The sequence below is a fragment of the Babylonia areolata genome, chromosome 18 (genome assembly GCF_041734735.1).
Source record: "Babylonia areolata isolate BAREFJ2019XMU chromosome 18, ASM4173473v1, whole genome shotgun sequence".
Classification (NCBI taxonomy): Eukaryota; Metazoa; Mollusca; class Gastropoda; order Neogastropoda; family Buccinidae; genus Babylonia; species Babylonia areolata.
In genome coordinates this window covers 64,755,930-64,813,429 of record NC_134893.1, presented here as the reverse complement: position 1 = coordinate 64,813,429, position 57,500 = coordinate 64,755,930, and the positions used below count along the sequence as shown (strand labels likewise).

Sequence of the window (57,500 nt, the reverse complement as noted above, 5' to 3'; positions counted from 1 at the left end):
CTCCTTACATTCAACGCGAGATCACAACTCGTAACCAATCTGTGCGTACGCGCGCTCATAACTAACTGGTGGCCTTTCTTTTTCTTGTGTGAAGATTTAAGGACTCAATGGACAGGAAGTTCATTCATTTGGTTCAGATTCAGAATCACTTTCTTTCTTTCTTTTCTCAGATAGAGAAATGACGATTCCGTAGAGGTTGGTCTCAGCAGAACTGGTAACGGATTCAACAGCATCTTCAGCATTGGTGGTAAACTATACGATCTGTTTTTGATGTTATTTTCATTCTTTACATTTTTTCCCCAGTGAATCCGACACATGTTTTAAGCTGCACCCAATCTTCAGATTGTTAGGCGGTCAGTTGTCACTTCTGCAATAATTCGTTTGATATAGCTCGACAGATTCAGTCAGAACAAAAGAGTCAGCTGACATATTGAAAAAAAAAAGAGAATAAAAATAGTGAAAAGAATATGTCTTTGTTTGACCATCACTTACTGCTTTTCATTTGAAACATATTTCAGGATATGGAGAAAGTAGTGTGTGTGTGTGTGTGTGTGTGTGTGTGTGTGTGTGTGTGTGTGTGTGTGTGTGTGTGTGTGTGTGTGTGTGTGTGTGTGTGTGTGTGTGTGTGTGTGTGTGTGTGTTCCGGCTACCAAATTTGTGTTCACTTTTGTTTTCTTCTTCTTCTTCTTCTTCTTCTTCTTCTTCTTCTTCTTCTTCTGTGCTCATGGGCTACAGCTTGCTCGTTCTCTGGTATGTACGATTAGTACTTTACATGACCGTTTCTACCCTGTCGGCAGCCATACTCTGTTTTCGGAAGGGTAGGGTAATGTGGTTTTCTGTCGTGATCGATATTATCGCCATGTTATTTGAAAAGATTACCTATCCCTCAACGAGTTTGCTTGCTTGTTAGTCAGCCGACACGATAGAAATAATTTTACACGTGTTGGGTATATTTGTATTTGCATTTCTTTTTATCACAATAGATTTCTCTGTGTGAAATCCGGGCTGAACTCCACAGGGAGAGCTCGTCGCTACACTACAGCGCCACCCATTTTTGTGTTTTTTTTTTTTTTCCTGCGTGCAGTTTTATTTCTTTTTCCTATCGAAGTGAATTTTTCTACAGAATTTTACTAGGAACAACCCTTTTGTTGCCGTGGATTCTTTTTATGTGCGCTAAGTGCATGTTGCACACGGGACCTCGGTTTATCGTCTCATCCGAATGACTAGCGTCCAGACCACCACTCAAGATCTGGTGGAGGGGGAGAAAATACTAGTGGCTGAGCCGTGATTCGAACCAGTGCGCTCAGATTCTCTCACTTCCTAGGCGGACGCGTTACCTCTAGGCCCCCCATATGCGGGAATTGTTTTCTTTGTTTTTTGGGGGTTTTTTTGTTAATGTTTTTTGTTTTGTTTTTGTTTTGTTTTGTTGTGTGTGTTTTTTTGTTTTTTTTTGTTTTGTTTTGTTTTTTTGTTGTTTTTTTTCGCTTTATTTTCTATTTATTTCTTTTTGCTGTGCGAACATAACCATATCTATTCGCCATATAACCAACACAAAAAAAACAAAAAACAAAAACAAAAAAAACCCACATCTGTATCATCTGTGTTTATTTCTGTTTTAACGGTTTAAAATGATTCTGTTATTGGCATTGTTGCTAGAAATAGATCTTTGTTATCTCTATAATTTGCCATCATGTTTAATCTTACCGATTCCCTGATCAACGCTATAGGTATCTATTGCCATGGCTCGGGCCTATGATTTTTGTGGGTTTCACTTTCGTGGTATTTCATTATGTTTGAAAGGAAAAAGGTGAACGCGTACCTGCAGCAGCATCTTGCTGTTTCAAATCCAAGCAGATCAAAATGTTATTTCCATATGGTCATCGCCAATCATGTTTAATTTTAGACCCTTTATTACCCATTTTTACCGATATTTTATTTTCTGTTTGCGTATACACACGAAGGGGGTTCAGGCACTAGCAGGTCTGCACATATGTTGACCTGGGAGATCGGAAAAATCCCCACCCTTTACTCACCAGACGCCGTCACCGAGATTCGAGCCCGGGACCCTCAGATTGAAAGTCCAACGCTTTAACCACTCAGCTATTGCGCCTGTCAAACTAAGTGGCATCACTGTGAGGTGTGAACTAAAGCTGTGCCCTCACTGTCGTTCAGTCATCCGTTGCAGTTAGTTCCCAGCGCTCTGTGATGGAAGGTCACTTGTAGGTTTAATGTAGAGGAGGCTTAGGGTTGAAGTGGGTGGAAGTGTTTGGTTGGGGGGGGGGGGGGTGTTGATGGACAAAGGGGTTAGGGGTGAGAAACCAAGGGGGGTGTTTTACTTCTTTGAGGAGGCTTTCAAACTTACCCCCGTCACCGAAAAAAACTTTTATAACTGTCACCACAAAACTGACTCTTGTCTGTGTCTACTGTGGACAAACGCATTTCCTGGGCTGGCTTGCTGCGCGTGTTTGTCTGCTTACCTACCCCCTCCTCATCCCCCTTCCCCCACCCCTCTCTCTCTGTCTGTCTGTCTGTCTGTCTCTCTCTCTCTCTCGCTCTCGCTCTGTATCTGTTTCTCTTTCTCTCTGTTTCTGGCTGTCTGCCTCTCTGTCTCTCACTCTCTCTTGACATTTCTCTTTCCATCTCTCTCACACACACACACACACACACACACACACACACACACACACACACACACACACACACACACACACACACACACACACACACACACACACACACACACACACACACTTTCTCTCTGGCGTCTTTCTCTCTCATCCTCTCTCTCCTCTGTCATCTCTGTTCCCCTCTCTCTCTCCATCACTGTCTTTCTCTCCATCTTCCTCTCCACATCTCTCTATCTCCCTCATCGCCCTCACCATCTGTCACTCTCTCTCTCTCTCTCTAAGAAACCAGTGGAGGACACGAAGATGAAAGTGGGGGAGGAGGGGAGGGGCCAGGCAGGGGAGAGTAGCCAGAAGAAGAGAGAGAGAACAGAACCATCCAACCCCCCCAGGCCCTCCACCCCTCCCCCACCCCCACCCACCCTCACACACTTCGATCCCGACCCCCCGAAAATTAAAAAAAAGGAACCACAAGGGTTAAAAAGGAGTAGAGGTTGTGTTCCAGTTCACCTTCAAAAATTCCCCCAGCTTACCCCCCCCCCCCCCCCCCCCCCCCCACCCCCACCCCACCCCCTCTACTCCCAGAAAATAAATTTCCCCACATGCCAGAGGAAGCATACTGCGTACATTCCATCAAGTAAAATGCATTAACTTCCGGTTCCTTGTCATTTCCCATAATCCTTACATCATGGCGGTTCTCGTCCATCCAGCCTCTCGCGTTATTATCGCGAGATCTCGCCGCACGCTAACGGTGTGTTTTTGTCGCGCAAAGGGCTAGGGCGAGGGTTAGAAAAAAAAAGGGGGGGGGGTGAGGGGGAGGGGGGAGGCGTCTTCAATGCGCTATCGTGCAGCTAGAAAGTGCATTCACTTTGCAAGTGAACCGGTTGTCTGATTGGGGAGATTTTTCACAGAGCCAAGGGCACTGTTTGTGAGGATATGTTCGTGTTGAACTTCACGAAGTTTTTGGAGAATCATTACCGTGCGTGGTAAGTGCAGTGCTTGCTCGGAAATGAATAACCTCGACGGTAATGCTGCTACTGCTGCTGCTGTTGCTGCCGCTGCTCCAGAGGATAACGATGATACGCTACAGAAGATAGGCAAACAGATAGACAGATAGGTAGATGAGACAGAAGGGTTAGAGAGAGAGAGAGAGCAGAGGAGGGCAGAGGAGGGCAAGGACGCAGTCAAACAAACCACCAAAAATACCTAAAATTACCCAGACCTGAAGTAACTCCACAAGGTGCCTCCAAAGGGTATGAGAGCAAACCTGAATTTCCTACACAAGGAAATATGTTGTGACCCGAGAGCGACACAAGTCTCAGAAATAGATAAGTCTGAAAAATATAAATAGATAAATAAATAGATGAAAACTAAATTGAAATAAAAGAAGAAAGACAGACAGACAGAGATAAACCAGACACATTACAAACATGGAAGTAACTAGGTGTGACGAAGCAAAAAGAGGAGGAAGAGAAGAAGAAGACGAAGAAGAAGAAGAGAAGAAGAAGAAGGAGGAGGAGGAGGAAAAGAAGAAGGAGGAGGAGAAAAAGAAGTTGAAGAAGAGCAACAAGAATAACAACAACTACAACAATAAGAAAAGGGGTTATTTTGTCACATGAAGAGGAAAACGAAGTAAAGGAAGAAGCAGAAGAACAAGAAGAACAACAACAACAACAACGACGACGACGACGACAACAACAACATCAACAACAACAACAACGATGACAACAACAACAGCAGCAACAACAACAACAACGACGACGAAAACAACAACAACAACAACGATAACAACAACAATAACAACAACAACGACGACGACGACGACAACAACAACAATAACGACGATGACAACAACGACAACACCACCACCAACGACAATAACAGCAACAACAACAAAAACAAGAAGAAAAGGGCTCATTTTGTCACATATTCGGGCTGGTGGATCACACACCTTTCTGTCACTTTCAGGTCGCTGTAGGACCACACGCCAGAGGAGACCCAATTCATAATGCTTCACTTTATAAAAAAAAAAAATAAAAAAATAAAAAAACCACGATCAAACCGACTCCCTTTCCCTGCCCTCACGAGAAAGATAGAGAGAGGGGGTTGGAGGGGGGGGGGGCTGAGACAGACAGGCAGAGACAGACAGATCCAGAGTTAATTATAAAATAAAATAATTTTCCAAAAAAAAAGCTGGGAAGTTGGGGAAAGGAGGGATAGGGGGAACGGGGGGGTGGGGGGGGGGGAGAAGAGGAGGGAAGCGGAGAGAAAGAGAAAGACAGAAAGAAAGAAAGAAAGAAAGAAAAAATCACTATTTTTAATTCCTCTTCTTTTTTTTCTCTCTTTTTTTTTCTTTCTTTTTTGATGGGGGGGGGGGGGGGGGGGGGACACAGAGAGAGAGAGAGAGTGAGAGCAGCAATTACTGTGAAAATGTTGAACCCGGCAGACATCTGCTTGACATTAATTTCGCTTATCTGAAGCAGTCCTGATCAGAGGTGAGCGTGGAGAGCCAGAGACCTGGACATGATCAAGATGGCCTCCCTCCCGTGCCTTGCTCCCCCCCCCGGTATAAAAAAGGAGAGCGAGTTCGGAAGGTTTTCTGTTTATTAGCTTGAGTGGACACTTTGATTAAATCGACTTTTGGAGCTTTTTTTTGTGTGTGTGTGTGTGTGTTTCTTTTTTTGTTTTTGTTTTTTGGGGTTGTTTTTTTTTTTTGTTTTTGTTGTTTGTTTTTTTTTAGTGTGTGTGTGTGTGTGTGGATTTTTTTGATTTTTTTCAAAAACCGCCATCCCACTCTACCCTACCCCTTTCTGCCCGCCCCCCCCACTCCCCACGCCCCCTCTCTCACCCCCCCCCCCCCCCCCCCCCCCCCCGCCACCCCCCGCCCTCTCTCTCTCTCTCTCTCTCTCTCGTCCTTGATGAAGCAGGCATTTGAAGTTGATTAATTGGTTTGTCTGGTTGGTTGTTGAAGATCAAAACTGGTTTAGGGTTCTTTTTTTTCTGTTTTCTTTTTTTTTTTTCTTTTTTTTTTTTCGGGGGAATGGGGGGGGGGGGGTGGGGGGGCAGTAGGGGGTTATGAAGAGGAAGTTAGAGGGAAGTGGGTGGGGTGGCCCGGGTTCTTTTGGACGGAAATGGTTATTGAATTGATGAGTTTGTTTGCAAGTTTTGGTGGACGATGCTTGCAATCTCTGTCTCTGTCTCTCTAGTGTCTCTGTCACTGTCTCTGTGTCTGGCTCTGTCTGTGGATGTGTCTGGCTGTCTGGCTGTCTGCTTCTCACAGTCTCTCTCTTTCTCTGTCTCTATGTCTCTGTCTCTGTCTGTCTCTCTTTCTCTCTCTCTCTCTTTCTCTGACTGTCTGTCTGTCTCTCTCTCTCTGTCTCTCTGTCTCTGTCTCTCTGTCTCTCTGTCTCTCTCTCTCTCTCTCTCTCTCTCTCTCTCTCTCTCTCTCTATTTGTAATAGATGTAGATTAGCAAGGACGGATTGGAAGAATAGGCTATGCCTAAAATCTTAATCCTTAAATAAAAACGTTTTGAGTTCTGAGTTCTGAGTTCTCTGTCTACCTCGTCTGTCTGTCTGTCTGTCTGTCTCTCTCTGTGTCTGTCTCTTTCTCGGTCTCTCTTTGTGTCTGTCTGTCTGTCTCTCTCTCTCTCTCTCTCTCTCTCTCATCTGTCTGCCAGTCTGCCAATCTGTCTATCTGTCTGTCTGTCTGTCTCTCTGTCTCTATCTCGCTCGCTCGCTTGTTTTTTTTTTGTTTTTTTTTTTTTTTTCTTTTTTTCTTTTTTGTTTGTTTTTTTGTTGTTTTTTTTGGTCCCTCTTTTTGTTTTGTACTGAGCGCAGGGGTGAGTGTGCCTCTTTTCTTGTTTTTTTTTTTTTAAATATAATTCTAAAGCATAATTTCCCTGTGATTAGCTTTCTGTCGTTGTTTCTCATTTCTTTCTCCAAACTTATCCTCAGCATCGTTCTTTCCGTGTTCGTTTTGTACATAATATTACTCTTCAAAGTATTGCCCTTGCGACATATTACATGTACGCGCGCGCACACACACACACACACACACACACACACACACACACACACACACACACACACACACACACACACACACATTTATATTCTCACATGCGTAAATAGTTTTGTTTTTCTCTCCCTCGCCTACTTTAACTTACAGCCGGTGAAAAGAACGAACACACACACACACACACACACACACACACACACACACACACACACACACACACACACACACACACACACACACACACACACAGCACGCAACCACGCACGCAACCACACACACACACACACACACACACACACACACACACACACACACACACATCCCTGAACTGAAATCCACCACCACTACCCACCTCCATCACCACCACCAGTCAGTAAACCAGTCGAACTTTTCCATGCCCCAGGACTTAAAAACAAAAACACCAATCCTTCTCGCTGAGAGACAAGAAAAAGGCAAGACATTCCTTACCCCTTACCCCCCACCCCTCCCCCTCCCCCCCACCCCCAACCAACACCAACAAATCCGCCCTCTCCTCCCCCCCCCTCTACCCCTCCTCTGTTGTCCACGTCTACTGGCAGCAAGAAGACAGTCAGTAGGGAAGGGGGTAGGGGTGGAGATGGGGGCGAGGGTTGGAGGAGGTGGGTGGAGGTGGAGGTGGAGGTGCTGATGGGTTACTGCTAACCCCAGCTTGAAGCGGCGCAGATCGGGTTCGGGGTGAGGGGGCAGGGGGGGGAGAGTGGGGGGGGGGGGAGGGGGGGGTGCTAATTCTCTTCAGCATTTCACCGCTAATGCTTTGGTTCTTCCTTTAGTCTGCCCCCTCCCCTCACACGCCCCCCCCCCCACCCCCCCACCCGCCACCCCCCCTTCCCCCCCCCCCACCACACACACACACACACGCTACCCCTATCCCCCCCACTTTACAGTCCCTCCCACCCACACTCCCCTCCCTGGGGGAGGGTCTAAGGGCTTGACTAGAGGGGGGTCTGTTCAGGGTATTGCTTCGTTAACTGCAGCAAGGGGACAGGGCTGCCTTGTCGGCTTTCCCCCCAAGACCTGGGATGACGACAGAGTTGGCGAGCTAAGGAGCGGCAGCGACGGTGGCCAGCCATGGCTTTCGGGACCATACGATTTTTGTTTTGTCGGCTGTCGTCGGCTACAATCGGCGCTCGGGGTCTGCTTTTTTTTTTTCTTTTCCTTTCCTTCTTTTTTCCTTTCCTCCCTCCCTCCCTTCTTTCCTTTCTTTCCTTTCTTCCTTCCTTCGCTTTGGAGATGAAAATAAAACTAAAGATTTGTTTTTTGTCCAAGTAGATTTTTTTTTTCTTTTCTAATTGTGGAATCTCTTTTCTGTAGACGAGTTTTGAACGTTTCTATAATGTGACCTACATGTATTGTTAATTTGATAAAGAACAAAAATGTTAGATAGATAGATAGTATCAGTATCAGTAGCTCAAGGAGGCGTCACTGCGTTCGGTTAAATACATATATGCTACGCCACATCTGCCAAGCAGATGCCTGACCAGAAGCGTAACCGAACGCGCTTAGTCATGCCTTGAGAGAAAAAAAAGATAGATAGATTGATAGATAGATAATTATGCTAGTGGTGTAGATTGCGTTCTCTTTTTTTTCTATGCATTTTCCTTTTATACACACACATTTGCGCGCGTATGTGCCCCACCCCCAACCTTCTAACCTTCCACACTGCACGTCTAATATCGCTCAAAACTGAATATAACAAAAATTAAAAGTTTTAAAAAATGAAACCCATCTAAGAATCTGTGCGGGATGTCTGAGTAAAGGAGATAAGTGAAAGAGAGAGGAGATGAGAAATGTTAAACAAAATAGCATACTTTTAGTCTTGGCACGACCAAAGGCACGTAACTTCCAATCATTTCCTCGAAGTTATGTACCTTTGTCATGCTAAGAATGACCGTATTTATTACTTATTCGATCAGTCATTATAGGACAATAAGTGACAATATTGTGGTATTTCATGACAATAAGTGACAATATGGTGTTATTTCAGGACAATAAGTGACAATATTGTGGTATTTCATGACAATAAGAGAGAATATTGTGGTATTTCAGGACAATAAGTGACAATATGGTGTTATTTCAGGACAATAAGTGACAATATTGTGGTATTTCATGACAATAAGTGACAATATTGTGGTATTTCAGGACAATAAGTGACAATATGGTGTTATTTCAGGACAATAAGTGACAATATGGTGTTATTTCATGACAATAAGTGACAATATGGTGTTATTTCATGACAATAAGTGACAATATGATGTTATTTCATGACAATAAGTGACAATATGGTTTTATTTCAGGACAATAAGTGACAATATGGTGTTATTTCAGGACAATAAGTGACAATATGGTGTTATTTCAGGACAATAAGTGACAATATGATGTTATTTCAGGACAATAAGTGACAATATGGTGTTATTTCAGGACAATAAGTGACAATATGGTGTTATTTCAGGACAATAAGTGACAATATGGTGTTATTTCAGGACAATAAGTGACAATATGGTGTTATTTCAGGACAATAAGTGACAATATGGTGGTATTTCAGGACAATAAGTGACAATATGGTGGTATTTCAGGACAATAAGTGACAATATGGTGTTATTTCAGGACAATAAGTGACAATATGGTGTTATTTCAGGACAATAAGTGACAATATGGTGTTATTTCAGGACAATAAGTGACAATATGATGTTATTTCAGGACAATAAGTGACAATATGATGTTATTTCAGGACAATAAGTGACAATATGATGTTATTTCAGGACAATAAGTGACAATATGAAGTTATTTCAGGACAATGAAAAGCTTCCTCGTAAGTTTCATCTCATTCGTGGCTTTTTAGATAATTATTGATTTGTTCGATAACCACTCTTGTGCCTTGAATCGAAGACAGTCAGTACTGGAAATTGTTGGCAGCATTGTGTGTGTGTGTGTGTGTGTGTGTGTGTGTGTGTGTGTGTGTGACAGAGCTGTCTTTGTGAATGTGTGTGCAATGGGGAGGGGGGTGGGATGGGGGTGAAAGGGAATTAAGAGTAGTTCAATGCGTGCACAGGTGTGTGTGTGTGTGTGTGTGTGTGTGTGTGTGTGTGTGTGTGGGCGCGCGCGCACGCGCAGTCTGCACATGCGTGTGCGTGTGCGTATGTGTGTGCGTGCGCATGTAGTATGCACTTGTATGTGTGTGCGTGCGTGAGTGCGTGCGCGCGCGCTCATTTCCAACGGGACTATACAGAAGCAGCATGTCGGCCTCGGTGTGCCACGGATGCAAGGAACAGATAATTATGGCGTTCACTGACGCGCACACACTGGCCTGTGTTCATTACATGTTTCTTTCGCCCTGACCCCCGTCCACGCCACCCCCTTCCCTCCCAACCCCCCATCCACCCACCCACACACCTCCAGATGTGCCAGACCGCACTTCATGAGCCATCTCCTGACAGTGATGAAGGCGTAAAGAACCCGGAATGAGGCATATCCACCAGCTAAAAGGTGCAGAAAATGAAGAGAGAGCGAGGGAGACAGAGGGGGGTACAGAGGGGAACTCCAGCTGTTTTAGGAGGACATATGGTGTAGCCAGGCAAAGCTGAGCATGTTTCGATCCCCCACACAGACTCTGGAGTGGCTTTATTGACGTCACATCACGCCACCATCCCTGACTGCCCAGAGCGTGGAGGAAAAGTGGGGGAGGGATGGGGTTGGGGGGGGGGCGGAACGGTGGGGTCTGTTGAGACAATTAAGGTGGGTGGGTGTGGGGGGCGGGAGGGGGGCGGGAGGGGGGCGATAGGAAATAGGATGAGGGGCAGGGTGAGGGGGGGGGACAGGATCACCTGACTATGCTCCTTTCCAAAAACCCCCGGCTCCCCCCAAAAAAGGGGTCTGCATAATTACGTTACGTCCTCACCTCCCCCCCACGGATGCAAGGCCTACCCTAAGCCGGTAACCCTCTCTTGCCCCAGCCCCAATCAAAACCATATTAACAATCGCGGGGCTTTAATTAACGATTCTTGTGCCCCCGACCCCCACCCCCCCTCCCTCCTAAAGACATTAACCTTCCCCAAGACCGCCACACAATGGACTATCGTTCAGGGCAGAGAGAGAGAAGGGAGAGGGAAGAGAGAAGAGTGGGGGGGGGGGGGAGAGGTTCAGCAGATCCCTGGCGCAAGCACTGTGGCCTCCTCCTGTGAAAGGGAGACCATCGCGAAGAGATCCAGCCTGAGCTTTATCGCCCAGGATTCAATCTGCTGTAGAGGGTGGGTGGGTGGATGGGTATGAGAGGGTGGGGGAGAGTGGGTTGGTGGGTGGGTAGGGGAGGGTGCAGGACCAGTGATGGCCATTCCATTCCGATCCAGTCCCTCCCATTACCGCCCAGAACCAACCGCCGTCTGGACTTAGCTGCCAGAATCCTGGTCAGCAGCCCAAATGGAACTAGACGGCTGCAAAACATATTCTCATTAAAGGAGATTTTCAGGACGCTGGCTTTGCCTCCGCGAAGGAAAAGAGAGAGACAGAGACACGCAGAGAGAGAGAGAGAGAAGAAAGGAAGTCTGGCGCCAAAAACAATCCTGTCCTTGCCTGGAGATTTGTGCCGGGACTGGAGGGGTGAATTGCATTTAGCGAAGACACCCTCTGGTCACTGTTAGTGTCTGTCCAAATGACTTTTTGGTGAGTAGGTGGTGGAGGGTGGGTGGGTTGGTGATGGATGGTGGATGGAGGTGGGTGGTGGAGGTGGAGACTGTGAAGTGTGGACTAAAGGAAAGAAAGAAAAAAGGAAAGAAAGAAAAGAACACGGCTCCTTTGCTTGAAGACTGTGCGACGGATGAAGTTATGATACAGACGTTAGAGTTGTTGTCAAGTCGTTTTTGTGTGTGTGTTTTCTTTGGTTTTTTTTGGTTTTTTTTTTTTTAGAACTGTGTGTGGGGAATGAATTTTGTCGAGACTTTGTCTTAGTTTCAATTTCAGTTTCAGTTTCAGTTTCAAGTAGGCATCAAAGTGTGTGAACTGATCCCGCGTACGCAGCACAACATCTGCTTCCGGGAAGAAAAAAAAATCTCCACCAAAAAACCTCAAAACGAAAAGGAGAAGCTTACACTCAACACACCGATCAAGCCTTGAGAGCCTACCAAGCTTTGATACCATCATGATCGGTGTTATTAACTGTTTGCAAGCTGCCCTTCTCGATATGAAGAAAGTCTGTAATGGGGCATGATGCATTGTAATACACACACAAACTGAACACCGGCTTTCTCGTGTATCCTGTTCGAAAAATCATTCAGAACGCATACTTGTGTCAACCTGTTTTGGTGTGTTTTTTCCTGTGTGGATCAGGGTGACCCTGTGCCGAATCTGTATTCTGTTCTATTTTATTCTATTACTCTCTTTTGTCAAGGTCTCTGGACCTTGCAATTGGAATGAACTTCCTCTTCCGCTTCGTCAGGTCTCCGCACTCAGCTCTTTCAAGTGTGGCCTTGATTGAAACCCACCTCTTCCCAAGATAGCCTCACTTCCCTGCCTCTTCCTCATCTTCATTTTCTCCAGTTTTTATAGTTATGCGTGCGTGTAAATGACTGGAGCGAAAGCGCTATGATTTGTCTCTGCACAAGGTTCAGCGCTATATAGATATAATTATTATTAGTATCATTATTATCATTATTATTGTCAGAATAGATTTGTCTGCGCGCAAGTCGGACTATTATATATATATATATATATATATATATATAGAGAGAGAGAGAGAGAGAGAGAGAGAGAGAGATGAATTTATCTATTAATCTATATATTTTACTGTGGTTTCAAGACAGGAGGACACAGAGATAGAGAGTCAGGATGGGCGTGATCACGTCATCGGACATTGACTACGGTCACATCTTCGGCCCCTTCCCCTCCCACGTCACCCCCGCGGACCCCGCCTACCTCATCGGCATGCTGACCAACGACAGGAAGCCTGATGCCCTCATGCTTAAGGTCAGGGACGGGGGAGGATGATGATGATGATGGTGATGATGATGATGGTGGTGGTGGTGATGGTGGTGATGGTGGTGGTGACGATTGTGATGATGATAGTGATGATGGTGGTGGTGATGGTGGTGATGATGACGATGGTGATAATGATGATGGTGGTGGTGGTGGTGGTGGTGGTGACGATGTTGATGATGATGGTGATGATGATGATAGTGATGGTGGTGGTGGTGGTGGTGCTGGTGGTGACCATGGTGACGATGATAGTGGAGATGACGGTGGTGGTGGTGGTGACGATGACGATGGTGATGATGATGATGGTGGTGGTGGTGACGATAGTGATGACGATGATGACGACTACGACGACGATAATGATAATGATGATGATGATGTATGGACACACCACCATGGAGCATAAAGCAGAACCCACTTCATGTTGTTGTTTTCCTTGTTGTTTGTTTGTTCCCCCCCCCCCCCCCCGCCCCCTCCCCTCCCCCCCGTAGATGGACCCTAGGCGAATAGAACGCGGGGGAAGGGCTGTGTTCAGGACATTGGCTGCCCTACACACGCACACACGCACACACACACACTATTGAATTCACACACACACACACACACACACACACACACACACACACACACACACACATACAGAGAGAGAGAGAGAGAGAGAGAGACGTTAACTACACACAACCGTCACAACTGATCTTTTTTTCATATTTTGTTTTATCTTATCATATTTTACGTTATTTTTTTCTTCCCCCCAACACAGATGGACCCCGGCGAAAAGCGTCCCGAGGGGCTGCGTTCAGTGGACTGGCTGCCCTACATCCAGCCCGCTCGCGACTCGGAGGAGCAGAACATGGAGGCCTACCTGAAGGAAGGGCAGGTGTACTTCAGGTCCCTGCGGATCATCCGCGCCGGGGAGGAACTGCTGGTCTGGTACAGCAAGGACTTCGCTCAGCTGCTCAACATCCCCGAGCTGCCCAGGACCCGTGTGGAGGGTGAGGAAGAGGGAAGGGGGGAGATGGGGGTGTGGGGGGTTAGTGGGGGGAAGGAAGGGTAGGGATGAGGCTGGGGATGGAGAGGGTCGAGGGGCTGGGGGGCGGAGGGGGTAGGTGGTGGAGGAAGGGGCTAGGGGGGGGGGGGGGTCGGAGTCCGGGGACGGGGTGGGGGGTGGGGGGTCAAAGTGGAATTGGAGGTGGGAGGAGATGTTTGACTGTGTACAGTGCAATGCAATGCAATGCACAGCGATGCAAATGCAATGCAATGCAATACAATACAATACGATACAATACAATACAATATACAACACAGTGCAATGCAGTGCAGTGCGATGCGATACGATACGATACGATACGATACCATACCATACCATACCATACCATACCATACCATACCATACCATACCATACTATACGATACCATACGATACCATACGATACGATACCATACGATACGATACGATACAATTATGTAGGCTACATTCAAATGATTGTCATTTGCACCACACAGTCTTTCAGCTTGTAATCGAGTTTGCGAATATATGTTTTGTGTGTATGTGTGCATCTGTGTGAATGTGTGTGTGGGGGGGGGGAGGGGGATGCGGGGAGAGGGGGGGGGGGCATGAGTGTATAGTGTGCATTTTGTGTTGTTTTTCTTGGGTTTTCCAGTTTGTTTGTTTATTTTGTAATAGTTTTTCGTTTCTCTTTGTTGACAGAGGGGGAGCACTATATATGCCCTCGTTGCGGGGACACCTTCGAGTTCCCTTACTCCCTCAGAGCCCACATCAAGTTCAAGTGCAGCTACACCCTCAGTCAGATCAGCCCCACCAGACTCACCCTGCCCACAGACAAGACCAACAACCCCAGCGACAACAACGACTCCGAGAGGCACTACAGAATAAAGACTGTCGCTCACACCGAGTCCGCTCACTCGGCACTAAACCCCTCAACCGATTCACGGGAACTTCCCACAAAGGACACAAAGGACCATCGCAACAGCAGAGAGCACGAGTTTGTAAAGATGAAAAACGGACTGGATTATTCCAAAGTCATGAACGGACTGGATTTCCGAAAACTCGGCAACAACGGACTCTACTTCTCACATCAGCACCACACAGGTAGCGTGGGGCTGGATTTCTCCAAACGGGAAACCGTTTCCAATTCCTTCCCAAAATCTGACTCGTCGGCGTTGGCGGCAGGGGAGTGTTTGGACCTAGTCTCCAGATCTGGTGGTGGTGGGGTGGATTTCTCCAAACCCTTCCCTCGCTACACGGGAAGCCAGAGCCACCTAGCACATCAGTCCTCAGGGCTCAAACGCTCAGCAGGGGCAGGAGGAGGAGGAGGAGACATCAGCAGCAGCCACCCCGCGGCAAGGCACAGCTCCTCCCCTAAGATGCCCCGGGTGCTGGAGCCCAAGGCGGAGCTCCTCTCCCCCAGCAGGGAGGACCACAGCCGGATGCTGTCGAAGCTGGACCGTTCCCCGCAGAAGACTCCGCCGGAGACGTCCCTAAAGGACAGCCATTCCGATGTGGCCAGCGCTTTCCGGAAAGTGGAGAGGTAGATTATCATTATTGTTATTATTACTGCCCCCTTTTTTAGCCCTTGTAGACTGTATTTCATTTCGCCCTTTTTAGCACTATTAGCCTGTATTTTATTTCACCGTTTTTAGCACTATTAGCCTGTTTTTTATTTCACCGTTTTTAGCACTATTAGCCTGTTTTTTATTTCACCCTTTTTAGCACTGTTAGCCTGTATTTTATTTCGCCCTTTTTAGCACTGTTAGCCTGTATTTTATTTCACCCTTTTTAGCACTATTAGCTTGTATTTTATTTCACGCTTTTTAGCACTATTAGCCTGTATTTTATTTCACCGTTTTTAGCACTATTAGCCTGTTTTTTATTTCACCCTTTTTAGCACTGTTAGCCTGTATTTTATTTCGCCCTTTTTAGCACTATAGGCTGTATTTTATTTCACCGTTTTTAGCACTATTAGCCTGTATTTTATTTCACCGTTTTTAGCACTATATTAGACTGTATTATATTTCAACCTTTTCAGCACTTTTAGCCATTGTTTTATTTCACCCCTTTTAGCCTGTGTTTTAATTCATCCATTTTAGCCTTTTTAGCTTGTATTTTTTCACCCTTTTTAGCCCTTTTAGCCTGTATTATTTCATCCTTTTTACCCCTTTTAGCCCGTATATTATTTCAATCTTTTTAGTCCATGTAGCTTGTTTTTGTTTTTGTTTTTTTATACCCTTTTAGCCTGTATTTTATTTAACTCTTTTTAGCTCTTGTAGCCTGTATCTTATTTCACACCTTACAGCACTTTTAGCCTATATTCATTTTCACCCTTTTAAAACTTGTAGCCTGTATTTCATTTCACCCTTTTTAGTCCTGTTAGCCTGTATGTATTTTCACCCTTTTCAAACTTGTAGCATGTATTCTATTTCACCCTTTTACTTAATCCTAAGACAAGAAGTATATTTCACGTGCCCCCTTGGGGAAATTGAAACAATATGCACATGCATACATCTTTTACAGTAACACACCACACAAAACAAAAAAAGCTGTGTCAAAAAAAAAATAATAATAATAATAAAATTTAAAAAAATAAAAAATGCTAACTCTAGCGTCCTTTGTATGTAAACTGTAATTATGCCCCATGTATGAAATTTAACTGCGATTTCCAGTATTTTAGCTTGTAATCGGATGTTTTTGTGTGTATGTGTCCTGGAGTGTAGTTGTTATTATCAAGAGTGCGTAACTTTCAGGGTTTTTTTTTTTTTATTGTAAATTGGGCTTTTATAATAGTAATAACTGCGCTTTTTATGAGTCTTGTATATGATCATGTTTCTCCTTCATCTCACTTGTTACTCGCCTCGTTTTGAATACTGGATTTGTAAGGCATGTAGTAAGAGATTGCTTCGCTTCTCTGTGTGTTACTATGCTTTTTGAAAAAAGTATGATTGTGGTTATGATGATAATGATGATGATGATGATGAATATCATTAGTAGTAGTAGTAGTAGTAGTAGTAGTAGTAGTAGTAGTATTGTTGTTGTTGTTATAATTCTCATTCGTCTTCGTCTTCTTCTTCTTCTTCTTCTTCTTCTTCTTCTTCTTCTTCTTCTTCTTCTTCTTGTTGTTATCATCATCATCATCATCATCATCATCATCATCATAATCATTACTATATTATTATTATTATTATTATTATTGCTGCTGCTGCTGCTGCTGCTGTTGCTGTTGCTGTTGTTACTATCAACCCATCAGTATCATTATTAAATATGATCTTCACCATTAGATAATCATACATTTCATAAGAAAGCAAAAACATGCAGAAGCAAGCTTTAAGCGCCTTACAAATCCAGTATTTAAAATGTATGGATATCTAAAAGAACTACAGTATTATTTCATTTGTAGTAGTAGTAGTTGTTGTTGTTGTTGTTGTATCAGTAGCAGGAGTAGTAGTAGTAGTAGTAGTATCATCATTAATCACGTCCATCACCGTCACCAGGTCCACCACGCCCCCAGAAGCAGAACGGCCCAGCAGCGGCAGCAGCTCCTCACGGGCCGAGGAGAACACCAGCACCAGCCCCGGGGGTCTACCCGCCCCGGCCTCGGCCTCGGCCTCCCTCTCCGCCTCCCTCCCCCTCCCCGCCCCCATCAGCAGCAGCATGTCCGCTCTCTCCGTTCCTTCCGGCTCCGCGTCCTCGGGGCTTCCGGCCATGCCCCCGGGCTCCCTCATGGGGCTGTACATGCCGCGCCTGCCCATGGTGCCGCCTCCGCTGGGTCTTCCTGGGGGCCCTCCCGCCGCCCCGGCCATGCACCCCGTCAGCGCCCACCACCCGGCCTTCGCCGCCGCCGACCAGATCCCTCCAGGGCTTCTGGAGATGTGCCGGGCCACCATCCCCTCCATTGGGCCCCTCACCGAGAGCTTCGCCAACATCCGCAACGGGGACGGGCACCACGGGGGGTGTTTACCGTTCCCTGGAGGTAAAGCCAGCATGTTCCTGGCTTCCGGAGGAGGAGGAGAGAGGGAGGGGGGTCACCCGGTGGGTGGTGGCGGTGTCCCTTTCCTCAAGTCCAACAACCCCATGGTGGAGAAGATCCTGCAGAGCACCAGCCCTTCCATGATGTCCTCGCCGCTCTCCGCCCTCAACCTGTCGCAGAACTGGTGCGCCAAGTGCAACGCCTCCTTCCGCATGACCAGCGACCTCGTCTACCACATGCGCTCGCACCACAAGCGCGAGTTCGACCCCATGAAGCGTAAGCGCGAGGAGAAGCTCAAGTGCTCCATCTGCAACGAGGCCTTCCGCGAGAGGCATCACCTGACCCGCCACATGTCCTCGCACGCATGACGCTGAGTGCGCAGGGTTGTCTGGGTTTTCTGCTAACGCACGTGACGTTGAATGCACAGGGTTCCGGGTTACGGTTTCTACACACAATTGACGCTGAATGCACAGGGTTCTGTCGGTTCTCCACACACATGACTCGACGCTGATGTGACACTTAGTGCATAAGGTTCTGGGTTCTCCACACAATTGACGTGACGCTGAATGCACAGGGTTCTGGGTTCTCAACACACGTGACGCTGAATGCACAGGGTTCTGTGGGTTCTTCACACAAATGACGTAACGCTGAATGCACAGGTTTCTGGGTTTTCAACACACGTGACGCTGAATGCACAGGGTTCTGTGGGTTCTCCACAAACATGACGCCGAGTGACACTTAGTGCATAAGGTTCTGGGTTCTCCACACAATTGACGTGATGCTGAATGAACAGGGTTCTGTGGGTTCTCCACACAAATGACGTGACGCTGAATGCACAGGGTTCTGTGGGTTCTCCACAAACATGACGCCGAGTGACACTTAGTGCATAAGGTTCTGGGTTCTCCACACAATTGACGTGACGCTGAATGCACAGGGTTCTGTGGGTTCTTCACACAATTGACGTGACGCTGAATGCACAGGGTTCTGTGGGTACTTAGCACAAATGACGTAACGCTGAATGCACAGGGTTCTGTGGGTTCTTCACACAAATGACGTAACGCTGAATGCACAGGGTTCTGTGGGTTCTTCACACGAATGACGTAACGCTGAATGCACAGGGTTCTGTGGGTTCTTCACACAAATGACGTAACGCTGAATGCACAGGGTTCTGTGGGTTCTCCACACACATGAGGTGACGATGAAAATGCACACGTTTGTGGGATGGGTTTTCCACGGACACAGATGTTATTCCGGGTCGCCTATTCCCAGTTCGCCTACGTAGTCAATTTCTCTGTGTGTGTGTATTTGCGTGCGTGCGCATGTGCATATTTGTGTATTTGCGTGTATAAGCGTTTAAAGGAAACAAACAAAAAAAAAATCACATTCTTGTTTGGTGTGTATGTGTGTGTGCGCGCATGTGTGTGTGTGTGTGTGTGTGTGTGTGTGTGTGTGCGCGCGCGTGTATGCGTGCGTTTGAGAGAAAAAGAATGAACGAATGAGAGAAGGACAGACAGAGAGAGACAGACAGAAAGTGGGGCTTTAGTAATAGGCGTGATGGAAAAGGCGGGTAGGCAAAACAGGGCAAATAGCCAAGAGGCTATCACTTAGTGTGAGCGGCGCGATCAAAGAGTAGGTCAAACGGGAATAGGCGAATCGGACCTACTCGAGCTCCGCTCAGGACAGGGGTGACTGACTATTGTGCAAGTAGACATTGACAGAGCCAACTTTGTCCAGGACTTGGCATTCGGTTGTCCACCCTTTGCAAAACAAGCGGAGGTTGAGGTGAATGAATCTCCCATCTTCGAGGTATGGACTGGTCTGAAAGTCGAAGACAAGTTTTGTGAACTGATAAATCAATCATCTGATTGAAACATTCCTGTTAATAGTGAGTTTCTGGGGCATCTGCCTTTTTTTTTCTTTTTTTTTTTTTCTTTTTTTTTTTTTAACCCTGTCTTCTCTTAACAGGTGTGGTGTAATATGTTTGGGTCGGTTCACACGCTTTGACATCTGATTGAAACTGAAACTGTGTTGACTGTTGATTAATCAACATTGTTCCACGTGTTTCGTATCCAGTTTGGTTTCAGCAGGGGTTTAAAGTGTTTGAACTATGAATCTAATCTGTGAAATGAACCAACCAACTTCCAAACTGGATGTGAGTATGTTTAGCTAGAGCATGATTATATTGAAAACAAAACCTTACTACAGACTTGATCTTACTCGTGTAGCTTACATGTTCAAAAATGAAACAATGAATCGAACTTTGGGTTAAGCATGCGCACGGAAGTTCCCGATTTTTTTTTTTTTTTTTTTTTTTTTTTAATATATATATATATAATAAGTTTGATTTTGTACCTAATTTTGTACCTTGTTGTACTGTCCGATTTCAATTACCATACAGAACACGGATTAACTGAATATCACTATTTAGTTTCTCTTACTGGAGACAATAAAGTAATCTGTATTCTGTACAAGTAATGCGAACATTCAGATCGGAACCGTGTATAATTATGTGCAACAGAGTTGTTGCAACAACAGCAAACTAAATACAACGTAACATTTTTTTTTAACAAATAGTAAAGAGTGGTAACTCTCTCCATTCACAAGGTACACAACTTCAAGTCAGTGCTGCTAACGCTACTGATTAGAGGAAGTGTCTGGGTTTGTTCCAATGTACCTTTTATTTACCTGTGTGCTAGCTGAATCGGTAGCTACCACTCTTTACTATTTGTTAATCATTTCATCTCCTGGCCTCATTATTTGTTAATTTCCAGTTAGTAACATTTTGTTTTGTTTTGTTTTAAGATGGAAGAAACAAGCAAAACCTGAAGCATAAGAGTTCCTGAAGCATATAAGTTCCCCATTTTCATACGAAATGCTGTATACTGTGTGATTGCTGTTTGACATTTAGAAGAAAAAAAAATAGCCTGAAAATTCCGGACTGACTGCATGGACTATTGAAGTTAGACTGGTTCTTTGAAGACTTGAATAAATCCCGTTCAAGATTGTATCAAACGGTTAAATTAATGTTGCTATTGATCAAAAGTGTTGGGTTTTTTTTATGAGTAAATGATATTTGTGAATTAGGGGTGTTTGGGTCTGTGTGTGTGTGTGTGTGTGTGTGTGTGTGTTACAAGAGCAAACGAAAAGGGGGAAAAAAAAGTTGATTTGCGTGTTTCTACATGAGGACCAAGAAGAGAGAGACAGAGACAGAGAGAGAGACAGAGAGCGGGGAAAAACAGACAGAGACAGAAAGACGAAGACTCGTATTCTTGAACTGTTATGATTAATTAAGATACAACATAATCATTCAGTTGATTATTTGTCTATGTAGCATCATCATCATAATTTATCATCATACTCCGTTCGTCATCTTCAGCCTCAGTGTCATCACCATTATCAGTTCATAACATAATTGCTGTCTTTGTCAGTTCAGAGTTCAGTCTGATATGAAAATCCTTTCTTGGTGGTTTTCTTTTCTTTTTTTCTTTTTTTTTTTTTTTTTTTTTTTTTTCAGTCACACAGACGAAAGACGTGTATGGGTGCGAGGAATGAGTGTATGTATGCATTTATCAAATAATGTGTCTTTGTGGAAAAAAAAAAAAAACCCAGTCGTTTTGGAAGTGGAAAAAGTGGACGGCGTGACAGAATAATAATTGGTCAGCGTAAGACTTCTGATTCTTAGACCCTTATTTCGGCATGATGTTTTGCTTTCGGGAAAAGGCACTTTAATCTGATTTTCTTCACCCCTGACGCCCCCCCCCCCACCCCCCCCCCCCCTACACCCCTTCCCCCACCCCACACACGCACACCCCGACCTCCCCCCACACACACCCTCCCCCTCCCCCCAGCCCCAACCCCCCCAGGTGTGAATGGGTTCCTGACCGGTTCAGGGAAGGTTAAAATAACGGAAGGAGAGGACTGGGTCCCGCCTTCCTATGCCGAGCCCTGGACACAGTGGGTAGGAATTCACTGCCCCCGATGGCCGTGAGAGACCTCTCAGTTTATGGGACCTTTATTCTTTGACTTTTGATCAACTATCATGAAACTGTCACAGACTTTTTGTTTGTTGCAACATTTGGCAACCAAGTGACAACGTTGATAGGATATTTAAATCCACTGAGTGACATGTTCCCCGCTGTTCATTATTGTGTTCTTGTGATAATCCACGTTTTGCTGAATTTTGATCATGTCTTGTATACCGTAGCAGCCATTCTCATTCATCATTTTCGTTTGACTTGTTTGTTTCGTTGGTTTTGGGATTTTTTTTTTTTTCTTTCTTTCTTTCTTTGTTTTGTTTTTTGAACTTCATTTCAGAAATCAAACTTAGTTTAGTATGAGAGAGAAGAAAAAGAAGAAAAAAGAAAGAAAAAAAAAAGAAAAATAGAAAATATATTTCTGTGTTGCTCGTATGTGCTACATAATAGTGTCTGTGCATTTTTTTTTTTTTTTTTTTTAATCAGAAGTAAAGAGAGAAAAAAAGACTGAAAAACTGTTTTTTCTGTCTCTGGTGAGCGTCGTTATTTTTTTTTGTTTTTGTTGGGTTTTTTTTCTTTTTGTTAGTTTCGAAATGTTTCACATTTGCGAGGAATGAAATAAACTATTTGAGCGTGCAGTTGCATTCGTTTCCTTGGAACTCTTTTCTCTTTTTTTTTCTTTCTAATTCATTCCTTCCTCTTTTTCTTCCATCATCCTCTGATTGTCTGACTATCTGTTCGTTTCCGTGTGTACACATGCACACATATGTATGTATGTATGTATGTATGTATAAACATATGTAGATATATTTATGTGTGTGTGTGTGTGTGTGTGTGTGTGTGTGTGTGTGTGTGCGTGTGTGTGTGTGTGTGTATGTGTGTGTGTGTGTGTGTGTGTGTGTGTGTGTGTGTGTGTTCTGAATTATCTGGTTGTTGAGTCACACACACACACACACACACACACACACACACACACACATACACACACACAAACGCACGCACACACACACACACACACACACACACACACACACACACACGACATACGGGAAGACAATAGAGACACACACACAAAAAAAACAAAAAAACTATTGAGACAAAGAGAAAGAAGAAGGTGAGAAGAAAAGAGACAACATCGGCAGGACGAAAAACAACAACAACAAAGAGAGGGAGAGAGAGAGAGAGAGAGAGAGAGAGAGAGAGAGAGAGAGAGAAATAACAACAATCGGAGACAGAGAGAGGAACTAAATTGAGCCGGTGAGTCGATTCAAGTAGGGGAGAGAATAGGACTATAGAAAAGGGATAAGGATAATGTGCACGTTACCTCCCTTACATACCAAACTCTCCGAAAACTTGGACTTTTTATTGATGAATCTTCTTCTTATGAGCAACACAAGCGATAGTAATATATAAAGAAATGAGTGAACGAATATAATGCATACCACTGTCATGCTAACAGCGATTCTTTATTAACTGATAACGCATCTCGAGTATAACTAAAGCGACTGTGGCCCCATCTTGACACGGTCCTTACTAGTGAAAGGGAAATTGATGGTAAAACAGCTTGTGTGTGTGTATGTGTGTGTGTGTGTGTGTGTGTGTGTGTGTGGATGTGTGTGTGTGTGTGTAGTCTCAGGCGTTTCTGGAGGTTGTAGTGGGCTGCTGCACAAATGAGTCATCTACTTCAGATCATTGATGCTGAAAGGACAACAAATGTTTACATGATGACGCATGTGACCTCATTTAAGGAAATGACGTATTACACGGTTATGACGTAGAACCTGTAATCTTAAAAAGATATTTTTTAAAAGATGCAACTTCAGCGGAAAAAAGGTCATCGATTGTTCATTTTTTCTTGTTGGAAGAGGCTTTCTGTGTAATTTATTTCATGCAGCCAAGACAATTTGGTTAAACTTAATATTAAGTAATGTTGCAAAGATGAGCAACGTAGTCTGATCTATCCTGAGATTTAATACCAGAAAAATACAATCATCATTCTATGTTCTGTTTCATAAAGTTTATATTCTGTTTCTGATAGTTATTTTAATTGTTTATGTTTTAATTTTGGTGTAAAATACTATTGCTGTTATATAATATCCTCCATGCCCCCCAAAAAGGGGTGAAAGGATTAAAAATTATTATTCTTGATTCACAAAACACACGTTCACAAGCGCGTGTTTGGTACGACACGTAGGCCTATATCCGTGTGTATTTGTATCCCGGGCAGGAGTGAACATCGATGAATTGTACTAATCAAGGTCAGGTTGTACATGGGTCATACTTTCGTCTAGCATTACGACTGACTTATCAGCCGTATGAAAAGGTTGTACCTACATTCACGTTTAACATCGTTTCACCCTGTGTGTGATATATAAGCGTTCTCTTTCTTCTCCGTTCTCAGCCATTTGTCCGAACGCAGTGACGCCTCCTTGAGCTACTGAAACTGAAACTCTCAGCCGCGGCTTAATCACTACTGACCTTTACTACTGCCTCACCACGGAGTCACACACGCACGCACACACACACACACACACATGTATATATACGCTCATGTATACACACACACACACATTCACACACACACACACACTCAAACCCACCACACACACTCAAACCCACCAAACACATACACACTCACACTCAAACCCACCACACACACACACAACACAACACAACACAAACTCGCCAACAGTGGTCATTGAGTCAAACAACCCACGGGTTGACCACTGACCAGTCCACTCAGCTTAGTAAGGTGGCTTTGGTTGCTAAATAATACCGGCTGTGTTTTGCCTGGCCGGCTGTTCTTTGGAATCAAACCAACGGCTTGTTTTCTGTCTGGATTGAACACTGATATTCTTATCAATAAGTGCTATATCCGTGCCAGAAGGTAAGCTGGCTTTCTGGTTTGTTGGACAATGGCAGGTTAGTGAGTTTTGTAACAGTTTGCGAGGGTTCGAGTTGGTACGTTTTAGTGTGTGTTTGTTGTTGTTGTTGTTTCACACACACACACACACACAAACAAATAAACATTCACACGCGCAAATCACACTCACACACACACACACACACACACGCATATGCACACACAGACATATACACACACACAGGCACGCACAAACAAAAAAACAAACACAGTACGCGCGAACACACCCACGTACTCACATGCATACAGGCACACGCACACATACACACACAAACACACACACGAACCACACACACCCTTGCTAATCTTGTAACAAGTTCAGTGAACCATTCAACCACTGTACTGTCTGGCACAGTTTTATAAGCATGGCACTTCTGATTCTGTTTGCAGTAATTATCGCCTGTCCGAAAATGAAATTAGAATGCGGCCGGGTATAATAAATACGACCTCTCAAGTTACCAATCAGTTCAGTCAACAACAAAAAACTCATAAATGAAATTATATATATATATATAAATTCTATCATTTCAGCCATGAACACTATTCTCTTTTTCAGCACATGGATAACATGTCCCCCCCCATCCACCCTCCTCCCCAGCCTTTCTTCTTGAGTGAAATTAGGCGGCAGTGTTTAGTCTATGGGTGTTGTGTTTCATGTTCGAAGTCCAAATGCCTGATATTTTGTTCCCTAAGCTTACAAATGACTGCTGCCACTGAGCGCTCATCATTCGTTTCCTTTCAGTGTCATTCAACTGATCAGATTTCAGGCACGCACACACACACATTCAGACAGACATGTAACATTTTACGTGTATGACCGTTTTGTTTATTTACCCCGCCATGTTGGCAGCCATACTCCGCCTTCCAGGTTGTGCATGCTGGGTATGTTAATTTGCATAACTTGACCCACTGAACGCTGACATGGATGACAGGATCTTTATCGAACGTATTTGATCTGTGCGCGTATATACATATACACACGACAGGCGTTCAGGCACTAGCAGGTCTGCACATATATTGCCCTGGGAGATAGGAAAAATCTACACCCTTTACCAACCAGGCTGCGTCACCGAGATTCGAACCCTGGACCTTCAGAGCGAAAGTACAACACTTTAACATTTGGCTATTGCACCCGCCTAAACATCTGTTAGACTGATAGGTTTCTAAACGAGTTGTGTATGTGAGTGGGTGGGTGTGCGCATGTATGCGCGCGTGCATGAGTGCGTATGTGTGCACGTGTGTGTGTGCGAGTGTGTGTGTGTGTGTGTGTGTGTGTGTGTAGCAGTTGGAATATCTCAACGTGTTCTGATTTTCATCAACAAAAGCAGTCTTTCTTGTTCTTCTATCATTTCTTCTGTATCCTTATTTTAGTACATCACATTATTCATTTGATCTCTTGTGTGTGTGTGTGTGTGTGTGTGTGATTATCATGATTTGTTATGAGCAAAACAAGCTTATAACTTTTTGTGGATTGGTGTCAGTCACCTCATATCCCCCCTCCACCTCACCCCCCCCCCCCCATCCCCCCTCTCTCTCACTTTTTTTCCTCTACTGGCACACACACACACACACACACACACACACACACACACACACAGATTGAGCATGAACAGATTCCCAGTCGAAATGGTCATATCATTTGATTCGTTTGCAATAGTAATTACTGATGAATGGATTTTGTTACAATTATTAAATCAGAAGAAATGAAGAAAGTAATGATACTCCTTGAAAATAGACTGCATGAAACTAGGTCTGTTATTGTAGTTTCAAAGTCATAAACTTTCTAACAGACATTTGCCATCTTTATAAATTCAAAATTGAAAGCAATCATTTTTTGCAAATTTGAAGACATCAGTCAACAAAAATTATAACATGACATTGGACGAAAAAAAACATTGGAGAATCAATACATGCTGTAATTGTGAATTATTAAAATGAGGACACTCCATGATGACATGAAATGGATCTCAAATCACAAGGCCATAATCGTTCATCAAATGTTATGATAACAGCCAATTTCAATCGGTAGCTCATAATTACTGCAACAAAATTTAATATGTACATGAACATGAATATCAGGTAAACAGGACATAAGTTTCTCTGCTGTCAAATCTGTTTTGAAGTTTTTATAAAACAAGCATCAAATCCATTCTTCCAGTTGATATCAAAATCATTTACTGAAGACTCTCAAATAATCGTTAAGATGTATTAATGTTTGAACAAAAATTCTCTCTCCCACACACAATCAAATCAGCATCTTATGAGAATTTCTTGAATCTTACAAAACCAAGTAAATTTCTCAAGGTCTGATAAATCCTGAATGTCAATCTAACGAACAAGAAGAAGATAAATCCTAAACAACAGTTTACTGATTGGAGACAGCACAAGTTTCAACCCAAAACAAACCATTTGAACAAACACTAAACGAGATAATAGACATCTTCCTGTTTCTCCATAACAACAACAACAAAACACCCTCGAAAAATCTTGCTGAAATTATTTCAAGGAGTGTCAAATTTTCACATCCCCAAACTTCACATCTAGACAGTAAAGCTGATACAACCATTCTTTATCAAACAAATCTAATGTTACATGAAGAGGCAAATCTCTTTTCCTTAATGTTCAAATCAAGCCAAACATGGCTTTAGTGGCCTTATCACATGCAGTTTTCTTATTTGTTTGTTCGTTTCTTTTTTTTGTTTTGTTTTGTTTTTTTAGCAAAGCTACCATTTTTAGAAAAAAATTAATCTCTTGATACCTAAACCTGTTAACAGTTTCAAGAGTTTCTCATTCATATCTGGAAATATATCTATGTAAAAAGGGGAGGAGTTCATTCGAGAAGATGGAGAGGAACAGAGAGGTAGATCACTGATGTTACATTTGCACTCTCCCTCACACTCTCTCCTCATACGAATAGCAGGACCACACGGAGTGGGGGGTTTTTTTGTTGTTTTTTTTTATAGAATGTTTACTTTTACCTATGAATAAGCATGGGTAAACAGCACAAACAGAACTGACCCTAACATATCTAAACAACACAAATTTCCAACTGAACCATAAACGTCTTCAAGCATGGGTAAACAGCACACAGCCAAACAAGACCAAACTCTGCTGAGAATGTCAGTCCTTCCATCTCCAGATTACAAAAAAATGTAAATAAGCATAAAAAAAACAACTTCAAAGCAACATGCAAAACACATAAAAAAAAAGGCCATACAGGCAAATAACACTGCAGAATGGACACCTAGTGCCTGTCCCAGTGGTTACAATATCACTAACTGCCAGAACAATTCAAAACAGCAAAGACAGAACATGATAGATTGATTGATTGATGTGGATACTTATATAGCTCCTATCCTCGGTCAGAGACGAAGCTCTAAGCGCTTTTCATACATGGGGACATTTGCACCACAGGCTGCCTACCTGGGTATCCTAAACAAAACAAACCATTTGAACAAATGATAAACGAGACAATAGGCATCTTCCTGTTTCGCAATAACAACACTGGGCGACACAAACAGTGCTGGCTGGGAAAACAGGACGACGCAGTCTAAAGTGTTACAGCAGAGTCGTTCTTCACGGCCTGCTGAGCCATGGCGTCATGAGTTCTGGCACCTGTGTCACTGGGCATGCTGTCACCTGCACACACGGCAATCAACACATCGCTGACTTGGAGTCGTCACAGTTACCTAATGACAGAACAGTATTCCCTTAAAGTGAAGCAATCACTTCTTCTTCTTCTTCTTCATGGGCTACAACTCCCACGTTCACTCGTATGTACACGAGTGGGCTTTTAAGCGGATGACCATTTTCACCCGGCCATGTAGGCAGCCATACTCCGTTTTCAGGGGCGAAGCAATCACTGAGCCAGACACATTCAGACAGGGCAGTCAATATGGGAACATGACAATGAGGAAGTCAGTGATAATAATTAGGCCAGAACAGAATGGGTGCAACAGCCTAGCGGTTAAAACTTTGGTCTTTCAGTCTGAGGGTCTACTATTTACAGTGAAAGACCCCCCTCTGGCATCTCCATAGGGGGTGGCTGGTGACGGGGTACCAGTTTATTTTGACGTGTCTGGTTGGTTTGTTTCTCATAAGTGAAGTCGTGTTTGGAGACGCGTCTGCAGACTCAGTTAGGCGTTCACCAGTGTTCACCAGTGATCAGGATTCCAGACCCCTGTTTCCGCACGGTGCTCTGTCCCTGGGAAAAGCAGTTTACAGGAACTTTTCTGCACACCACCCAGGTATGAATGGGTACCTGACTTCTGTGAGGGAAGGTCAAAAGGGCAAAAGGAAGGACTAGTCCTCCCCTTGCTACGCCGAGTCCCTGACACAGTGGATGTGACCACTGAACCAGACGATGGGTGGCAAACGATAAGGTTCGGTTAGCTAGACATCTGTGTTCCGTCATGCTGTCATCAAAATTAGTTCCACTGGGAAGTAGTCTATTATATACTGTATGTAAAGGAACGCACAAACTAATCGGTCACTAAGGATACTGCTTTTATTGATAAAAATGACGTCTTGGGTGAAAATAGTCCAAGATCTTCACACTGAGTGTAAAACACAGCAGACTTTCTATGCCTTGAGTCATATTCCAATGTTCTGGGTGAGTCAGATCTGATATTTCCCTCAGAATGTTCAGACTCATGTCCCATGTGGAGTGACGGCCTAGAGGTAACGCGTCCGCCTAGGAAGCGAGAGAATCTGAGCGCACTGGTTCGAATCACGGCTCAGCCACCGATATTTTCTCCCCCTCCACTATACCTTGAGTGGTGGACTGGATGCTAGTCTTTCGGATGAGACGATAAACCGAGGTCCTGTGTGCAGCATGCACTTAGCGCATGTAAAAGAACCCATAGCAACAAAAGAGTTGTTCCTGGCAAAATTCTGTAGAAAACCCCACTTTGATAGGAAAAACAAATAAAACTGCATGCAGGAAAAAAAAAATTGGGTGGCGCTGTAGTGTAGCAATGCACTCTCCCTGGGGAGAGCAGCCTGAATTTTACACTGAGAAATCTGTTGTGATAAAAAGAAATACAACTACAAAATATATTACTTGTCAGAACTTTGCTGCTCCTGGCAGATGTAGGCATCAATGTAACTTCCATGTGAAGCAGAATCAATCATTATGTTAGCAAAAATGAGAATGTGACTGCTATCAAATAAGTGTGTCAATTCACAGGGTAAAAGAGCTACAGTTTAGTGAAAAGGACCTGAAAAATATAACAGTAAAATGACTGTGGAAGCATTTCCTGCTTCTTCACAATGTTGTGTGACCTTGCTGGAAATGATCTGTCAGTATAACTGGTATGTGTGGAAAGAATTCTTTTCTTTTCTCTGCTTTGGCATTGACAACATATTTACAGATGAAATGTATTTGTTAAAGTTTAACACACACACACACACACACACACACCCGGAGGAATAAATGGACAACTAACACAAGTGTTATTATATGCATTAATTTCATTCAAACATCTATCATCCAATCATAAACCCACATCCCCGCTCTACATCCCCAATTTACCCCCTCAGTTCCCCAGAAACCATTATGGAATGGAAAAGGCTGGGTTGCAAACAGCTAAGTAAACATAAGGTTCAGACTGAAGTGCATGAGATCAAACGGTTGCACACACAGGGATCATGAACACAGTCAATCGATCAGAGTTCAGATCAGCAGACAACTGGAATATCTGAAGTAGTGACTGACTCACAGCAGTAGTTTTGCTCAGCACAACATAAAAGAATATATCTATATATCTATATATATATATATATCAGCTTTGACAAACTGAAAGTTATATGCTTGGAAAAAAAATCTTATAAAGTAGTTTGACCATCAACTGGGACATTTTTCAGACAGCCAGGAATAGTGTAACAAACATTGTTGACAGGGCAAAGTCAAAGTTCTACTCTTCTAAAATCCTTGCATGCACCACAGCCAAACAGCTTTTCTACGCTACGAACAATCTACTAGGTAAAATGAAAAACACTCCTCTCCCTAGAAGATTTTCGGTGCATGAACTCCCTCAAATGTTTTCTGACTTCTTCACCGGCAAAATACCATGCATTCGTGAGAAGCTTGACTCTGTTGTGTCTCCTTCTTCACCCGTTAAAGAACGCGTATACAGTGGTCCTGTTTTACATTGTTTCCAACCGGTTACTGAAGATTTTGTGAAGAAAGTGTGTCTGAGCACTTGTCCAAAAATCCTGTGAGCTTGACCCTGTCCCGTCTTCTTTGTTGGTTGAATGTATTGATGTTCTACTGCCACATATTACTCATGTCATCAATTCTTCCTTACTGTCTGCTTGTTTCCCTGAAAGCTTCAAATCTGCTGTTGTATGTCCACTCATCAAGAAACTTTGGATCATAATTGAAAAATTATCAACCTGTCTCTAATCTGTCATTTTTATCAGAACTGCTAGAAAAGATCATATTGTCTCAGCTCTCAGCTCATCTGGAACAAAATGGTTTACTAAATTCCCATCAGTCAACTTATAGACGTGGTCATAGTTGCGAAACAGCCCTTCTTAGAATAGTCAATGATTTGCTTTCGGGATTTGATGAGGATAAATTATCTGTTCTTGCTCTCTTAGATTTGTCAGCAGCTTTTTGACACTATCGACTACTCTATCCTCTTGAAAAGACTTAAAACTTCTTTTGGTATTCGTGACACTGCACTAGCATGGATCATGTCTTATCTGTCAGATCGTACACATAAAGTGTGTGTAAATGGTAGACATTCTAGAGTATCTGCCTTAAAATATGATGTCCCACAGGGGTCCGTCCTAGGTCCTGTTTTTTTCGTGCTGTATGCGGCTCCTTTGTCGGATGTCATCAGTCATCATGCGATGTCGCATGAGAGCTTTGCTGATGACACACAACTTTATCAGTTGGCTTCCATAGCTGAATTTGATGCACTGGTGACTCAAACACAGGACTGCATTGCTGGCCTAAAGGACTGGATGACTCTCAACAAGCTGCAACTAAATGATGATAAGACTGAATTTATGATAACCTGTCCAAAGAAGTTTGGTCAACATCCTTCCTTTCCTGACTCTGTTCTGATCAATAGCACACCTGTATCACTTTCTCTCTGTTCACAGTCTTGGTGTAATCCTTGACCAGTCTCTTTCCTTCCAACAGCACATTTCGAATATCTGTAAAGTTGCCTATTTGGAACTGCGTAGAATCAGCTCTATCCGCCACTATCTCTCAACCGATGCAACCAAGACACTTGTATGCTCTCTGGTTCTCTCAAGATTGGATTACTGCAACTCTCTTTTGGCCAGCCTTCCCAAATATCTGTTAGACGGACTCCAACGAATTCAGAATAACGCTGCCAGACTCATTTGCAGAGCTTCTAAATTTGACCATATTTCTCCTCTCCTTCAGTCTCTCCACTGGTTGCCTGTTTCTGCTCGAATAGATTATAAGCTATCCCCTCTGACCTTTTCTGCAGTAAACGGATCTGGCCCCAAGTATCTTTCTGAACTCCTCCATATCTATACCCCATCTCGCCAGCTCCGTTCTTCCTCTGATACTTGACTTCTCAGGATACCTCACGTCAGAAGTAAGACCTATGGACACAGATCGTTTTCTTTTCAATTGCCAAAGACGTGGAACAAGCTCTCGTTTTCTTTTCAATTGCCAAAGACGTGGAACAAGCTCCCTGATAACCTCTGTCATTCTGATTCCCTCGCATCTTTTAAATCTCGTCTCAAAACTCATCTTTTCCCTCAGCAATGAGTTCAATTGTGGCAGGTCCACTTCCTTTGCGATAGCTGTGCTTGACTATGTGTGTACACATACGTATGTGTACATAACTACATGCATGTATATAAATGTGTATTGTGTGTGCGTGTGTTTATGTAAGTTTATGCCTGCCTATGTGTGCACATGTGTTAGGGTAGCTGTTAGATACACATGTATGTTAAAATGTATGTATGCATTGTGTGTGTGTGTGTGTGTGTGTGTGTGTGTGTGTGGTGTCACATTTTAGTGTGTGTATGTAACACTGATGTAATGTTTTATATTAACAAATGCGTTTTTGTAAAGCACCTAGAGCAGATTTCTGGATAGTGTGCTATATAAATATCCATTATTATTAATGTTATTATTATTATTATTATTAAAGTCAGCCAACGTCAATCAACATTTCATCACTTTAATGGACAGGCAAATGTTAACCTCTTCCTGATTTCATCATGGATTTCCAGAGAAAATTAAGAAGTTAAACTTTACCATGGCCACACACACATGCAAACATCCAATTGAAACACACAGTAATCATATAGTGGCATATCCATCCAAACAGTATATACTCCTGTACATGTGGCATCAGCGACTGTGTATACACATATGCATGCTTGTGTTCTTCAGTTTAATGTCTATCCATATATTGTGATTTTTGGCTAAAAAAAAAAAATCCATATATAAAGGAGCAACAACCTAGAACAAAATTGTCTGTAAACTTGGTAAAATCAAATGTCCAACTGGACTGTGAAGCAAACTTTCAGGGGTTTTTAACAACAGTGAAAAAAAAAAAAAAATTAAACATCTTTATAAATGATTTTTCTGAAAATTAGGTAGAAAGCACTTTATGGCCTCACATTCAAAAAGAACATGTGTATTCGAGAGTAGTCCTCCACAGTAGCATGTGACATCTTTACTATATTTAGCTTTAAAAGCATTTAGTTTTAAACTGTAAACTAAAGAGACAATCTGCCTTAATTCCGATGTACAGTAGTGAGGATAAAACTGAAAAAACCTTTTGAACTTTACACACACTTTTTGGACACTTTCATGAAGTCTAAACAAACTGCTTTTCTAAATCTCTGTTCTTGTCTAATGGATTCTTTTTCTAATAAAATACAACTGATACAGATTGTGGAAAATCTAAATGCATACTTCTTATTTCCTCAATTGCACATTTTTGGCAGCTTTGTCAGCCCATTCATTTGGAGGGGTTTGGGGGGGTCGGGGGGGGGAAGAGGGGGGTGTTGGGGGTTAAGTGTGTTGTGGGTGTAGAGGTGGTATATGGCTTTGGGGTGGGGTGATAGCTGTGTAAATGTGCATGCTTGTGTGAATGAGTGTGTGTGTGTGGATGTGTGTGTATGTGCTTGGAGGAGGAGGGGCTGCATGGGTGGATATGCATCTCTGAATGTTTATTTTTAAGTATGTATGCATTGTTTATGTTTGTATATCTATATCATTACTTTGGTTCATTTAGGTCTGCATGTGTAACACTGATGTATTATCATTTCAGACTTACGCTGTGTGTAAACAGTGAATATTCAGAATGTTGTGTGCAAAAACACACATGAGCAAGAAAACAACAGCAAAACAAAAAAAACAACAAATTACCAAAAGCCATTTCCCACCTGAGTGCAGCGGGACATCAAGTCAAACATGAAGTGACAGGGGTCAGGTATGGTGTCAGTGGTGGTGACGACACCTTGGTCCTTTCCATTGACGTACAGATGCAGACGTCTGCTGGAGTCCAGCGCCACTCCCAGCTGGGTCCCTGCCACGACCTTCTTCAGCCCTGACCACTCGCTTCCCATCTGTAACATACAAAACAGAGCACACCACAATCTTGCTAACGATTCTTCAGAATAACAGTACTGTCCACTGTTGATATAAACCCACATCCTAAACACGTGTAACAAACAGAACAGAACATACCAGTTCCTTGGTAACAGTTCTTCAGAACAACAGTACTGTCCACTGTTGATATAAACTCACGTCCTAAACACGTGTAACAAACAGAACAGAACACACCAGTTCCTTGGTAACAGTTCTTCAGAACAACAGTACTGTCCACTGTTGATACAAACTCACGTCCTAAACACCTGTAACAAACAGAACAGAACACACCAGTTCCTTGGTAACAGTTCTTCAGAACAACAGTACTGTCCACTGTTGATATAAACCCACGTCCTAAACACATGTAACAAACAGAACAGAACACACCAGTTCCTTGAACAACAGTACTGTCCACTGTTGACATCAAAGCAGCAGCACCTGTTCAAACTGTATCACTGCTCCTGAACATCTGTCATGTCTTGTTCCTCACTTGCTGACAGCCTGTGTACTGCTTGTGACTGTTTTCTTCTGATCATGAAGTGTGTGTGTCTCCAAGGAGAAGACAGGTGTTTCTCAACCACGTGGAGCGGTGGCCTTGTGGTAATGTGTACAACGAGTGTCCACAGGTTTGATTCCCATGCACACGCTGGGATTTTTACTCTCCCCACCTCCTGCCCTTTCACTAGACCTTTGAGTGATGTCTGGGTGCTAGTTCATGCGCATAAAAGAACCTACGGCAACAGAAAGGTTGTCCGTAGAAAAATTCTGCAGGAAGTCCACTTTGATGAGTAAACAAGTATAAACCTGCAGAGTGAAAAAAAAAGACCCAAAAAAAATCAGTGATGCTACACTGTTGAGACATGCTCTCCCTGAAGAGAGCAGCCTGAATTTCACACAGAGAAATCCATTCTGACATAAACGTAGTTACATATACATTTATTATTATACTGTCCAGTGTTATCAAGGCTTAGCAGAGAAAAAGGTAAATATGTTGACAAATTTCAAAGTGTAAACAATATTCTACACAATGGTAGCATTGCTAAAATTCGGTCCGCCATTTGTTTCAAACAGAAGTTAAGCAGACTGCTCAAGCGGCTTGTACTACACACAGTACCCATGATCCCAGGTTACAAGAGAGACAGCGACACACACAACACACACACCACACAATACCCATGATCCCAGGTTACAAGAGAGACAGTGACACACACAACACACACACCACACAATACCCATGATCCCAGGTTACAAGAGAGACAGCGACACACACAACACACACACCACACAATACCCATGATCCCAGGTTACAAGAGAGACAGTGACACACACAACACACACACCACACAATACCCATGATCCCAGGTTACAAGAGAGACAGTGACACACACAACACACACACCACACAATACCCATGATCCCAGGTTACAAGAGAGACAGCGACACACACAACACAAACACCATACAATACCCACGATCCCAGGTTACAAGAGAGACAGCGACACACACAACACAAACACCATACAATACCCATGATCCCAGGTTACATGAGAGACAGTGACACACACAACACACACACCACACAATACCCATGATCCCAGGTTACATGAGAGACAGTGACACACACAACACACACACCACACAATACCCATGATCCCAGGTTACAAGAGAGACAGTGACACACACAACACAAACACCACACAAGACAATCAGGCTGCCTGGCTGGCTCAGTTGGTCCTGTGCCCAGCTGGTAGTCAACGTGTTGTCGGTTCGAATCACAGACACCCAACATAGAAATCAATCATCCTTTTCACTGCCCGCCTTCACTGTGCAGTCGTTCTGGTGGTGTCAGTGTAGTGTCAGAGAGAACCCCTCCCCCCACTGTCCTGACAAGGCAAGCGACACTGCGCAGACAGTTTCTCACACTGACTGACAGAGAGAGACTCATTCACCTCACTGGAACATGACACTGAAACACACAACCCACCTCCTTACCAAACGCTTTGGTTCCATAGCCGCCCACACACAGGACAGTGTTTGAGTCGTCATCTATGGCGTTTCCTGGCACACTGAAGGCATCAGGGCTGCAGGTCACCACGCCTACACATGAGTTTTTCCATGCGCTGTTGATGGCATCTACACGAACCTATGAACACAGTACACACACGCGCACACACACACACACACACACACACACTGACACATGTGCACAGCACACACTGAAACATGCGCACATGCACACGCACACTGACACATGCATTCACAAACACACACACACACACACACTCACACACACATTAACAAAAACAAATAAAACAAATGAATAAAAAGTAGAAAAGTCTGGAGGTAAAGTGGAGAGTTAACAAAAGTCACAGAGATCAGGGTGGAAACAGTGGGCAGGACAGATGATCATGAAACTCTGACCTGAACATCAACAACAGTTCACTGATCACACCATCACACCTGAACATCATCAACAGTTCACTGATCACACCATCACACCTGAACATCATCAACAGTTCACTGATCACACCTGAACATCATCAACAGTTCACTGATCACACCATCACATCTGAACATCATCAACAGTTCACAGATCACACAGCAAACCATCACACCTGAACATCATCAACAGTTCACTGATCACACAGCAAACCATCACACCTGAACATCATCAACAGTTCACTGATCACACCATCACACCTGAACATCATCAACAGTTCACTGATCAAACAATCTGACCTGAAAATCATCAACAGTTCACTGATCACACCCTCACCTAAACATCATCAACAGTTCACTGATCACACCACAAACCATCAGACCTGAACAACATCAACGGTTCATTGATCACTGATCAAACCATCACACCTGAACGTCATCAACAGTTCACTGATCAAACCATCACACCTGAACATCATCAACAGTTCACTGATCACACCATCACACCTGAACAACATCAACACTTCACTGATCAAACCATCACATCTGAACAAAATCAACTGTTCACTGATCACACAGCAAACCATCAGACCTGAACAACATCAACAGTTCACTGATCACTGATCAAACCATCACACCTGAACGTCATCAACAGTTCACTGATCAAACCATCACACCTGAACATCATCAACAGTTCACTGATCACACCATCACACCTGAACAACATCAACACTTCACTGATCAAACCATCACATCTGAACAAAATCAACTGTTCACTGATCACACAGCAAACCATCAGACCTGAACAACATCAACAGTTCACTGATCACTGATCAAACCATCACACCTGAACGTCATCAACAGTTCACTGATCAAACCATCAGACCTGAACAACATCAACAATTCACTGATCAAACCATGACACCTGAACAACATCAACAGTTCACTGATCAAACCAGTGTAAACAGTGTGGACATTCGTGTTGATTAATCAAGTTCATTTTACACACACACACACACACACACACACACACACACACACACACACACACACAAACCTGTCAAATAACACTTCTAGCGAATAGACGTTAAACTGAAGATCTGTCTCTGTTTCTCTCTCACTCACACACACACACACACACACACACAACTGAGACTGGATGGTTACACAGACTCACTCACAGACAGAGAAGTCAGCAAGGTGGCAAACTTACTTCATACAAACTGCTGACAATCATAGGATCCCTTGACATCACCACTCCATCACCGTAAGAACTATTTGTCTTTTCTGCGGTCTGTCTGTTATTGCTCAGCCTGATCCCACTGCCGTGGTTGTCATGAAAGCGCAGAACATGCACCTGCAAGATAACCAAGATACAAAAAACAAAAAAACAAAAAAAACACAATAAATAGACAAACATAAAAAAATATTTTGGGTTTCTTGACGTTGTTGCTTTTTTTTTTTCTTTTTTTTTTTAAATCAACAACAGGGAATCTGAAGTAACTTTTTTTTTTTGTGCTGTCCCATCTTCCTGGCCACTCACTGGCATGGCCCCATCACAACTCATCCCAGTGATCACACCAGGGATGTTGAAACCCAGTCTTTCCACATTTCTCCAAAGATCTTCAACCAACCAGCCAACAATTTTAGAATAACCCTTCTCTTCCAAGGTCTGTCTGTACTGGCACTAACAATATATATATATATATTGCCTTTTCTTCTTCAGTCCGAAATTGCGGTGTTACATTTGATTCTACTCTTTTCTTCAAGTTCAAGCAGCCAGTATCTAATATCTGTAAGGCAGCATATTTGGAAAGCAGAAAAATCAGTTCCATTTTACATTTCCTGCGTGAGTCTGTCTGTGTCTGTGTTTCTGTGTGTGCGTGCATGTGTGTGTGTGTGATTTGCTGTTGTTGTTGTGTGTGTGTGTGCATTTACCAGTCGTTGCAAAGCGCTTAGAGCCCTATTTAATAGACACTATATTAGTATATACATAGATATATATAAATTCACATGATAATTATTTTCTATTAATATGAGAAGGTCAAATCATAATGCCAGACTGAGAGAACACATCACCCCGGCCCCTCCCACCCTCCCTCCCCCCGCACCTGGAGCACACACTGTTGTCACAGCCCCCCAAAGCTAGGCAGTCCCCATCGATTCAATGTGCCAGCTGGTAACAAAGACGTCCAGCACAAACTCACCACAACAGCATCATCATGGAAGTGAAGGATAATTCTTCATCTTCTTCTTGGTGGGCTGCAACTCCCACGTTCGCTCGTACATACACAAGTGGACTTTTACATGTATGGCCATTTTTACCCCGCCATGTAGGCAGCCATACTTCATTTTAGGGGGCGAAGGAAAACTCAAAAGAGAAGACATTCTACACGTGATGTAGCACAACAAACTGTCATTGATCTGCTATCAATTGAAGAAAATGGGGAAGATTTTCCATTCTGTTAGACTGGGTGTTTAGTACTGACCATGAATTAAATTCATACCATCGTCATGAATACAAATAGTGTCTTAACACTTGTTGTGTGACATGTATAATATTCTAGAATATCATTAGCTACCACTAAACAAAACATGAATTTATACAGATTTATGAATTCTAAACAGAGGCAGCACCCTTTATGACGTATTCACCTGTGTGGCCTGTGTAGTTTCCTCCTTGCTTACAACCCTCATCTGTGACAACTCTTGTTCAATACGGGTCACTGCCTGGGAGTCAATGGTCAAGGCCACCTTGCCCTTCACCACGACAGAGGCCAGGAACTTGTCGCTGCAGTCCAGACTGCCCACACATTTTTCCATGATGGACGTCATGTTGCTGAACAGTCCGTGCTGGGGAGATCTCTGCACTTCCTGAACGATCCGGGAATGATTTCCGAACCTGGCTTGCTGCTTCATGAGCACAGCCTTCCCTGCCTCCATTTTGTCTTGGAGATGTGAGCTCGTGCTTAGAATCTTTTCCTTCACTTGTTGGCAACGAGTATCAACAGCTTTCACTAGTCGCTGACGTACAGCCTCAATCTCTGACACATCTGTGTCGGTTTGCCGGTCCAAAGAGCTGATGTTTTCCTCCACCTCTGCGATGGCTTTGTCCAGCTTCTCCTCACCAGCTTTCAAAGTAGCGGCCACTCTTGTCAGCAGTGCACGTGATTCATCCACCCTGGTCTCTAATTTCTTCAATGGGGCGCACTGGCAGTGGTCAGTGGTGACACACAGCATGCAGACAGACACAGCATGAGCTGGACAGTAAGCTACTGCCAGTTCATGCACATGAGCTGAGCAAGTTGTGGGCTTCCTGCTGGCCAGTGAGGCAGCAGACAGGGAGGTCAGGCTTTCCACATTGTGGTGTTTGGTGGCCGACTGTTTCTCATGCACCCTGCAACACACCTGGCAGAACATGTCCCCACAGGTGATGCACAGGGACACAGCCGCCACATCAACACACACACAACAAGTGTGCTGTTTGGACAGCACACGCTCCGCTTCCACAATCGCTTCCACAAACAAATGAGTGGGGAAAGTGTCCACCACACTGTCAAGGCTTTCCTGTGACGCCCGCTGTGCGACCAGTATAGGAAACCGGCAAACTGGGCATTTTGCCTCTGGCGGAGTCTTCAGCCAGGGTAGCAGGCAGTGTCGACACAGGAGATGGCCACAGGGAAGGATCTTTGGTATGGTCAACAGCTCGTGGCACACGATGCACTCTGTGTCTCTGGGGCCATCATCCTGGGCTGCTGCTGTTGCCATCTTCAGGTCAACACTTGCTACATCAATGACTAAACATCACTGAAAGTTTCCTCTCCATTCATTTAGGTCTTTGGGTAAGTTCTAGAACACACAGAAAATGCAGACCATGAGTTAATTAATAATAATAATATAATAATAATGGTACTTATATAGCGCTGAATCTTGTGCATAAACAAATCTAAGCGCTTTCGCACCAGTCATTCTCACGGCACGCATAACTCTAAAACTGGAGAAATTAAAGACAAGGAAGAGGCAGGGAGGGAGGCTATTTTGGGAAGAGGTGGGTTTTAAGGCCAGACTTGAAAGAGCTGAGTGTGGAGACTTGACGAAGCGAAAGAGGAAGTTCATTCCAAATGCAAGGTCCAGAGACAGAGAAAGAACGGCGGCCAACAGTCGAGAGTTTGAATCTGGGTATGCGTAAGTGGAGTGTATCCGAAGCTGATCGTAGTGAGCGAGATGGAGTGTAGAGGTGAAGGCAGCCACAGAGATAGGAAGGGGCTGATTTGTGAATACATTTGTAGCATAGAGTGCTGATCTTGTACTTTATTCGGTGTGAGACAGGGAGCCAGTGGAGATGTTGCAAAAGAGGAGTGGTGTGCTCAGATCTTTTCTTTCTGAGGACGAGTCAGGCAGCAGAATTTTGTATGCGCTGAAGGGACTGAATGGATGAAGCAGGCAAACCAGACAATAGAGAGTTACAGTGTAGCGAGAGAGAATGAGAGAAACGACAAGTCTAGATGTTGCGTCAATGGACAGATATTTCCGGATGGAACTGATGCGCCGCAGTTGACAGCAGCAGGACTGACATGTCTGATAGATAAATGTTTGCATGGACAGTGTGTTGTCAAGGACAACGCCGAGGTTCCTGACTGAACTGGACAACACACTGTTGAAATTGAAAGCCCAAGCAATTTATTTATGAAATGACAGCCTACAAATAAATAATATGTATTGTAATAATGTATACAGCTTAGTGGATAAAATCAAGGGCTACACTCCATTTTCAGGGATGTACATGCATACTGGGAATGGTTATGTTTCCATAAACCATTGGACACTGACATGGATTGTGCAATCTTTAACATGCACATCATTACATGTGCAACCACACAATCAAAGGGGATAAAGGCACTGGCTAATCTGTAGATATGCTGACCTGGGAAATGGGAAAAATCTCTATCTTTAATCCACCAGACACCCATATCTAGATCAAATTGGAGACCTCACACTGAAAGTCTAGCACTATGCTGTCCATCTAAATTGCTGGTGAAAATAAAATACAAAACTAAGTTTGTGAGGGTTTTTTTTTGTTTTGTTTTCTTATTCTTTTTTCTTTATTCATAACTCCACTGTTTATTCAATCATCATCATAAACACAAATAATTTAACAACAGAGGCAAGGCCTTAATAACATACTTATTGTGATATGCACTTAATCAAATAAATCAATTATGAAAAACAATACCCACTGCAAAACAGATAATCTGGCAAAAACTAAAGATCCACTATATATGTGACCTTGATCTTTGACTTCTAAATTTACAAAGCTTTCATGTTCTGGCTAAACCAAGTCACTAAATGGTATACCATATGTTGAATCAAAATTGGATGAGGAACCAAAATTTTATCACAGTTTCATATTTTCCCAATAGGCCATCTTGTGACCTTGACCTCTGACCTTGTTTCTTTTACCAAGTTTTACTTTCATCATGACCAATTATTGTACCAAGTTTGCTTGAGATTATATGGGAGACCTCTCTCTTGCACGCAGTGGAGTGTTGGCTCAGATCGAGGTAACGTTTCCACCAGTCGGAGAATATGAGCGCACTGGATAGATTCCCACACTTGTTAGCATATCTTTCTTACACCTCCACTAGACCTTCAGCGGTGGTCTGGATGCCAATTATTCAGATGAGACGCGAAACTGAAGTCCCCTGCGCAGTATATATATGCACTAACTGCACTTAAAATAACCCATGGCAACAGTTAACAGGGTTATCCCTTGTAAAATTCAGTAGAAAAATTCACTTTGATAGGAAAACAACTACACTTGCGGGCAGGTAAAAAAAGAAGAAAAAAAAAGAAGAGGTGGGAAGGGGGTCGGGGGGGGGGGGGGGGCAGTGCTCTCATTGTAGTAGCTGGGGAGAGCAGCCTGAATATGACACAGAGAAATCTGTCATGACAAAAAGAATAATATCACACAATACAAATGTTTCCTATCAATATGACGTACACTACCAAATCCAGTATCGCCAGAAGTGGCGTCTGCAACACACACTACCTATATATAATATCATATGACAATTAGTTGTGACCTGGACCTTTAACCTCTGACTTGGAATTTCTTCAGGTGAACATGCTATATATACCCATGATCAGTCACAAGACTAAGTTTGACTAAAATAGAATATAATGATGCAGTCTCTATCAAGTTTGTTTTTTTTTTTTTTGTTTTTTTTATTACGCCAACTTTGGTTCCTAAGCCAATGTTAAAGTTTACCACACACACACACACACACACACACACACACAAAACACCCGATTATTACATAGACTCAATTTAATCAATTGTCTACACAAGTGAGTCTAAACCTGTCGAGTAAAACGTGATTTTATACACACACACACACACACACACACACAATTAATGTAGATCGAGTACCTTTTATATGATCAAAATTAATCCACTGCCTTGAAAAAAAAAGGCCAAGTACACAGATCTCTCAAATTACCCATGAGCTGCCATGAAGAACAATGTTGAACCTCCTTATTTACTCCTCATGCTTCCTGCTAAATCTATTTCGATGGAAAACAAACTAAAACTGAAACCGAAACCAGCGCTGGCTGGATCGACACGGTAGAACCGTTATCAGTCAAACAATAAGCTTTGTAGTTTGTGTGGTATATTTCATTCTGCACTGAGTGCGAATTAAATTACAGTATACATCGTGATTATGATTTTCAAATAAATAATTTAACAGTTGGCTGTGAGGTTTGTTGTTTCTTCAATATGGCGGGCATTGTGGTTTGCACCCGAAAACAAAAAAAACAAAAAAACACTCACTTTGTTTACACAAGTGAGTCAACAAAATTACTGAACCACCACGAAACCAACAACCAACCGTTACAAAATACACTTGAACACCGATGTGTCAGAAGTAATGAGAACTCACCGAAGCTTAGTCAAACATAATGAATCAGAAAACCGTTTTCTTTTATCTTTTTCCCAAAGCCGAGCAGACTGATGCACTGCAAACACCCACAAACTCCTTGTCTGCGCGCGTTGATAGCTCACCATTAACGCTGCGAAATCGAAGCGAACTAAAGCCAGTGGAGGTCATTCGGCTTAGTTTCGTATCAGTTTTTAGTTTCAGTTTCTCAAGGAGGCGGCGTCACTGCTTGCAGACAAATTCATATACGCTACACCACATGTATGCTAGACGCAATAGCCGAGTGGTTTAAGCGTTGGACTTTCAATCTGAAAGTACCGGGTTCGAATCTCGGTGGCGCCTGGTGGCGGGTAGGCTATAGGGCGGAGATTTTTTTCCGATCTCCCAGGTCAATATATGTGCAGACCTGCTAGTGCCTTAACCCCCTTCGTGTGTATACGCACGCAGAAGATCAAATACGCACGTTAAAGATCCTGTAAGCCATGTCAACGTTCGGTGGGTTATGTAGACCTGAAAATACCTAGCATGCATGAACCACGACAGAGTCATCGGCAAGACGATGTCGGTCGTGTAACGGAAAGAAGACGACGTATGCCCGACCAGCAGAATAGCCCAATGCGCTTCGCCAGGATTTGAGTGCATGCTTATAATATATTTGTGTGCCAGTGCTGCAGCCACTGGGCCATGCACCCCTTTCCGGCCATGTACCCCCTCCCATCTCCCATGCACACACCCACACTTTTTTTTCTTCATTTTTGACTCACTTGTGTAAACAAAGTGAGTCTATGTTTTAACCCGGTGTTCGGTTGTCTGTGTGTGTGTGTGTGTGTGTGTGTGTGTGTGTGTGTCCATGGTAAACTTTAACATTGACATTTTCTCTGCAAATACTTTGTCAGTTGACACCAAATTAGGCATAAAAATAGGAAAAATTCAGTTCTTTCCAGTCATCTTGTTTAAAACAATATTGCACCTCTGGGATGGGCACACACAAAAAAAGAAGCCAAATTATATGCAAACTGCATTTACTGTTATATTCATATTTTTTGTATTCTCTAAACTTGGCACTTTGATCTGATATTCTGACAAAACAACAAGAGCAGTCATTATTATCATTTGTTGTTCAAACAGGAACTTCTTTTGCTAAGTATGGAAGTTTTATTTATTTTGCAAACGTTTTGGTGCAGATGGTAAAAAAGGGAAATTAATCTGTAATTAATGCTAGGGGACTTAATTTGCTTTAAACTGATCTTTCTCATCTTAAACATTACATTTTGAAATTATACTCAATACATAAAAACTTGTGTGTTTTAATCTCAGTGTACAGGGCTTTCACTATGTTCATTCACCCAAGTGGTCTTTTTCGGAAAATACTAAAATCAATACAACGAGTGGACTTTATAGATCTATTGGCTGAGCCCTGAAGGTCATGGGCAAAAATCAATTGCGTACACATATTTATACACATTCAAAGTGCGTGCTCATATTCTTCGCGAACGACGCCATTTTGTTTCAAGTTGTTGACCTGCCCGTTCAATCTTATATTCAATCGATAATACACGATAACATGTGATGGATAGTTGGAGAAGGAGACCGTAAAATATTTATTCAGAGAAAGATTTGTGAATGCCCCATTACTTACTGGATTATGACCCAAACTGCCATAAAAATATCCACAGAATCAGTCAGAATTCACAGTTAAAAATTGTAAACCATGCGAGTTAGTACCCTTGAATTGATGAAAGAAAAAAATTTCCAGTCTTGACTTTTCTCAAAATGAAGTCCATTTCACTTCATACGACGTTTAGAAGTACTTGTACTTGGCTCTACATATTATTAGTTTAACAAAATACTAAATTTTAATATCAACTTTAAAACTAGAATGAACATAAAAGAGAAATTGAATCGACTGTGTCGTACTACATTCCCGGCGGGAACTAAACTTGTACATCTATCTAGATCTAGAGAAATCGGCTAAATGTTGCAGTGTGATTGCGGCGATAGCCACATCTCCTTTACTGCGGACTTAAAAAGAATTTTTTTTGCCCTTAAAGATTTTTTTGAATGCCCAAGATACACATGAATAATATGATTTAAACAGCGTTCTCACTGCGAATACCACAATTGATTTATCGCCCTTTAAAAAAAGTATGTTCAAATATTAAATTTTAGAACGTCAGTTAAGGAGCCACGATAGTGTAATGGGTAAGACAGTTTCTTCTCACCCGAACACGCGGGGTTCGAATCTGATTAGGACTTCTTTTTTTTTTCTTTTCTTTTTTTTTTTAACCCGAAGCTTTATAATAACAAATACAAAACACATTTTTAACGATTAGATTTTTTTTTAAAGTGTATCACAAGTGAGTCTTGAAGGCCTTGCCTCTCTTGTTTCATTATCTTTTTTATTCTAACATCACTTTTGACAGTGAAACCTAAAGAAACACACAGAGAAACACACAAACACTGACAACATACACACACACGCGCGCGCGCGCGCGCGCACGCGCTGAGTGGGGTTTCCCTGTCCGGTCTCCAACTGCAGTTCTTAATGTTGTCGGGTTTCAGAGTTTGTTTATTCCCATTAACTCTTCTGAGTCATAGAGAAACAAGGAAACATGACAATAACAGGATGACGGCCACAGAGAAAGAGCGAAGATAATTTAAAAAGAAGAAACAAAAGGGGGATAATACAAATGGGGGAAAAATAAAATGAAATAAAAGGCCAAATGTAATTATCAGTCTGGTACAATGCAATGTGGTTCGTCCGTCGGGATCGACGAGGACCATCTAGTCATCATGGGGGTGGGTGGGTTGGGCTCTGTGGGTGCGCAGATGACTGGTCAGGCCAATCCGCGCCCGGAAGGTTCTGACGCAGTGTGGACAGGGGATGCTTTTCCTGGCCTGTCTGCGTTGCTTTGCTGCAGCGATTCTGTTGGCCTCATAGGATTTGGCGCCTTTGTGAACAGCTGAACGCCACTTTGGTCTGTTCATTGCATTTGTATTCGTATTTGTATTTCTTTTTATCACAACATATTTCTCTGTGTGAAATTCGGGCTGCTCTCCCCAGGGAGAGCGTGTCACTACACTACAGCGCCACCCTTTTTTTGTTGTTGTTGTTTTTCCTATCGATGTGGATTTTTCTACAGAATTTTGCCAGGAACAACCCTTTCGTTGCCGTGGGTTCTTTTACGTGCGCTAAGTGCATGCTGCACACGGGACCTCGGTTTATCGTCTCATCCGAATGACTAGCGCCCAGACCACCACTCAAGGTCTAGTGGAGGGGGAGAAAATATCGGCGGCTGAACCGTGATTCGAACCAGCGCGCTCATATTCTCTCGCTTCCTAGGCGGACGCGTTACCTCTAGGCCATCACTCCACACGTGTCGTGGCTGATGTTGAAGGCCTTCAGAGAAGCTTTCAGAGTGTCTGTGAAGCGCTTCTTTTGGCCTCCATGGGAGCGCTTGCCATGTTGGAGTTCACCGTACAGCAGTTTCTTGGGGAGCCGGTGGTTTGGTATGCGAACTACATGGCCTGCCCAGCGCAGCTGGGCCTGCATCAAGATGGTGTAGATGCTGGGCAAGTTTGCACGAGTGAGCACCTCTGTGTCAGGGATCTTCTCTTGCCACTTTATGCCGAGAAGTTTTCTGAGGTTGATGGTGTGGAAGTGGTTCAGCTTTTTGGCGTGGCGTTTGTAGACCGTCCATGATTCACATCCATAGAGCAGTGTGGTGAGAACTATGGCCTTGTATACTTTGAGCTTCGTCTCCAGGGTGATGCCTCTCCTGTTCCAAACGTTCCTATGGAGTCTGCCGAAGGCAGCGCTGGCTTTGGCGAGTCTGGCATTCACCTCGTCGTCGATGACAACTGTGCGAGAGAGTGTACTGCCCAGATATGTGAACTTGTCCACCGCTTCAGTCGTTGCCCGTTGATGAAGATGTTTGGTTCAACGTAAGGCTTTCCTGGAGCTGGCTGGTGCATCACCTCAGTCTTCTTTGTTCTGATTGTGAGGCCAAAGTTGTCACAGGCAGCAGAGAACTTGTCGACGCTGTCGGAGGCAGCGTTGAGAGCGCAGTCATCAGCAAACAGGAAGTCGTTGACGATGTCTGTCCTCACCTTGGTTTTTGCTTGAAGCCTCTTGAGGTTGAAGAGTGAGCCATCTGTGCGGTACCTGATGTCAATGCCTACAGTGCAATAGGAACAGACAAATGCACAGATCACAACTTAGATTTACAATACGGCTCTGTATCTGACAAGTTGAGCCTGAACTGGGAACTGGGGCGTTAGTTGGAGCATAGCATTAATAATGACATGGTGTAACAAAATAAAATACACAATAATTTGCATGTTATTTTATCACCCATTTGTTAGTAATACTAGGATTGGTTTGATATATACAAGAGAAAAAAGGACATTATATATATATATATATGATCGTGCAATTACAAATGGATATGTACGGGATGCGGTGTCAAGATTAACACAAGTCATTGTTCTAATTCCTATTCAACAAGTACAGTTAAGGCATAAGTGGCAAAGAATCCGGACTGAAACTGGCTCCTAACGAAACACATTAAAACCTTCTTTAATGAATTTAGCAAAATTTAGTAACTTTTTCTTACTACTGATAGACATTAATGTTGCATATTTGTGGAAGTTGGGACGTGTTCTGTAATACTTGGGTAAAAACTGACTGCGCAGATTTTGAATTGCAGGACATTCCATGACAAAGTGGTATTCGTCTCCCACTCGATTCGTGTCACAAAGATGACACAATCTTGCTTCTTGTGGTATGTTCATGTGTCTCCCTTTCTCAATTGGTAGTTTGTGATTACTTGTTCTGAGTTTCAATATTGGGATGCAATAGCACAATGGCAAAATGTCTAGATAATCTTCAAAAGCTATTTGGCTTTTAAATAAACTGTAGTTATTGGCTTTTGTAGAGTTACGACAAGTTTCTACCCATTTTTGTGTATAACTATCTTTAAGTCTTTGGGTCAGATTGTTTATCAGTCATGCATTTGATACAGATTGTGGTTAGTACCACACAAAAGACAGTCTATTTTCATCTAGAATCTGTTTGATTTTAAGTAACCAGTCATTTTTGTGTATTTGTAAATTAAAACATTCAGTTAATGTGTTAAGCATGCGAGAGGAGAATTTTTTACTAGTCAATGTGCCAATGGACAATTTTGCCAGAATTTGATCATTCGGCAATATACATAAACAAACAGGGGGAAACGTCCCGTTTCACCATAGATGAAACAGTTTGGAGTGCTTTTCTTAAGCCGGAGTATGTATTTACAGTATTCCAAGTGTAATGATTCGGCAATGTCAACGCAATTATTACTCCAAACTTCACAACCGTAAGTTAATATTGCCATGACCAGTGAATTGAATAAGTCTAACTGGCAGGAAATAGGGAGCTGAAGTTGTTTGTTTGTTTTTTCTTAACAGTGCCATCATTGCCCGTCTGGCTTGATCTTTTAATTGATTCACAGCTATGTTAAACCTACCATTGAAAGTGAAAGTCAGTCCTTGGTATTTAAAGCAAGAAACTTGTTCTAGGGTATTTCCATTAAGTGTGAACGGGTACTGGTAATTTAGTGTCTTACCGCAGAATACCATTATTTTTGTTTTGGAGCAATTCCCACTTATTAATAAATTATTTTTCCAGTCATTACAATATGCTTCTAGTTCGTTTAGTGCCTTCTGAAGCTTAGCTTCTAAGTCAGCAAATATTACTGTGTCATCAGCATACAGAACTTAGCAATAGTCTGGGGTATTCAGATACTCTTTCATCATGGCTTAGTCCCATATCGACAGGGGAGCAACCATTCCTGGTAAGGTGAGTTTCCACGTCATTTACATACAAAGCAAGCAAAAAGGGGGATAGGTTTTCACCTTGGTGAACACCTTGGTAAACTGCAAAAGACTCAGAAACGGTACTATTTGAGGAAACGCATGAAACAATTCCTTTATACATATTCCTGACAATATTGAGGAACATCCCATTGATTCCAGAGCGAATGAGTTTTGTCCATAAGCCTGTATGCCATACTTTGTCGAACGCTTTCTCATAATCTATGAAAGCACAGAACTTTTTTTTTCTTTCTGCTTCTCATTATGTCATTCAAACATTTCATTACAAAGATGTGATCAGTTGTGGAATGGTTAGGTCTAAAGCTAGCCTGGTTTTTGGAAAGAATATCTAAGGTATCAGAAAAGGTGCATAGTCTTTCGTTGAGTGCGGCAGTAAAGAATTTAGCACTGCATGAGAGTAATGTGATGCCCCTGTAATTATTCGGGTCGTTTTTGTCTCCTTTATTTTTGTAAATGGGGACAATGGTACCAGTGAGCCAGTCACCTGGTGAGGTGTCAGTTTCAAATATTCTATTGAATAAATTACACCAAAACTGTTTTAATTTATCAAAGGTATGATAAATGGCTTCATTGATAATTCCATCAATTCCGGGGGATTTATTATTCTTTAGCTTTTTAACAATAGAACAAAGTTCTGCTTCTGTGAAGCTTTTATTTAGAATTGTTTTTGCTTCATCTGATTCAATAAATTCTCCCAATAATCTGTCAGTTTCTTCTTCCTGTGAGAGTGTGGTCTGGTCACTTGTATTTATTTTGGACAAATTTTCAAAGTGTTCCTTGAATTTGTCTAACGGAATTGTTGCTGCTTGTTTATCGTTCTTCCCATTTATGAGGGACCAATAGCGTTTTGGATCATCTGATTTCATTTTTCTGATATCATTAACTGTAGATTTTCTGTACCTTTTTTCAACTTTTCGAATTGTGGATTTGTATTGTTTACACGCTGCTTTCATCTCTTGTTTCAAACTCACATTGTCCTTGTCGTTCAGATGAGCGTTTCTGAATGTGTTGTATCTTTCTCTACTTAGTTTACATGCTTGGTCAAACCAGGCCTTGTTAGTGTTGTGTACACATATAGTGTTTGTTGAGGGTCTTGTGGCTGTAAGCCGTCAGTTTTACACTGGTTTCGAAACGAAAAATAATATATAAACAAATACAGTAGTCACACACTTCATCGGAAACCAGACGGTAATAATTATTGTCTACGATGACGAGTATATATATATATATATATATATATATATATATATATATATATATATATTTGTGTGTGTGTTTGTGCGTGTGTGTGTTTGTGCATGTTTTCGCGCGCGCGCGCGCGTGTGTGTGTGTGTGTGTGTGTGTGTGCGTGCGTGCGTGCGTGTGTGCGTGTGTGTGTGTGACGCCGGGACATTAAACAAAGTCCCCAAAGATAGACTGTTGGCAGTTACCACCACAGGCGCCTAAATTCAATCCACTCTGTTCTAAGACGAGATTAGACTTGGCACAATTAAGAGCGCATGCACGCTGAATATAAAACCACTACCAAACAACGGCAGCTGTGTTTTTTGCCACTGGTTGACAACCAGGTGTGCCAGCCTGTCAAGTTCGTACCCCTGTTGGATTATCCCCCCGGGTTAAAAATCTAGCGTGCCTGGCTAAACCCCAGTTGGGTATGTACACACGTATACCAGCTTGAATAATCCCTAGGGGGTAAATTTCAACTGGTCATAACTGACATCTCCCCCTCTCCCCAACTCCCAGTTAGATTTCACCTCCACCCACACACCCCTGGTAATAGATATGAGGTTCATCTTAGGTCCGTCGGTGTGCTTGAAATGACGTGCCCCTTGCGGGGTAAACTTGTCCCATTTAGAATCAATATTAAAGTGGAAAAGTAGAAAACTCTCATCATGTTTGTTTCCGCTATATTATAATAGAGAGGAGGGGGAGGAGGGGGGTGCGGGTGGGGGTGGGGGGGTCAGTAAAGGCTTGCCTAGACTACAACCCACCTATCTCTCTCTCTTTGTCTCTCTCTGTGTCTGTCTCTCTCCATGTCTCTCTCTCTGTCTCCCCTTCTCTCTGTGTGTGTGTCTCTCTCTCTGTCTGTTTCTCTCTGCTCTCTCTGTCTCTCTCTCTGCCCCTCTCTCTCTATGTCTCTGTCTCTCTCTCTCCCCTCTCTCTCCCTCTATGTCTCTCTCTGTCTCTGTCTCTGTCTCTGTCTCTCTCTCTCTCTCTCTCTCTCTCTCTCTCTCTCTCCCTCTCCCTATCTCTCTGTCTGTCTCCCTCTCTCTCTCTCTCTCTCTCTCTTCTTTTTTCAATAGCTTGATGAAGCTAGCAGAAATGGGGTATGCAAATAATCCCTGGGACCATGCGAGGCTAGCCCCACAGAATGACCCAAGTGTGAAAACCTAGCCTGGGAGACCTGTGTGTGTGTGTGTGTGTGTGTGTGTGTGTGTGTGTGTGTGTGTGTGTATGTGTGTGTGTGTGTTGTTGTTGTTGTTGGGTTTTTTCCGGGGGGGGGGGGGGGGGAGGGGAGGGGGGTAGCCGGCTGTGTGTGTGTGTCGGGGGTGGGGGGTGGGGGGTGCGGGGGGGGGGGGGGGGTTGTTTTAGGCTGCGACACCGGGCAGTCTTGTAAAGTCGTTGTCAAGCCAAACAAAAACAGCGGATCAAAAACTAACCGGTGACACTTCGTTTGTGTGCCGCCCCCCTCCCCCAAAGCACACCCTCCCCCCCAACCCTCACCCCACCCCCACCCTCCTTACGACCACCAACACCACCACTGCACTACCAACCAACCAACCCACCCACACACACACACACACACACACGTACACCTGCAATCGACACACACAACTTGAGACCATGACCTGCTGCCAATGGTATGTAGACGTTCCAAGGCTTTCGTGTCCGTGTATTCATTTATTTTATCTATTTATGGTTGTTGTTGTTTTTAAAGTCAGCGGTCTCTTGCTGCGAATCACTTCATGGTTGAGTTAATGTGAACTGAATTGCCTGAAGTGTATGGTTATCGGGAGGGGGTCTTTTGTCTTGGTGTGAGCTTACTGGCAACGTCTCTTTCTGTCTGTGTCTGTCTGTCTGTCGGTCGGTCTGTCTGTCTCTGTCTCTGTGTCTGACTCTCTCTCTCTCTCTCTCTCTCTCTCTCTGTCTCTCTCTGTCTCTCTCTCTGTCTCTCTCTCTCTATCTGTGTGTGTGTGTGTGTGTGTGTGTGTGTGTGTTTGTGTCTCTCTGTGTATGTGCATGCGTGCGTGCGTGCGTGCCAGTGCGCGCGCGGGTGTGTGTGTGTGTGTGTGTGTGTGTGTGTGTGTGTTGTGTGTGTATGTGTGTGTGTTGTGTTGTGTGTGTGTGTGTGTGTGTGTGTGTGTGTGTGTGTTGTGTTGTGTTATGTGTGTGTGTATGTGTGTGTGTTGTGTTGTGTTGTGTGTGTGTATGTATGTGTGTGTGTGTGTGTGTGTGTGTGTGTGTGTGTGTGTGTGTGTGTGTGTGTGTGTGTACTTGTGTGTCCGTCTGTGTCTCTGTCTGTGTACCTGCGTGTCTGTGTGTTGTTGTTGTCTTGAGTTTAACGTCTTTCCACTTGAAGTGATATTAGACGGGGGGAAAAAACAAACAAACAAAAAACCCGTGGGGGTAGGGGTTGTGGGAGGGAGAGTGGGGGGGTAAAAGTGTGTGTATGTGTGGAGGGTGAACAGGGAGAGACAACGCTATAAACGCCAACATCAAACAACTATAACAACTATAACAAATGTCCTATAGGTCTACGCAGCAAACATTCTGCAATAACAAATAACATATTGGAATTGTTAATAACACATTCAAAAGAACTTTTGGTGAAGTCTGGCAAAAAATATTTTAGATTCTGACATTCGAATATTACATGATTGCTAGAAATATGTTCTCCACGTCTCTCTCTCTCTCTCTCTCTCTGTGTGTGTGTGTGTGTGTGTGTGTGTGTGTGTGTGTGTGTGTGTGTTTTGTGTGTCTTTTCTGTGAGAGAGAGAGAGATAGAAAGAGAGGGGAAGAGAGTGGGAAAGCGAGACAGACAGATAGACAGACAGACAGACAGACAGAAGAAGGACGGACGGACGGACGGACGGACGGGCAGATGATTAGGAACAGCGTTCTGTCTGTCTGTCTGTCTGTCTGTCTGTCTCTCTCTCTCTCTCTCTCTCTCTCTCATTCAATGGACCGCACACAGTAACATCTACATGTTAGGGTAGAGACAATGTATTGTGCTGTGCCTTCAACACTTTGGGGATAGGTATTGGGTATATATATATATATATATATATATATATGTGTGTGTGTGTGTGTGTGTGTGTGTGTGTGTGTGGAACAACTCAGCATAGCTCAATTTGGCTCAACACAGCACAGCACAGCGCGACACAGAACAACTCAGCACAGCTCAATTTAGCTCAACACAGCACAGCACAGCACAGCACAGCGCAACACAGAACAACTCAGCACAACTCAGTTCAGCTCGACACAGAACAGCACAGCACAACACAGTGCAATACAGCACAACACTGCACAGCAAAACACAACACAGAACAGCACAAAACAGCACAGCACAGCACAGCACAGCACGGCACAGCACAGCACAGCACAGCAGAGCACGGCACAGCACAGCAGAGCACGGCACGGCACGGCACGGCACGGCACAGCACAGCACGGCACAGCACAGCACAGCACAGCACAGCACGGCACAGCACGGCACAGCACAGCACAGCACAGTACGGCACGGTACAGCACAGCACGGCACGGCACGGCACGGCACGGCACGGCACGGCACAGCACAGCACAGCACGGCACAGCACAACATGACGTTGCACAACACAGAGCAGCACAACACAATATAAATAGCTCACCTCCCGACACAAACAACACAACACAACGACACTGACAATACGACACAACACAACACGAAACGACATGACCCGACACGACACGACACGACACGGCACGGCACGGCACAACACAACATGAATCAAATGCAACACGCAATAACAACGGTATGGTTTAACCATGTTCCGCTGCCTCTGTCCTTTTGTTCCAGACTGACACACAAACACCGAACGCAGCTCAAGCGCAGTGCTGCGACACACCTGTTCCCTCCAGTCTCTGCTTTGAAAAACGGTGCCACCCATCGTCTGAAAACCAGGGTTGGAGTGGCAGCCAAGTGATCCCTGATCATATTATTGCCACTACTTCTTCTTTGGAAACGTAGAAGTTGGGGACAACAGCTTTGGTTTTCAACTGAGAACACGTTTCATTGGACATGTCTCCTCTCTTCTATCAACAAAGACATTGTAAAAAAAAAAATTGTCTTTAAATTTCGTCAGAACCCTTAATCTGTGTCGTTGATCAGCTGTACCCCCAATAGCTTCATATTCATTATGTTGTTCAATGTTTGCAATGAATGTTTTTATATAACAGCAACGGTTCCGGGGGTGCATTAGTTATTGTAGTTCGTAGTGCGCTGGTATTGACTATGCTTCTCTAAATTAGTTATTGTGTATGTCATAATACCATGCCATTATTACCTCTGCTTTGCAAAATCATATACTGAATTCCATTGGTGCCATGCTATTTATTACCCATGCTTCACAACTCCTCTATTCATTGCTGTGCTGAGTTTTCCTCGTTCCGAGAAGGGGGTGGGGGTTTTGAGGAGTGAGAGGGGTGGAAAAAACAACAACAAAAATGCCCACTAAAATAGCTCCCCAACCAAGTTCTACTGCTACCAGCGAGAGAGAGGGGATCGGCAGACACGCAGACAGCGGAAACTTTGGGGAGGAAGGAGGAAGAGGAGGAGGGGGAGGAGGGGGAACACGATCTAAACCTGGCACCAAGCCCACCACCACCACAAACAAAAACAACAACAGCAACGCTAGGCCAGCGAAACTGTTCAACACCAGTCGCTTTAGAAGCCATTTCACCACCACCATGGCTAAAGGCTTCCACACCACGAGAAGATCAGTGCTATCCGTGTTCCTGATCACCGGGATCTGCCTGGTGCTGCTGGTTCTCGGAATATTCATGGTCTACATCGGTGACGAAAAATACATCGTGGACGTGATCGTGTTGGGAGCTTTGTGCCTCGGGATGGCCGTCACCTCGTGTGTGCTGGGCATGATACTGGTGCTGAGGCCACTGTACAAAATACACAAACAACTGGAGGAGGAGGCGGAAGAGGAAGGAGCAGACCAGCCTCCAACCGCTTCTGCCCTGCCTGCTTCTTCCTCAAGGGGTAAGTTGAGAACGCCTTCGCCTTCGCCTCCGACCCCTCCCGAGTTAGCAGCGGACACGAGGGAGTCCGAAGACGGGTTGTCAGAAAGCGGCGGCACTCCTTCTCAGCCTTCCTCGGCTCAGTCTGGCACCAGGAAGCCAGGTAATGGTGATGGTGCTTCAGGCCGGGAGGAGAGTGCCAATGTTAACCGCTCGTTGGACGATGATATCCGTGCTTTGCTGTGAGGGGTCAGTGGGGTGGGAGGGGGGGAAGGGTGTGTGTGGGGGGGGGGGGGGGGGGGGGCGGTGCAGCGCGGTGGGGGGAAGGGGGGAGGGCGGATGACACGGGAAAGGTCACTGATGAGTGTGTACATTTGTCTTCCCCCCCACCCCCCCTACCCCCCCAAGGACTCATGAATATTCATGCATTTCTTCTTCTTCTTCTTCGTTCGTGGGCTGCAACTCCCACGTTCACTCGTATGTACATAAGTGGGCTTTTACGTGTATACATGTCCGTTTTTACCCCGCCATGTATTTATACAATTTATATAATCTTTATATTTGTACCATTTAAAAGTCCGTGCTCTGTCTGTCTGTCTGTCTGTCTGTCTGTCTGTCTCTCTCTTCTCTCTCTTTCTCTCTCTCTCTCCCTCTCTGTCTCTGTGTGTGTCTCTCTCTGTCTCTCTTTGTCTCTGTCTCTGTCTCTGTCTCTGTCTCTGTCTCTCTCTCTCTCTCTCTCTCCCTCTCTGTCTCTGTGTGTGTCTCTCTCTGTCTCTCTTTGTCTCTGTCTCTGTCTCTGTCTCTGTCTCTCTCTCTCTCTCTCTCTTTCTCTCTCTCTCTCCCTCTCTGTCTCTGTGTGTGTCTCTCTCTGTCTCTCTTTGTCTCTGTCTCTGTCTCTGTCTCTCTCTCTCTCTCTCTTTCTCTCTCTCTCTCCCTCTCTGTCTCTGTGTGTGTCTCTCTCTGTCTCTCTTTGTCTCTGTCTCTGTCTCTGTCTCTCTCTGTCTGTCTCTCTCTCTCTCTCTCTTTCTCTCTCTCTCTCCCTCTCTGTCTCTGTGTGTGTGTCTCTCTGTCTCTCTTTGTCTCTGTCTCTGTCTCTGTCTCTTTCTCTCTCTCTCTCTCTCTTCGTCTGTTGTCTTTTCTGTCGAAACTGGGGCGCGTGCTTTGTTGCGCTTCGTTCATTGATTAACTCCTTAAGTGCAGTGCAGCAGAAGATTACGTCGGTCAGTGAAGGACCGTCGCTTGGCAGATAAGACTGGGGTTAACGGTCAGGACCGTTAGTCGTCGTTCTGTTTTATTTGGACTCATTCCTCTTGAAATTGCATTGCACTTGTTTGTTGTCATCAATCATACAAGTGCATTAAATTTAAAAGTCCACACAAAATTTGTTCTTGCACTTTCAAAACTGATGCTACACTTAATCTCATTTTGGGGGACAGTCAGGTTTTGCGGTCAGAATGGGTTAAGATGATTGTGTGTCATATGCACATATCTCCTTGTGTATCTTCTTGTTCCTTTGTTAATGCTATTGTGTGTGTGTGTGTGTGTGTGTGTGTGTGTGTGTGTGTGTGTGTGTGTGTGTGTGTGTGTGTGTGTGTGTGTGTGTGTGTGTGTGTGTGTTACCGAGAAAATGGAATTATCTTGTGATTTAAGATCTGCCCAATATGTATCATGGACAAAAAAATGTCTTTTGCTTGCGTTATATATGTATGTATGTATGTACGTATGTATGTACGTATGTATGTGCCAGAAAATACGAATGTACACGCACACAGTCACGTGCTGCGCATGTATGTGTGTATGTTTTGTGTGTATGTGTGTGTGTGTGTTTGTGTGTGTGTGTGGGGGGGGGGGGGCGGGGGGGGGGTGGGTGTGTGTGTGTGTGTGTGTGTGTGTGTGTGTGTGTT

The 57,500-nt window shown here is 43.7% G+C and overlaps 2 protein-coding genes across 9 annotated transcripts; one reads left to right on the top strand and one right to left on the bottom strand.

The window, feature by feature from the left end:
• Nucleotides 1-12,499: 12,499 nt before the first annotated feature.
• LOC143292313 (uncharacterized) lies at nucleotides 12,500-17,993 on the top strand. Its single transcript, XM_076602501.1, has 4 exons — nucleotides 12,500-12,637; nucleotides 13,404-13,635; nucleotides 14,352-15,192; nucleotides 17,150-17,993. The coding sequence occupies exons 1-4, from the start codon at nucleotides 12,500-12,502 to the stop codon at nucleotides 17,991-17,993; spliced, it is 2,055 nt and encodes a 684-aa protein (XP_076458616.1).
• An 8,652-nt stretch (nucleotides 17,994-26,645) lies between these two features.
• On the bottom strand, nucleotides 26,646-43,632 carry LOC143293010 (E3 ubiquitin-protein ligase TRIM56-like). Of its 8 annotated transcripts, none has more exons than XR_013056705.1 (6): nucleotides 43,498-43,632; nucleotides 39,212-40,405; nucleotides 37,770-37,913; nucleotides 36,110-36,260; nucleotides 33,913-34,095; nucleotides 26,646-28,161 (listed from the first exon to the last, which is right to left on the bottom strand). XR_013056705.1 is itself a non-coding variant. In XM_076603789.1 (6 exons), exons 2-6 carry the CDS (start codon nucleotides 40,322-40,324, stop codon nucleotides 28,099-28,101), a joined length of 1,662 nt encoding a protein of 553 aa, XP_076459904.1. In that variant the 5' UTR covers nucleotides 40,325-40,405; nucleotides 43,498-43,632; the 3' UTR covers nucleotides 26,646-28,098. The 8 variants fall into 8 exon arrangements, 4 of the variants coding, with proteins under 4 accessions (XP_076459904.1, XP_076459905.1, XP_076459906.1 ...); XM_076603789.1 differs by having other exon boundaries at nucleotides 36,102-36,260; XR_013056706.1 differs by lacking the exon at nucleotides 26,646-28,161 and having other exon boundaries at nucleotides 33,957-34,095; nucleotides 36,102-36,333.
• Nucleotides 43,633-57,500: the final 13,868 nt, after the last annotated feature.

Coding starts and splice junctions, on each gene's coding strand:
- LOC143292313 (XM_076602501.1), top strand. CDS start 12,500: ATGGGCGTGATCACGTCATCGGACATTGACTACGGTCACATCTTCGGC. Junction 12,638..13,403: donor CTGATGCCCTCATGCTTAAG/GTCAGGGACGGG, acceptor CCCCCAACACAG/ATGGACCCCGGCGAAAAGCG. Junction 13,636..14,351: donor GCCCAGGACCCGTGTGGAGG/GTGAGGAAGAGG, acceptor CTTTGTTGACAG/AGGGGGAGCACTATATATGC.
- LOC143293010 (XM_076603789.1), bottom strand. CDS start 40,324: ATGGCAACAGCAGCAGCCCAGGATGATGGCCCCAGAGACACAGAGTGC. Junction 36,261..37,769: donor TTGTCAGCAGTTTGTATGAA/GTAAGTTTGCCA, acceptor CTGTGTTCATAG/GTTCGTGTAGATGCCATCAA. Junction 28,162..33,912: donor TGATGTCCCGCTGCACTCAG/GTGGGAAATGGC, acceptor CCGTGTGTGCAG/GTGACAGCATGCCCAGTGAC.